This window comes from Bufo gargarizans, chromosome 6 (genome assembly GCF_014858855.1).
Source record: "Bufo gargarizans isolate SCDJY-AF-19 chromosome 6, ASM1485885v1, whole genome shotgun sequence".
Classification (NCBI taxonomy): Eukaryota; Metazoa; Chordata; class Amphibia; order Anura; family Bufonidae; genus Bufo; species Bufo gargarizans.
Genome location: NC_058085.1, coordinates 77,471,952 through 77,544,040, shown reverse-complemented (window position 1 = coordinate 77,544,040; position 72,089 = coordinate 77,471,952). Strand labels below are relative to the sequence as shown.

General features: G+C 42.3%; 2 non-coding genes and 2 pseudogenes across 2 annotated transcripts; all 4 read right to left on the bottom strand.

Moving 5' to 3' along the window:
- Window positions 1-33,688: 33,688 nt before the first annotated feature.
- On the bottom strand, window positions 33,689-33,887 carry LOC122942735. The gene has a single exon (XR_006390675.1). It is a non-coding gene; the product is annotated as a U2 spliceosomal RNA (small nuclear RNA).
- Window positions 33,888-56,944: 23,057 nt separating this feature from the next.
- On the bottom strand, window positions 56,945-57,122 carry LOC122942822 (annotated as a pseudogene).
- Window positions 57,123-61,627: 4,505 nt separating this feature from the next.
- Window positions 61,628-61,791, bottom strand: LOC122942858 (annotated as a pseudogene).
- Window positions 61,792-71,777: 9,986 nt separating this feature from the next.
- On the bottom strand, window positions 71,778-71,969 carry LOC122942809. Its single transcript, XR_006390725.1, has one exon. It is a non-coding gene; the product is annotated as a U2 spliceosomal RNA (small nuclear RNA).
- Window positions 71,970-72,089: the final 120 nt, after the last annotated feature.

Here is a 72,089-nt window from a genome sequence, read left to right as displayed (position 1 = left end):
ACGATATCTCGGATTGTCCGACACACTTGCCAGGTCATCTGGCAGCAACTCCGAGAGACGGTGATGCCGCAGCCCAAGGTGGACAATTGGCTTCGGATCGCTGAGGGCTTCCAAATTTCTGCGCAGTTTCCAAACTGCATCGGGGCAATGGATGGCAAGCACATCCGTGTGAAGAAGCCTCCTCACTCAGGGTCCCGATTCTTCAATTATAAGCAATATTTTTCGGTAGTGCTGATGGCTGTTGCTGACAGTAACTACCGGTTTATAATGGTTGATATCGGGGCCTATGGAAGCACTGCTGATGCACGCATCTTTAGTTCTTCTAGAATGGGTGAGCGGCTTCGTGCCAACCAGCTTGCCCTGCCCGAGTCCAGAAGACTGCCCGGATCTGCTGGTCCGCCGGCTCCATTTGTCATCGTGGCGGATGAAGGGTTTGCCTTAACTCACCATGTTCTGCGGCCCTTTCCAAAGCGTGGTTTGGATGTCAGGAGGCATATTTTCAACTACCGGTTGACTCGTGCCCGTCGGTATGTTGAGTGCGCTTTCGGAATACTCTCTAGCAAATGGAGGGTGTTTTTGTCATCCATACAGATGGATCCGGAGAATGCTACCCTGGTGATTCAAGCTTGTGTTGTTCTACAAAACTTCACCAGGATTCAAGAGGCTTCCTCTTCTGTTGACATGGAAGATTTGCCCGCGTCAGCAGGTTTGGGCTTGGATCGGACCCTGCATAGACGACCTGGGACTGCAGGCCTTGCAGTTCGAGAACTCTATGCAGACTACTTTCTAAGCCCAGAGGGGTCCTTGCCATGGCAGAGGGACGCAATTCGTGGCAGTGTTTTCCAGATAGCTTATGTAATTTTAGACATAGTTGAGTGTAGGGACTCGCAAGACAATGAGGACCCTTGACGTGGGCTTGCGGGCTGAGGTTTTTGGGAACTAAAAGCAAATCAATCTTTTGATCCCCAAACAAGATCTTTGTTTTTCCTATTTTAGAAACCGCCTAAATGGATTTGCTATATGTTTCCCAAAACCTTCTAATACCTCTAAAAATGATTTGATTAAAGTGGCCGTCAACATGTAAAATAAACTTGTTTTACTACTACAAGTATTGTTTGTGTCTCTTTGAAGTGTCTTTAGAAATATGAGAGATGTATATAGGAAAATTAGTAGAAAATGTGAAATTTACACTGTCACATTCTACATGTCGTCCTCATACATGATCTGCTTTTTGGATACCCAAAAGAAACATTTGTAAGTGTGGTTGGTTGAAATTGTACATAGCCACTAGCTTTGCAGGACAAACAGGAGGATAATATTTTATTTGGCCCAAACCCAAAATTTAAGAAAAGGTGGGTTTGGCCGTGTGCATTCTACTCTCCTCTTTTTTTTTTAACATTACCTCACGTCCAAACAGATGTTGGTACCAACACCTAGTTAAAAGAGCAAGATCATTGATGGCTAACCTTGGCACTGCAGCTGGGTAAAATCTCCAACTCACAAGATGTCCCCCTTGCTTCGTTGATTAGTTTAAAAAACACGATAGAAATAAATGGAGCATGCTGGGAGTTGAAAATCTTTCCCAGTTGTAGTGCAAAGGTTAGCCATCACTGCCCTATCTAATAATTTGTATTGCTACTTCTCCATCCACAAATGGGTGAGTTGTTTGGAAAGCATCATCCCATAGTTTGTTCCGTTTTAGATGCCATCACATTTTGGTAGGCTGTTTAAATAAATACCAGACACATTCTTTTTGACAAATTTTTTAAAGAGGGAAAACAAAGGTCTCCACTATTTTTTAAACAAAGGTATGTGGGCACAAATTGGCCCATAAATAAAAAACACAAATATAACATAAACACAATAAATAACAAAATTAAAGATCAAACAAATCCCTGGTGAAGGGACCAGGCTGGTAAGAACTGCCAGGCCTCTGTTGTTGCTGTGGCAGTGGGGCAGTGGCATAGGGGGCAGCCTGTGTGAAAAAATGCGAAGATGGCCGGCTAGCTTCCGGGGCCACCTGGTAAGAGGGGCCAGGTACAGGGGGGCCATGGGGTTGTGGTTGACTCGGCCCAGCCACATTTTGCGCACATGATGCTAGTATGCGCCGTCTCACGTGGCATAGTTCACCAAGGATATCTTCCTCGTAGGGGGAGGAGAAAAGCTCAATGAGCATTGCAATCCCCGACACGCACGAGCTCAAGCGGTGGGCAGGGACGCCCCTGAGTAGCGGACCCAGCCCCCTCACCACGGCTTCTTCCGGGCCCTCACTCCTCCTCTTGGCCAGGAACTCTATGACACGGGCATCAATTTGTTCCCTTGTGTCTGGAGCAGAGGAAGCCTGAGGGCCAGTGCGTCTCCGCCTTGGACGAGGCTGCGGGGTGGGATCCAGGGTCCCCTGTGAATGGGTTGGGGGCTCCAGCGGTGGCTCCTCAGCCTGGGGATGGGAGGGGCTGCTCTCCGGGGAGAAAACGGCTGGTGTTTCACTGCCCCCAGCATCCGAATCCTCCTCCGGATCATCTTCCAAGCTGTCCACAGTACTGTATGGAAACATTATAGATAAGAAGATATTAATTTAATGCTGCCCAACATTGTGGATTGTCAAAAGGTTTAGATCACTCTAAAAAATTAAACAAATGGAGTCTACTTGTTTGTACAAGTTCAAACTTTACAAAAAGGGGATTATCCTTGTGAGATGAAAACTTAACATATCCATTGCAACACTAAATAATCACTGATGAATCCTAATGTGAGCAAGTACTCTTTTTTGGACTGTTAAAAAACTGAACACTGATAGAGGTTTGTGGATGTCCTGTTTGGAAAAACGGTGAACACATTCGAGGAGCTAACCAAGTGCTGAAATTCTCCACATCAGCATTGTGGACGTGTTTGTACTCTCTCACACTCGTTATGGTTTATTCCAGCTTCAAAAATACTAGTTCCTGGACATTTCAAATGCTTCCTAAGGTCAGGGTTGAAGTTTATCTTCAAAAACTGCGCCAGGAATGCAGAAGGTGCATCATTAGTCAATGTATAATACTACAATCTATTGCGCATTTGGCATAATATCTGCCAGAAAAGATTTTTGGAAACTGAAATGCAACTATAGAATATTGTTTCAGGAAATTTTCATAGTCACGAGGTCCTGTTAATAAACTATAATGTAAAAAATTTACAAAGCTTTAAAAAAAAATAGGAATACTGCAAAAAAATCAAAACTGGAAACACTATTCACGCACCTCTGACTGGTAAGGCCTGGCCCAATCGTTAGCAGATATTTCGAACATATCCAATGTAAAGGGACACATTCTCATATTGACGAGCGCCAAACAACAGGCCAAATATATGTCAAACAGCAGTATGATGAGAAAAAACATGCAAGGCACATGTGTCATCTCCCTTCAAATTTCAAGCACTGATAGCACTCTATCCCCTCAGATATCGAAAAGACTATATATTACACATCAAGTGGCACACAGGATGAAGAGAGACGTCAGAGGTCAGGGCATGTGCGATGTGCTTGTGTTGTCTCGTCATACTGCTGAAATAGTGTGGTTTTTTTGGACCATTTTTAATATGGATCGAAAAAAAGCACATACACCAAGATAAGTAACATATAAAAAATATACTTACGGCCTCAAATCCATCACCGGCTTCAGAAACTCCAACTGTGATGTGTAGATATATGGCCTCTTTCGTGCACCACCCTCGCCACTTGGGCCACGCTCATTTAGTTCCCGGCGGAACTGATCCCGGCAACTGTTCCACCGGGTTTTGGTCTGTTTCACTATTGTGGCATGCAAAAAAAAAAATGAGAATTTAGACTTGTCGAGAAAAGTGTCCTTTGGGAAAATGCAATAGAAAAACAAAACCATAAAATAGGCACATACGGAGGATAATTTGGCCATAATGAAAAAAAAAGGATCACATGCTACAGTACTGCCATTTTGGACATACTCATTTAAAACGTTCAGGAAGCCACGGAATAATCGTGCTAGGCACTGGTATGTAAATTAAGGCACAATATGCGTTAAGGGTCAACTATTGCATACGCAATTAAAAACTAGAACAAGTGCCACCAACTTGCCGGTGCACATGCATAGTATCCATTACTACAGTTTACAGTATCATAGCTAGGGCCAGGCATTTCAAAAACACCACATAGTAGGAGTGCAGTGTATTTTAAGGAAAAAAATATAAAGTCAAATCCAGATCTAGGCATATATATAATGTAAGGGAGGTGAATGTAAAAAACAAACAGTTTAAATTTTAGGAACATGGAGCTAAGCGTTCCGCAGTATCACGGCCTAGCATCCTGGTGAGAACAGGAGTTCATGTCATTATTGGTTGCTAGGACGCCGTGCACCTAGTGCCGCCACTGCAGTACCGTAATACACTCGTATGAACTATACCAGGGTCTGACTGTACTTCAGGGTCGACACAAAGCACACCGCATCATAGCAACAAAAGAGGATGCCAGGCTGGGATACCGCGGAACGCTCACCTCCGTGTTCCATGCTCGTATGCAGTTTTTGGCACATCATGTAATTGTAGCACGTTCAATAGTGACAAGACAGGGACCAGGACAGTGCAATGACATTGCTGGCACTTACCTAAATCTGCCCGACCTCTGGCATCAGCTTTTTGCCATTCCACGCGCCGCATGGACCTGGCCACTTTCTCCCAGGATACGTCTTTTCTCACCCTGTCCTGGTAAATGTTCAGCCTGCTGTCCCACAGTTCAGGCCTCTCCTGCACCAACGTGATAAGTTTTTCGACATTCCACTTGGGCATTGTGACAAATTATGGATATATTAGCCACAGCTCACTCCAGCAAACCACATGCACCACCAGGCTGCAGTAAACTGCAATGTGATAACCTATGACCTGAAGCTTCCTTCCTGTATTGAATTATTTTTTTTTATTTTTTTTTATTGGGCTCAAATCTGGCAGACAGTTTTGCCATGCAAAACATTAATAAAACGGACGCGGATGACAAACGGTTGTGCATCCGAGAATTTCGCGGACCCATTGATTTGAATGGGTCCGCGAACCGTTGTCCGCATAAAAAATAGGACAGGTCATATTTTTTTGACGGACTGGAACAACGGAACACGGACGCGGATGCCAAACGGTGCATTTTCCGATTTTTCCACAGACCCATTGAAAGTCAATGGGTCCGCGAAAAAAAACGGAAAACGGCACAACGGCCACGGGTGTGCATGAGGCCTTACTGTGTGGTGGGAAAAAATTAAGAAAAAAAATAAGGGATTTTTTTATTAAAGCGGGGAGAGCTATGACCAAAGAAAAAATGAAATACCCGTCTGCAGACCCAGTTTAAATTCCGAGATCTGGGTATGCAGGTAGAAAAGGAGATTGCAGAAATTAAAAAAGAAATAAAACAGTGCCTAGAGCAAAGAGGAAAGGAGATTATATTTCGTTCAAAAATTAAACATCTGGAGGAGAATGAAACCTGCTCTAGGTACTTTCAAGATAAGCATTCCCAGATTGAGGAAATTGATGGAGAAAAGGAAATAGAAGGAATTTTTGGAAAAGTACATGAGTTTTATTCTGATCTTTTTAATACCAAAAATGTTGACAAATATTTTATGAACGACTCATTGAAGGTGATCGAAAATGTTTTAGATTCTCAGGTTTATTACAGGAATTTTCAGAAAAAGAAATTTTAGATACTATTAAAAGTTTTAAGAAAGAGAAAGTTCCTGGTCCTAACAGTGTACCTATCGAGTTTTATGTGATTTTTTTTTAAATGGGGTTTTAAAAGATTATTTATTTTTTAGATCCAAGGCTCTCCCAGGTTCATGGAAGAACGGTGAAGTGTCTTTATTGTATAAAAGAAGGAGATAAGAAAAACATAACGAACTGGAGGCCGATTACCTTATTAAACTGCGATTGCAAAATAATGGCCAAGATCTGCACAAATAGAATGAAGGTTATTCATAAAATTATCCATTCTAATCAGGTTTGTGGAGTACCCGAGAGGAGCATATGGGACAATTTAAATCTTTTTTTTTTAGGCGCCATAAGTAACATTTAAAGAGAGGAAGGGAAAGGTGGCGATTTTATCAATAGACTTTGAGAAGGCGTTTGATAGAGTGTCACATTTTTATCTTTTTAGTGTTTTAAAGAAGATGGGTATACCGGAAGGCTTTTTATTATCTTTAAAAGTCTTTTATGATCATTGCACAAGCAACATTTTTATAAACGGTGAGACTAGAGGCAAAGGTGGTGGGGTACATGGACGATGTTGCGGTTTTATGTAGGGACACCCTTTCGATCCAAAAGGCCTCAAAACAGTTGGATTATTTTTGCTGCTCGTCCGGTTTTAAGGTTAACATCGATAAAAGTAATATTTTAAACATTGGAGGTATAGTTTTAGAAGATATTTTATTCCTCGAGTCTGACTCTGTGCAGATTTTAGGCGTCACCTTCAACGAGTCAAATGATGGTCTTAACAGCTGGGATTTAGTGGCACAAAAAATGTATAAGAAAATAAGTATGTGGAATTTAAGAAAACTAACAATGGAAGGGAAGGTTTTAGTTCCAAAGATGGTGATTTTACCGGTTTTACTTTATCTTAGTATGGTTTTCCCTCCGCCAGATCGTTTATTGAAAAAAATTATTAAAACCTGTTTTATTTTCTTATCGAATTCTAGGATGGAGAAGCTCCGGAGAGAACTCATTATTTTACCTAAACTTAAAGGTGGTAATGACTTCCCTGAATTGAAAACTTTAGTCAGTGTCTAAATGCACTTTTTAAAGAACATTTTTGGTCATATTTTGTACGATATAATACAGTTTTTTAATGAGGAAAAATAGTTGGTTCACCACAGTTTTAAATTCCCTATATGCTTTTAACCTGCCAGATCAATATAAATTTTTATAAAAAATTGTGATTTCTTTTAACTTAAAAGGGAAAGGGGTAGAAGACCTGAAGAATAGTAAAGGGATTTTAAATAAAATCAAAGAAGAAAAGGATGTTGTGGGTGCGAAGCCAACTCTGGAGCTGAACAGACGCAGGCTGGAGGAGCTTCTGCTCTCCAAGCTGATTTTTCATATATTTGATTGCCTTTAATATCAAAATTGTTGGCAATATTGGCAGAAACAAGTGGGGCTGAGATCCAGGCACCCTTATACTGCCATTATCACAGCTAAAACATTGCTGCAAGCCTTGAGGCCTGCACTAAAGCTGACGCCGGTGTAAGCGCTCCCGGCCGGGAGCTGAAGCCGACAAAGGGAAAATAGTGCAGTTTCTCTAAGTCTGCAGAGCTCTGCAGACTAATAGCAACTGGAACAGACAGTGGACTAATAGCAACTGGAACAGAGACCAGTGATAAACAAGAAGATACCCCCTGAACACGAAGGTCAGTGTGTTGTTCTGTGGGAACCAAGCTGCGATTGCAACCTGAGAAAGTAGTTCCGGCCGGAGCCGAAGCTAGTTAAGAAGAGCAGAGCCGCCTCACTGCGCTTACAGCGTCCGGCTCCCAGAAAGCACAGAGACAAGCGCTAGTGCCGACAAAGACCGGGAAAGTATACAGTGCATGATACGGTAGTGGGGCCAATACTTGCTCCATTGCACTGAGAACCATATAAAGCCGGGACCCGAACTCCCGATTAGGCCCCGCCCCCAAATGTAAAAGTCAATTAAAAGAGCAGCAGTTCCCTGCACTTATCTGTGAATAACTGTGAATAACTTGAGCAAGCTAGTGATCTCTCTGCTGATTTGAAAGAGTTAGCCCACAGAACCTGCATGAATCTAACCTCAGTGAAGCTGACAACTGTATAGCTATAAAGCTGTTAAACTAATTGTTTAAAAATTGGAAGCATTCAAGTGTGTACGCTCCCTTCATAGTCCTTAATATCCCCACATGAGACTTTGCTATTAAACAACCAGAAAGTCTTGTAATAACTAGTAGCGGCACCCATAGCTGCAACCTGGACACTCATCATACAGAAGAAAAATTATATTCTCAGACAACAATGTGAAATAAACATCAATGTTGAAGCAGGAGCCATGATTATAGAAATATAACCACCAGCTATGACCAAAAATTAAGCTAACAAAGCTGCCTCCTATCTCCACCTTCACTGGTTAACAAGATATTTAACCCTCCAGATCCGTACAAATTGCATCTCTCTCTAGCCTGTTCTTTTGTTGCAGCCCCTTTCAGATACCATGGGAAAACCAAGAGGCCTAACCGAAGAAAACAGACCAAGCAAGACCCCCAAGAAGCAATCTGAAATGAACAAGGGACAGAAATCAAATCTGACAGTGAGGACGACGACTTAGTCCAAGACCAAGACGACCTGAGATAAAAAATTAAGACACTCCCTACTTCAGAAAACATCAAATGTATGTTCCGGGAACTCACTTACACTCTTAAGTCAGAGTTAACAGAAATTAAATCTGACATAAGACAAATGTTCTGTAGAAGAAACAACAGAAAAAAATCATCTGACACTCTACATCTCTAGAAAACAAGGTTGTAGCCCAACAAAAAGAATTGCAAGAACTCCGCTTACACTTAGATGATCTTGAGAACAGATCCACGCGCAATAATCTTAAAATGAAAGGAATGCCTGAGTCAGTAGAAGACAGACATTTTCACAGTACTGAATACAATATTCTCAGAACTCTTGGGGAAAGAAGATGCACAAAGCTTAGGTATTGAAAGAGCACTTTTGCCCAAAGGGAGCAACCACTGATATACCCAGAGACATCCTCTGTTACTTTTTAAGTTTCAGCTTAAAAGAAGAGATCTTAAAGAAAGCCAGAATAGCGGAAAAAAATTGAATATAATGGTGGCGAGATAACAATCTTTCAAGACATTTCTAAATTCACTTTAAACAAAAGGAGACAGCTTGCTCCATTCACTAGAGCCCTCAGAGACAGAAATATTAAGTACAGATGGTCTTTTAGCCACTTACAACAGCAGACCCTATATTGTTAAAACACCTGAAGACCTTACAACAGCCATTCGAAAACTGAACCTTAGACAATTAGACATACCAGAATGGTTGACTGATGACCCTGCTGAGTCCTTTCCCAGCCTGCCCAGGGAAAACAAATGGGAAACTATAACTATCCCGAAACAAAGAAGGAGCGATCCTCAAGACTCTCCCTTCCCAAGGGCCCCACGCAAAAACCAAAGAGGGTTCACACCAGAATGAAGAAGCTCCATATCCTTTGATAAGTTTATACTTTGTTATTCATCCTGTGTTGTTCTACTTCAGAATCTGTGTCATCTGACATAGCTGTACTATTTGATACTTGATACTTTGACCGCCATGGTCATAGTCTCCTTTTGATGTAATCAGGAGCTCTCCTCATCTACGCTAAGTTCTGATCCGTTCTGATCACTCCCTAGTTTCACTACATCTCATTGTAGCTTGTTAAGCTGTGTTAATTGTTACTTAACATAGTTATTACCCCCCCCTTACAGAAACACCCATCCTTTACTACCTTGATGAGTGTTCTAAACTCTGATCCAAAAGGTTATCCTTTTTCACCTATGGATCAGACGCTGTTACTTTTCACCCCCTCGGTACTTTACTCTATTCAAGAGGCGTACCGTTTGTTACCAATTTTGATGTTACACTACCCTACCAGTCAGACTATGATGAAGGTTTATTATGTTGTTTTAACAAAAAGTGGTTGATTTCATTTGTGCGACCTACAATGCTAATGGTTTAAATGTACCCACTAAAAGGGGTCAGATACTTTAGATTTTCCCAAAAAAAAAAATGTATTTATTATTTATTTAAGAAACACATTAAAAAAAAATCCACCCCTATAACTAAACATAGCTTTTGTAATCAGTGGTATAATGCTTGCACCCCATCTCAAAGACGGAAAGGAGTAGCTATCCTTATAAGCAGAAAACGCCCTTTTTGTTAAGACAGATGTATCTGTGGACCCTGAAGGCAGATACATATTTCTTAAAGGCAAAATTGGTGAACGAACATTTACTTTTGCAAATGTTTATGCACCAAACGACAAACAGACCGCTTTTTTAAGATTTGCTTTGAATAGACTTGGGCCGTTCATGGAGGGGACTTTGGTTCTTAGTGGAGACTTCAACATAGCCCTTGAGCCGGGCATAGACACATCTCGAGGTAGGTCTAGCACAGTGATGGCAAACCTTTTAGAGACCGAGTGCCCAAACTGCAAACCAAAACCCACTTATTTATCGCAAAGTGCCAACCCATCAATGTAACCTGAATACTACAGTCCAATATAGTATATCTTCCATGTACTTTATCATTTAGCTATAATATCCTGCCTACACTCAGTGCGCTGCCTGTGCTGTTCATAGTGTTCCCTGCGCTGATGAATGGCAGGAAAAGTCTAAGGCATATTGGTGCACCATAGACTTTTTCCAGGGTGCGGGTGCCCACAGATAGGGCTCTGAGTGCCGCCTCTGGCACCCGTGCCATAGGTTCGCCACCACTGGTCTAGCATCTCCTACATAAAACTCAAAACAATCAAAAGCTTAATTCATGAGTTTCATTTAGTTGACATCTGGAGAGCCATGCACCCGACTGAAAAGGAGTTCTCCTGCTTCTCCAATGTACATAACTCGTACTCTAGAATTGATTGCCTAGTTCTCTCTGTGTAGTAAAAAGGTAATGTAATATTATCAGAATACGGCTCTAGACTCCTCTCCGACCATGCTCCCCTCCACGTCCGGTTCCAATTTGGAACATCCAAGGCAATACCTTACACCTGGATATTAAATGAGAGTTTACTAACAAAAGAGGAAAATTTGAAACATATCAGTACCCAACGAAACAACTATTTCAAGGAAAATTTAGAAGATAGAGCGTGTAATCCCTTGGTATGGGAAGCTCATAAACCCGTCATTGGAGGGATTCTAATACAATTAGGTGCCAAAGAAAAAAGAGCCCAAAATACAGCATTAAGTAAGATAAAAAATCTGGAAAACCTCCATAAGGCTTCTTTATGCAAAAAAGTTGATTGGAATTATCCCAACTTAGGTTAAAAATTAAAGAAATATTAGACTCTAAATATCAGAGATATCTCTATATGGGTAATATCCGCCATTATCTCTACGCCAATAAATGTGGCAAAGATCTTGCAAAATTGGCCCGAAAAGACATAGCCTCCAAAAATATATCAAATATGAAAACAGCTGATAATAAAGAGGTCAGACAAACTAAAGAAATAGCGAAAGCTTTCGAAGTATTTTATAGTAAGTTATATTCAGTTAGCCAAAAAAATGGATGGTGTCCAGACATCTGACATTGATAATTATCTAGATAACATAGCAGTGCCCAAATTATCCCAAGATCAAACAGATTCACTGAAGGCCCCTTTTTCCGTGAAGAAGATCATCAATGCAATTAATAGTCTACCAAGCGGTAAAAGCCCTGGCCCGGATGGGTTCTCAGCTAATTATTACAAAAAAATTAAAGACACATTAGCCCCACACCTAATGAACTATTTTAATAATATATCATCCGAAGTCCCTTTTAGGACTGAATCATTATCTGCACACATTACAGTAATCCCTAAAGAGGGTAAGGACAGCTCTCAATGCATAAACTATAGACCGATCTCTCTGTTAAATCGCGATCTGAAACGCTTAGCAAAACTTCTTGTGATGAGACTTCGAGACCTTATTGGCTCTCTGATCGGAGACGACCAGGCGGGTTTCATACCCAAAAGAGAGGCAAAAGATAATACAATTAAAGTTCTACAAATTATTCAATATGCACGCATCAAGAAGACCCCACTCTTACTGGTCGCCTCTGACACAGAGAAAGCTTTCGATAGATTAAGCTGGCCATACCTCAAAGCAGTTCTTGAAAAATGTTATTTTCCAAAGCCATTTACGGATTACGGCCCTATATACTACACCGACAGCTAAAGTTAAAATTAATGGCGAGCTTTCTGAGTCATTTAATATTCGTAACGGTACGAGACAGGGATGCCCCCTCTCACCGCTTCTTTTTGTTTTATCTTTGGAACCCTTTTTAGTTAAGATTAGGGAAATCCCCAAATTAGTGGTTTACGCACCAGACATAAAGAATATGAAATTGCTGCAGATGACACGTTATTTGCTCTCTACCGACCCTCTTAATTCACTTCAACACAGTGTCGAGTTTTAAAATTAACCTTAATAAATCAGAAATGTTCAATGTTTCACTCAACAAAGAAACATGGGAAAAAGTCAAGTTAATTGGTGAACTCAAACCAATTATTTCAAATATTTGGGTATCAATATATGCCTAAACTCATCAGATTTGTATAATCACAATTATGCACCACTTCTAAAATATGTTAAAAATCAATTAAAAGACTGGGAGCCATTGCTCCTTTCCTGGTTTGGGAAAATAAACCTGATTTAAAATGAGTATTCTTACTAAATTCCTATACATGTTCTCTTGTCTACCAATTGAACTTCCAAGAAAGTTCTTTTACACAGTTAAAAAAGAGCTGACAAATTTTGTTTGGCATAACAAGCATAATAGATTAGCATATAAAACTATAATAAGGAGAAAAAATAAAGGAGGCACAGGCCTTCCAGACTTTGAAGGTTATTATAAAGCCTCAATTTTATCAAGGCTAATGGAATGGGCAGTCAATCCTCCACAGAAACCTTGGGTCTAGTTGGAAAATGAATCCTCTGAAGCCACTCTTTATTCAATGTTATGGAAATCCCCTATATACCATCATAATCTCAGAACAATAAAAAATTCCCTCACCAAATTCTCAATTAAAAAATGTCACACCATTAATAAATCACTGAAATTCATGCCAACCATTAGCTCAGGCACTCCCTCATAGGTTTCATACCCAACAAATGGCTTTATTGGCACTATCAGAAGCCCCGATAAGATAATCCCTCGCGTAGACCTTTGAAACCTTATTGATGACACTTTAATTCCAGAAAAACAATACCAGATACTGAATAAGATACTGATAAGTTACAACCTTGACGACAGTTTGTTTATAGAGAGTAACTGGGTAACACACCACCTCCACAGCAGAACCCCACTAACCCACTTATTATCTAAGTGGTACAAATTTATAAATAATCCAGTAGACAAACCAATTTATTGGGCTACAGAATTAAATTCACCCATGAATGAATCACAAACTCAAGGATTGATTAATAATGCATTTTCAAACCTGAAGTCCTATGCATATCAGGAGATGCAGTTTAAACTATCTTCTAGATGGTATAAGACTCCAGTGCTTTTGAATAGAATAGACCAAAACATTTCTAATCTCTGTTGGCGCTGTGGAGGTGGGGTTGGGGACTATGCACACATATGGTTTAACTGTCCCCGAATCTCATCCTTCTGGAAAGAGCTCAATAATCAATCATCAATGATGTATTCGGGTCGAAAATTAAGCTATTAATCTGGTGTTATTCAATTTATATGATGTATACCATTCAACTGTGAGATCAGAGTTGTACGCGTATTTCCTTAGCGTCGCTAGGATATTAATTCCCAGGAAATAACTACAAACTGATCCATCCACGATACGGGAATGGCTCACAGAATTACAGAAAGTACAAGGTTTTGAGAGGAGAAGATGGCAAGTCCTACTCAAATCTACGAAATTTGAGAGTATCTGGAGCAAATGGACTGACTTACTAACTCCCACTAAAGCACTCCAACTGTTTGAACTTCAGTCATATTTGGCTAGTTTACTGGTACAATGTGTTGAGGTTTGCTATGAAACTTTACCACTTTGGTTGTTTTTGCTTTTCTCTCTATTTCTATGATTGTGAGTCATACACCTTCAACATCGTTCTTCTGAACCATGAGAAATAATCATTGGGTTCCTGACTGGTACTTACTCCTCACTACCTTTTCCTTTCCTTCTCCCATCTTCTCTCCTTCATCTTTTCTTACCCTCCACTGTCCTGTCACTCTCCCTAGTTCTACGTAATAAAGTTACACTTAATAGTTAAATTTGTATATTATACATTGCTAATTGATGTTCATACATAGTTTTTTTTCTCTCTTATTCCCCTTTTTTCATTATGTGATTTGCATTATTTATATATCTGCTTCCTTATATTTTATTGAGAGTTACGTAACTCTCATGTTTGTAATCTTTTCAAAAATAAAAGAATTTACAAGAAAAGGATGTTGTCCCATAAGTAATTTTATTGAGAATAAGTGTAAAAAAATTTGGAGAGATATAAGTGCTAACTATCTTTTTAACCAACAGAAGGACCTGGCCTGGAGTTGTGCGCACAGGTGTCTTCCATGCCGGGCATTCCAGTTCAGAAGATGATTAACCAACACCGCCATATGCCCAAGAGGAGGATGTGGAGACGACGAAACAGTGTCCAATTTGTTCTGGTACTGCTTTTTTTCCCCAGCAAATCTGTTCAAAGATGCTGCCTCTTATGAGAAGAATCACAGGACTGTCAGCCATATCCCTAAAAAAGGTGTATTGTACGGAGGACTGGAATGACCAACGAACATTCAAAGACTGATGGCATGGAAGATTACCAATTGCGTCAAAACAGCTCTATGGGCGGCCAGAAATATTTTATTATTTTCAGAGGATTCATATTCCAGCTCAACCCATGGTTTCTGTGGAGGATTAACTGCCCATTCCATTACCCTTGATAAGATTGAGGCCTTATAATAACCTTCAAGGTCTGGAAGGCCAGTGCCACCTTTGTTTTTGCTCCTTATCATAGTTTTATATGCCAATCTATTATGCTTATTATGCCAAACAAATTTTGTCAATTCTTTTTTGACCGTGGAAAAGAACATCTTCGGAAGCTCAATTGGAAGACAAGAGAACATGTATAGAAATTTCGGGAGAATGCTCATTTTAATCAGGTTTATTTTCCCAAACCAGGAAAGGAGTAATGGCTCCCAGTCTTTTAATTGGTTTTTAACATATTTTATGAGTGGGGCATAATTGTGATTATATAAGTCTGACGATTTTAAGCATATATTGATACCCAAATATTTGAAATAGTTATTAGCGGGTTTGAGCTCACTAATTGATTTGGCTTTTTCCCATATTTCTTTATTGAGTGAAACATTGAACATTTCTGATTTATTAAGGTTGATTTTAAAACCGGATACTATATTAAAGGCGTCAAATTCTGATATTAAATTTGGGAGTGAATTAAGGGGGTCGGTGAGGGCAAGTAACGTATCATCTGCATATGCCGCATTTTTATATTCTTTCTGTCTGGTGCATAAACCATTAATTTGGGGATTATTCCTAATTTTAATTAAAAAGGGTTCCAAGGACAAGACAAAAAGAAGGGGTGTAAGTGGACATTCCTGTCTCGTACCATTTCGAATATTAAATGACTCTGAAAGTTCGCCGTTAACTTTAACTTCACACATAACTCTATACCGATCTTGATCCATGACCACTGTATTCCCCCCCTTATCCGAGAGTTTGATGACTATGGAACAGTCATTCTCGAGATCGGAAATTACAGTGGCTTGGGTCCGGTCAATATTAGAGAAATGTAAAGGTCTTAGGTCTTCAATTTGATGTGAAACCAGATCAAGGAAAACATCTACACAGGACAATTCCGCAGACACCGGTGGCATTTTATTACTTTTAGTTTTTAACTTTGTGAAATGACCCAGACCCTCTTGTTGCTTTGGTTCCCTATCAAGATCATATAACAGACGACCGAAAGGATCTCGAGAGGGATGCCAAGTTCACAGCACTGCTTACTTTCTTGTAGTTTGAAGTATTTATGCCAGCGAAGTTTGTGGACAAACAGATTGAGGTCCTTTGATATTGAATCTATTAAAATTGGGAGTTGGTACAAATGAGAGGCCAAGTTGAAGAACCTGAGTCTCAATAGCAGTGAGAGGACGAGAGAGGACAAATTGACAACTTGAGGTCCTAGGGGTTTTGGAGGGATTGGGCCCGATTGCGTAGCGGGTAGACTTGTGGGGGATTGGGTTGGCCCGAGTATGGGCCGGTTCCCCCTAAAAAACGACGGTCCCTCCCACGGGAACCTGCTCTTTGTCGACCACGGCAATTACCTCCCCAAGGGGATTGACTATTTCCTTTCGGTATACTGTCAGAATCAGAGAAATCAGTTTCAGTCGAGGAGAGGTCAGTGTTAACCAGATTCAATTAAATGCTAAGTTTTATTCCCTCTGTCCCCTTCTCAGGGGATTAGTTCACTGCAAGGGTTAACAGCCAAACAAAACTTAATATTTATTACCCTGATGCTGCAGTTTACAGAAACGCCACATTTGTGGTCGTAAACTGCTGTGTCAGTAAAAGGGTGGCGCAAAAGGAAAGGACCAACATGGTTTCTGGAAGGCAGATTTTGATTGCCTTTTTTTATTGACACCATGTCCCTTTAGAAACCCCCCTGATGCCCCCCTAGAGTAGAACCTCCCTAAAAGTGACCCCATCTAAGAAACTACACCCCTTAAGGTGTTTAAAACTGATTTCACAAACTTTATTAACCCTTTAGGTGTTCCTCAACAGTTTATGGCAAATGGAGATGACATTTCATAATTTCAATTTTTGGTAACCTTACCTCACAAAAATGTAATATAGAGCAACCAAAAAACATATGTACACTAAAAATAGTCCCAAACAAACAGCCACTTTATCCCATAGTTTCCTTAATGGGGTCACTTTTAGGGAGTTTCTACTGTAGGGGTGCATCAGGGGGTCTTGAAATAGGACACGGTGTAAATAAATCGGCGCTCCTTTCCCTCTACACCCCGCTGTGTGGCCGTACAGTAGTGTACGACCACATATGGAGTGTTTCTGTAAACAGCAGAGTCAGGGCAATAAAGATACAGTCTTGTTTGACTGTTAACCCTTGCTTTGTTAGTGGAAAAATGGGTTAAAATGGAAATTTCATCCCCATTTGCCAATAACTCTTGTGGAGCACCTAAAGGGTTAACATAGTTTGTGAGATCAGTTTTGAATACCTTGAGGGGTGTAGTTTCTTAGATGGGGTCACTTTTAGGGAGTTTCTACTCTAGGGGTGCATCAGGGGGTCTTGAAATAGAACACACACAGTGTAAATAAACCATAAAAATCAGCCCCCCAAAACCCACACGGTGCTCCTTTCCCTCTACACCCTGCCGTGTGGCCGTAGAGTAGTGTACGACCACATATGGGGTGTTTCTGTAAACGGCAGAGTCAGGGCAATAAAGATCCAGTCTTGTTTGGCTGTTAACCCTTGCTTTGTTAGTGGAAAAATTGGCAAAATAATTAAATTCAGAAATTTCATCTCCATTTACCAATAACTCTTGTGGAGCACCTAAAGGGTTAACAATGTTTGTAAAAATCAGTTTTGAATACCTTGAGGGGTGTAGTTTCTAAAATGGGGTCATTTTTGGGTGGTATTATGTAGATGTAGATTTACCAATTACCTTAGCAGTGTCACTAAAGGAAAAATCATTTCTGAGGTGGATAACACAAACCTCCTATCCCATTGGGGTCAGCAGCAAAACTGGTGAGCTGTTTGTGAGTCGGCCTCATGCTCCTGTAATTTGCCCATTGGCTCCTGGTATTGCCCATACGGCTCAGGTAGGAGAGTGTTAGGTCTCGGGCTACTTGAGAAACCTTGACGTGGTGCCCGGGCTTAGACATGTTCTACACCATGGATGTCAAACTCATGGCCCTCCAGATGTTGCAAAACTACAACTCCCATCATTCCCTGATAGCTGTAGTATGCCCAGGCATGATGGGAGTTGTAGTTTTGCAACAGCTGGAGGGCCACGAGTTTGACATCCCTGCTCTACACCATAGGACATGTTGACTAATCTCTCAATTTTAAAATCAGTTTGAGGGTTTAGTGAGACTGCAGAGTGCACCTGTATTTGTTATTGTATTGTTATATTGATTATGACATACGCAATTGTGGTACTTGTGGTTCGCCGCGGGCATCCTCCACTGTATGCATTTTGCTGGGGATCGCCATTAGCAACGGGCCACAAGTGCAGGATTTGCTCCCCTGTATATATACACGACTGCATGTGGGTTTGAGCACCTCCTGCTAATGCCACCCTGTCTTTTTAGTTTGTGTATATATAGATTCCTGGAGGTGTATAAACTCCAATTTAAATGTGCCTGTTTTCCATCTACAGGCCACATTTAGGTGCACCTGTGAGGCCTGGGCCATATCAGTCAGTCTTGAGTGGGACTCGCAGACTCCTCCCTCCTCCCATTGCAAGCATGTTTACATGCTGGAGGTAACTGGTGAGCTGTTTGTGAGTCGGCCTCATGCTCCTGTAATTTGCCCACTGGCTCCTGGTATTGCCCATATGGCTCAGGTAGGAGAGTGTTAGGTCTCGGGCTACTTGAGAAACCTTGACGTGGTGCCCGGGCTTAGACATGTTCTACACCGTAGGACATGTTGACTAATCTCTCAATTTTAAAATCAGTTTGAGGGTTTAGTGAGACTGCAGAGTGCACCTGTATTTGTTATTGTTTTGTTATATTGTCAGCAGCAAAACGGACATAATATTTATATTTCCCTGTCCACAAAAATTCAGAGTTTTATGAGAGAAATGCACATAGTCACAGTACTTCTTCAAAAAAGTATGTATTTCAAATTTACATGGGGGTTATACATCAGAATAACAAGATGCACATCTTGGCTATACAGTAGAACAAAGATAAGTCCATCCAATTCAGGATTTTGTTCATGGTCTTTTAAGGTCATATGAAGATTATGGCATGCAGACATAGAAGTCAGAACAAGAGTATGTTTACCTTGTCTTGGATCCTGAAGGCAGAGGATATATTCCCGTTTAAAATGCAGGACCTTTTAGAGAACTTCTTGGACAAGATGTCTGGTAGTAAACTTTTCCCTCTTTTCTGATTCCACCTCGATATAAAAGCCATTCTTGACCCAGGAATCCCTATCCCCAGCGAAGCCAATCTTCACGCCCATGATCCCACTCTCCTTGCTACTACCTACCCCCTATAGCAGCATGTAGCTTAAGCCATAAAATGGCAATGCTACAAGGCCGAAGGCATGGTTGAGCACCCTTGTTTCTGGCAAAAGGCCGAGAAGCGATACCCGGTCGGCCTCGACGACCAGGCCGATGCTCCCCAATGCAGAACACTTCTCAAGGCGACAGCCTACAGGCCCCAGCCACATTCTAGGAGGCTTCTTGCTCTCACAAACCATGGAGAACGTGTGTCTTCCGCTCTGCAATCATAATCATGCTCCTCTTTGGGTTTGCCATCTGCATGGCCATGCCTTTTCTTCGCACCTACGTCCTGGTGCCAAAGCACGCCAAACAGAAAGACAGATAGGAGGAGGGAATGGAGAAGTGAAGAGTAGTGAGAAAAAATTAAATAAAAAAATTGTATTGTTGATTGTGATGTCAGGAAATGGAATGGAAAAGCAAAATGGTAACATCCAGCCAGCTCGCCCAAATGTGTCAATTTGGAGGAACATAGGAGCCCATGTGCATAATAGCCCAATCCCCAGGAGCGTGGAAGTCTAAACAATTTATTCAGCTTATAAGCCAATAAATCAGTCTTAATTGTTGCACTTTATCTTTAATAATATTCCAGCTTAAAAACCCATCATTTCTTTAATCGAACAACACTCCTAAGATCTTTTTTTGGATTTTAGTTTTAAAAGCGGTATGTCACCATCATTCCATCTTCCCAGAACAAAGCAGTCACTCTTGTTGATGTTAAGTTTAAAAGCAGATGTTTCACAAAAGTTTTCTGTTATTCTGATCACTCTCTTTAGAGATGTAGCAGAGTTACAGAAGATTGAGACATCGTCCATATAGGCTTTTACTTTCATTTCTTGTCCTCTTCCCCCTGGGATTGGGACTCCATGGATCACTTGCTCTTTGCGCAGCATACATAACCGGGGCTCTATTGCACAGACAAGTAGTATGGGAGATAGTGGACATCCCTGTTTGATTGCCAGAGTGTAAAAGCACATGATCCGTTAAAAAGCCATTTACTAAAACTCTGCTAAAAGAATCCTTGTATAAAAGTGCGCTCTGCCGAATAAAACCTTCTGGGAATTTCATTGCCCCTTAAACTGACCATAAAAACTGATGAGAAACTCTGTTGAAGGCTTTCTGGAATTATAGCCTTAAAATAGCGAGGTCTTGCTTTCTTTCTTTATGGTACGAAATAGCATCTCGTATGGCGTTCAGATTTGCCCAGGCCCCTCTTCCGGAAATTGCACCTACTTGATCTGGGTGAATTACTTTATCTAAAACAAGCTTCATGCAGTTAACTAAAATTTTTGACATCACTTTGTACTCCAGATTTAAGAGCGTGATGGGTCTCCAGTTTTCTAGTAAACTAATGTCGCCTTTCTTAAACAGCAGCGTGACAATTCTATTTCTCCAAGACTTTGGTAAAATACTGCATTTAAAAGCTTCTTTAAAAATGAGGTATAGATTGTCGTATAAAACTCCGCTGATAATCCATCCGACCCTGGGGTCTTGCCTTTGTGAAAGCTTCTTATAGCCGCAATCACTTTTTCTTGGATCAGACCTTCTTGAAGACTCTTCTTGTCAGCATAATCTAGTGTCAATTTTAAAGAGTTCAATGTGTCATTTAAAAAGGATGGGTAAATTTTCTTCTGGTTAAAAAGCTCTTGATAAAATTGTTGTGTTTTGCTAAGCATACCCTCCATAGCTTTTTCACCTTCCAATTTTTTTATGGGCTCTTTAGCAGCAACTATTCTCATCATTTTCTAGAATTTTTACTTTCGAATTATAAATAACTTCTTTACCTTTGGACTCTATTTCTTTAGCAATTAGTTTCTTTAAAACCACAATAAGATCTTACATTTCAATTCCAGCATCTCTTAATTTATAATAAGTCTGCAATTTTGTAATCTCTTTTGCAGTTCTTTCTCTCACTTTGTTGATGCGTACTCCTTGTTCCCACCAATCTTGTATTGAAGCATAATTTTTTTATAAAGTGCAATAAAATCAGTCCTTTTATCTGGATCTTCTAACAGCTTGGTATTTAATCTCCAGATCCCTCTGGCTCTTTGTAGACCAGGTAGTTCCAAAGTTGTGAGTATTAGTTGATGGTCCAAAAATATGTTGGGAATCAAAGTTGTCAAGTTGATGTTATCTGCTCCGACACTAAGATATAATCAATCCGGGATTTCGTTATTGAACTTTCCCAAATATAGCCTGGGTCGCTTGGATACAGACTTTTCCAGCTGTCTTTTAGTCTGAAATCTGCTATGATGTCTTTCAGCTGTTTCTCTGTCTTGTCTTTTCTAGCTGCATCTGTGCTTCCATGTCTTCCTTCTCCGGGTAAAGTACAGTTGAAATCTCCAGCGAAGATAAAAGGTAAAGTGCTAGGTAGATAGTATTGCACATCAGTTAGAAGTTGCAATCTCTCTTCTTTAACTGGAGAAGCATAAAAGTTCAGGAGTCTAAAATCAATGGCTTTGTAGCTGATATTTCGCAGCAATCACCTACCAGGTGCAATTTCTGTAAAATAATTGACTTTGAAGTCTTGGGATTTGAATAGAACCGCAACACCCGTAGCTCTGTTTTCATTATCTCCTGACCAGATAGAGGCCCCCATAGTCCATTCTTGTCGAATAGCAGCATAGTTGAGATCGTGGTCTATTCCACATACTTGTAAGCATAGTATGTCATAATTCTATGTATAACAGCACACATACTTTGCCAGCTCACCTGTCCGATCTATATTGCTCCCGACTCCTGAAGCCTTGGGTGAGTCCCAGTTACGGCAATGCAGAAAATATGAGGAAAAATGGCTTCAGATTCAATGAAAGTCCTCTAAAATTTCTCCTTTATTTTTATAATAAACGGTACAGCAGACACATCCACTTTGCATACAGTGATTGTTAACGCGTTTCAGACATATCGTCCTTAATCGTCACAAAGTATCACGATGGAGAGCATAAATTTAAATGTGCACTAATCCCTCCTCTCAGAAACCAAGGGGAGGGAAAGCCTCCTCCATTTGTCACTCCGTTACCTAAACACACCATCAAATTGTAGATGCTTTTCACACTACGCTGAGGTCTTTTAACCAGGTTAACCCTTGTTTTCCATCTAATCATGAGACAACCATTGTCTCCACATTTGGGCTTCAATATTCTGGCTAGAAAAAAACACTGTGTGAACAGCAAGCTACCTTATAAAACATATGGTAACTAACACGTATATGACCTAAAACCTACACCATAGAAAACCTCTATACAGAGATCCATATAACCAGCTTGGAAACACATCTCTTCACTTAAATTTGCCACAAATTATTGATAAATATACATGAGCTCTTTTTTCAAATTCAGGCCCGCAGGAACTCTGCTGTTGAGACTAAATATCCAATGCGCCTCACGAAGGAGGAGTTTTTTGCGGTGATCACCACCTCTCAAAGGTGCAAAGACCCTTTCCACCGCAAAGGCACAAAAACCCTTTGTCCTGCGGGCATGAACTTGTACAAAGTGTCTTGCTACATTAGAAATATTTATAGCAGTGTGATTTGTGATATAGTTAAGATGTTCCAATATCCTATTTTTAAATTTACGTATGGTACTTCCTACATATACAAGGTCACATTCTGTGCAACGGATGATGTGTACCACGCCAGTGGTGTTACAATTAATGTAGCTTTTAATTGAAAAGCTACAAGAGTGGTCAAAATTCTCAAAGGTTTAATTGTAACATAATTACGCGTTTTGCAGGGGCTGACACCACATTAGGTGAAACCCCTATAACTAAGCCAGTTGTATTTCTTGTTGGCATTCTTTTTGGATGAGAATAATGAGGGTGACAGGGTACTGGACAAAGTTGGAGCCCTCCTTCACACTATTTGACATCCAGATTTTAGTGCATCATACAGTATCTCATTGTCATCTAGAATTGGCAAACAGCCATTCACTATATTCCGTATTTTGCTGAATTGTTTACTGTATGTTAAGGTCAAGGTAGGGACAGAGTCCAGCCCCCTGCCACCCTGATCATTCCCATCTCTCACCCAGTTATTAAAAAATTTTCGTCCGTCGTTGCAACCAAAGACCATATGAAATATGTTTTTTTTGCAATGCTATGTTTTTACCTCTCTGGAGCATCCAGTCTGGAAAATTTCTAGCCTTTAATCTTTTGTCTATCATAGTACATTCTTCTAAAAAAGAAAGAGTGGAGCTGCAGTTCCTTAGGGCCCGGATATATTCACCCACAGGGATCGCTTTAATGACATGTAGTGAATGATGGCTTCTTGCATTAAGTATGGAGTTCCCCGCTATTTCTTTTCTGTAAGTTCGTGTATGTACTGTCACGGATGATCCGCGAGACTATTGAACTGTCCTCCCAATATTATCAATATTAGTCTCCCTTATTGAGCAGTAGGTCTATTAAACAGTAATTATTTCCCTAGGCCCCAGAACCTACAATTTGATTACTCAGAGCGTCTTCTTCTGTGTACCCAGAAAACAACATAGTCCTTTTGTTCAAGTCAGTCAATAGATGCCCAGCAGATAACGCAATTACAGCTGGCTTCCTTAGGTTGACAAAAGAGCTTCCCTTTCTGCAGAGATATCACAGCTATGTGTGAAGACTACACCTGGGGGGAGCCATTTGGTGTCGCTGCCATAAGGGTCTGTAAGCTAGCTTGCTGCAGACAGGCCGGCACCAAGGTTTCCCAGATTGCAACATGAATCTGAGATATGATTTTTACCTTTTTAAGAGAGACCATGCATCTTAGGAGATGCCCAGATAAAGTTATGGTGTTACCCCATCAGAGAACCAGTTATAATAGTCAGATTTGGTATCCCTGAACTCCATATTTTGTGGGGAATGTGAATATGTGCTTGTTACTTGTGTACAGCGGAGACATCCCGCGATATGGCACATGCCATATTTCAGAACTGACATTCACCTCAGGAATACAGCCTGCCCAGCAGGCGGACTCTCAATTCCCCGCCTTGATTCTGGGACCCTTTATAACAAAGACCTAGAATCTGCTAAAGGAGTTCTCCACTTTTAACAACACCTGAAGAGGGCCTCAGCCAGAGAACCCGTGGGCTGTAGGCATATTACACTGGACAAAGTCTTCTTGGACTTTATCCCTGCAACGGACCATTTCACCAACAGACATCTTTTCTGCGGAAACTAAGTATTTTCTTTCTTTTCTCCCTTTTGTTTATTGGACTATACTTTCCTTGATTATTGTGTTATAATTACTGTGCATCGTGATAATTTATATTGTATATAGATATATAATAAATGACCTCCAAGTCATTTCTCTAGCCATATGCCTGTTTTCAAACACTGCAAAAACTTACCCTAGCCTCTCCGAAGAGAAAGCTACTCGGTTCTGTTATCTAGATGGGTTCCTTGCTCCCATAAATTGCAAGGTGGTGGCAGTTAAACTACCCTGTGTGTGGTTCCGGTCGCAGTTCGTCACACACTTACTTGCGGTCAATCGGCGGTCCACTCCCTACGCTTTTAGCCTATCGACTGTACGGACTCAAGTTAGACTGTCAGTGTGCTGAAGGTGGCTGGGGGGCCTGTTTGCGGATTGGCCACTAGGGGCGCTGTGACTGTTTCGGGACGTATTGTGGCCGCGGCGGTCGCAGTTCGTCACATATTGGTAGGCAGCTACTGGGATTCCTTTTTGCATGTGTTTAGAACATCTGAACAGAGATTAACTAATTTACCTCTGTCAGAACCAAACCAATTTGGTGGTGGTGTGGCTGAGTGCAATACATTTATCTGTGTGTACAGAGAGACTGTGTAGTCCTGTACCCTCCCCGAAATCTTGTTTTCTTTATCTATCTTTTATTTGGCGTGAAAATGTCCGGGGAATACAAGAAAATGGCTTTGGCAGATCTGGAAAATCTGTGCCAAGAACGGGGCATTGAAGTCGGTCGCAAGACGAAGACCGACCTGATAAAAGACTTGTTCCGATGGGATAACCAACAACTGCGGCTGTTGGATGTGTCTACTGCAGGAGACACCGGCCCATCTGACTCAAGTCCTGAGGAACCGGAGACTGAGAATCCTGACTACTCGGAGGGGGAACATCCTGCGGGCCCTGTTGGCCCCCCAGCGCAGTATTTCAGTACGGATGCCAATTTTTCTTTAAGTACTCGCCCGGAGCCGGCCAGTACCGGACTATCTATTTGTACGGACCCTATGATGCAGCAGGCCCTCCAAAAACTAATGGACACTGACCCGGTAAAGTACCTACAGTACATGGCTGAGCGCGAAGAAAGCCAACGTCGGCATGAACTGAGCATGGCCAGAATACATCAACCCAGCCGAAGCTCATCACCCAACTTTCCTGCGGAAGGAGCAGCATCACACGTGAGTGCAAAATTTTAATTTGCTCCCATTGAAAAGGACACTGACATAGACTTGTTTTTGCGATCCTTTGAGAAAGCCTGCCGTCAGTATCGTCTGCCCCAAGAGCAGTGGGCCAGACACCTGACACCCCTGTTGCGCTACAAAGCGCTGGACGCGTTTGCGGAGTTATCCATGGAGCAGGATGAAGATTATTCCGCCATAAAAGACGCTATCATTGCTAAATACCAGCTGACCCCTGAAGTCTATCGGAAAAGGTTTAGGTCCTTACAAAAGGATCGTACGGACTCTTATCCGGATGTGGTCAGCAGCTTACACACTACATTCCGCTAGTGGACTTTAGGCCTAACAAAAGGGTCTTATGACATCCTAGAGGACTTGATGGTGCTAGACCAGCTTCTTTGTATTTGCCCTGCGGATGTGAGACAATTCGTGCTAGAACGGAAGCCTGCGTCATCAACCGCTGCTGCAGACTTAGCTGAGACTTTTGTCACAACCCGAGTGCCCGATCTGCGTAAATCTGCACCATCTCACTGGAGAGGAGGTCTGCCCAATGTCAGGGCAGACCCCCCTGCCTCTGTGGGCCGTCCACCACAGAGACCACCAAGTGCAGCTACTGCTTCCAGACCTGGGGCACCTAATGGAATCACCTGTCACTACTGCCGCAAGCCTGGACATATGAAATTCAACTGTCCTGAGCGGAGACAGCCACAGCCAGCATCTGAACCACCTGTACCTTGCCCACGACAGACACAGCCAGCCAGCGCATCCCAGCGTGAACCATCATCTTCAACTGTTTTGTTCGCCAGTGGGGAGGAGATTCACCCCATCACCAGCAATCACCAGCTTGTTACAGTGAATGACCAGCTAGTCACCGGTTTCCGGGACACGGGAGCCGATGTCACCCTGGTGCATCCGCACCTTGTGCCCACAAAGGACATCATTCCAGACAAGTATCTCACCCTCACTGGGGTGGGGGCACTCTTTCTCACATTCCACAAGCCCGGGTTTCCATCGACTGGGGGGTGGGTGTTCAAGAAAAGGTAGTTGGTATCCTAGACCAGCTACCAGTTCCTGTTTTGTTGAGGTCCGATCTAGGCAAGCTGGTATCCTGTTATGAACCCGCCACGAACCCCTCGGGATCCCAGGAAGGGGGTCCGCCCTCTGCCCCCACCCAGGTGCTTGGCACCCGGGGGTTGAATGTATCCAATATTAATGTTGATGATATGCATGACGTACCTGCTAATGTGATTTCTACATGTGATATTGAAAATGCTAATCTGCCTTGCTCCGAAGTCATACCTGTCCTAGCTGTGACTCGGAGTCGGGCCACCCAAAACTTGAACTCAGAACAGGGGGAAGAGGCTCCGGTCTCCTCCCACTCCTCTGACCCCAGGGAGGGTGACTGTCAGCCACAGGCCTCGTACGCCACGGGCCAGCTGGCTGAAACCGATCAGGCGGCCTTCGAGCACGCACTTCAAACCGATCCTAGCCTCGAGGGTCTCAGAAGACAGGCGGATGGGGCCGGGTTCAAAGTGTACTGGGAAGGTGGGAAGTTGTATAGTGAGGCGATACAACCCACCGAAGGCGAAATGACCGTGAGTACCAAGTCGCTTGTGGTACCTAGTGCCTTCCGGGGGCATGTGCTGAAATCCGCACATGACATCCCCTTGGCAGGGCACCTAGGAATTCGCAGGACACTTGACCGTATTCAGGGGCATTTCTACTGGCCTAGAATGAGGATAGATGTCATCAATTATTGTCGCTCCTGTACGGTTTGTCAGAAGGTTAAACGAGCTGGGAATCCACGCAGGGCTCCCCTGTGTCCACTGCCAATCATAAGTGAGCCATTTCACCGAGTGGAATATGTGACGAACTGCGACCGCCGCGGCCGCAAGTAAGCGTGTGACGAACTGCGACCGGAACCACACACAGGGTAGTTTAACTGCCACCACCTTGCAATTTATGGGAGCAAGGAACCCACTATCTAGATAACAGAACCGAGTAGCTTTCTCTTCGGAGAGGCTAGGGTAAGTTTTTGCAGTGTTTGAAAACAGGCATATGGCTAGAGAAATGACTTGGAGGTCATTTATTATATATCTATATACAATACAAATTATCACGATGCACAGTAATTATAACACAATAATCAAGGAAAGTATAGTCCAATAAACAAAAGGGAGAAAAGAAAGAAAATACTTAGTTTCCGCAGAAAAGATGTCTTTTTTTGGTGAAATGGTCCGTTGCAGGGATAAAGTCCAAGAAGCCTTTGTCCAGTGTAATATGCCTACAGCCCACGGGTTCTCTGGCTGAGGCCCTCTTCAGGTGTTGTTAAAAGTGGAGAACTCCTTTAGCAGATTCTAGGTCTTTGTTATAAAGGGTCCCAGAATCAAGGCGGGGAATTGAGAGTCCGCCTGCTGGGCAGGCTGTATTCCTGAGGTGAATGTCAGTTCTGAAATATGGCATGTGCCATATCGCGGGATGTCTCCGCTGTACACAAGTAACAAGCACATATTCACATTCCCCACAAAATATGGAGTTCAGGGATGCAGCGACACCAAATGGCTCCCCCCAGGTGTAGTCTTCACACCTAGCTGTGATATCTCTGCAGAAAGGGAAGCTCTTTTGTCAACCTAAGGAAGCCAGCTGTAATTGCGTTATCTGCTGGGCATCTATTGACTGACTTGAACAAAAGGACTATGTTGTTTTCTGGGTACACAGAAGAAGACGCTCTGAGTAATCAAATTGTAGGTTCTGGGGCCTAGGGAAATAATTACTGTTTAATAGACCTACTGCTCAATAAGGGAGACTAATATTGATAATATTGGGAGGACAGTTCAATATTCTCGCGGATCATCCGTGACATGTACCATCTCACCTGGATAACCAGTGAGTGTTAAATCCAGGAAATTGAATAAGTTTTCCACTGTACACGTGAAGCGTAAATTGTATCCATTGTCATTTAGATAGCCCTGGATGTCTGGGACGGCAGACACATCGCCCGCCCATATGAAGAGCAGGTCGTCAATGTATCTGCTGTACCAGACCAATCCAGGGCCAAATTGGTTATTTAGGTTGTAAATATATTTCTCTTCCCAATACGCCATGGTTAAATTTGCCAATAGGGGTGAAAATTTCACCCCCATTGACACTCCACGTGTCTGGAGATAAAACACCCCATCGAACATAAAATAATTATGTACTAATAGGAATTCAGCAATCTCACATACAAAGTCAATAAAGCCATCATTGTGTCCTGTATACTTATGAATATGAAATTCCATAGCCAGTAATGCGACTCTGTGGGGAATAGATGGATACATCTGCCGTGACCCATTTGACTTCTCGCTGCCATTTGAGATTATACATAGCTCTTAAAACATCCACTGTATCCTTTAGGAAGCCCCATTCACGCCGGACCATTGGCTGTAAGCTATTATATAGCCAATTGCCTAGGCGTTCTGTCATGGATCCTATTCCTGATACTATTGGCCGCAAGGGGGGAGGGTGGAAAATTTTATGAACCTTGGGCAGAGCATGCATTATTGGAGTCACTGGTGCATCCATGCAAAGATACCTAAATTCGGCATCCTCAAAGATACCTAAATTCGGCATCCTCAAAGATACCCATATCACGACTCCTATGAATCAGTATCAGATATTTACTATTAAACTCCATTAACGGGTCCTTTACAAGTCTCTTATACATGGATGCATCAGATAACATATCCAACATTTGTTTATTATGCATGTCCCTGTCCAAGACTACCACAACTCCCCCCTTGTCCGCCATTTTAATCACAATTTCATCACACATTTGTAGCTCTGATAAGGCCTGAATCTGGGAGCGAGTCAGGTTGTCAAGACCTCTGACATCATTCGTCTCTTTCTGTAATCTCCTAAGCTCCTTCTCTAGGACTTCCTGAAAAATATCCATACTGGCAGTACATGACATTACAGGGTAAAAACGGGGATTACATGTTTAAAATTTTTTACCTGTTTTGGCCATCTCCATGATTCCGTGCTCATGCTGGAGCCCCGCAAGACAACATAACGACACTTGTTCCTCGTACAGAAGATCCTTGTACATATTTTCCTCATGTGAAATATCATGGAAATGCCTGGAAACTGTCAAATTGCGTACAAATTTATTAACATCCAAAATAGTATTGAAAATATCAAACTGGGCAGAAGGCGCAAAATTTAGGCCTAATGATAATATATGTTTCTGTTCCCTACTTAATTGTATGCTGGATAGAATCAAAACATTTGAACAGTCATTTCCTATTTTTGTTTTGTCTGAAGTCGAGTTGATCTCTGATACAGCTTTTTTGTGTTTCTGTCCTGCTCGAGTTCTTTGTTTTTTGTACCATTTTCAGCATTAGTTTTGTCCTTATTCATTTTATTTCTTTTATAGGACGGTTTCATTGTTTCACTATCAGGTAACTCCGGGGAGACAGAAGTGGAAACCTCTACCATTGATTCCCGTGTAATATCCGGACAGTCAGAAATATCCACCTCAGATGAAAAACTGACCCGTGACCACCTTTTTTGTGATGTACCTTTTTTAAGTTTTTTCAAAATAGATTTGGACGTAGAACATAGATTTTCTCTTCTCCCCCATTCATAAACCTGATCCTTAGCGTAGTCATGAAGATCTCGCTGGAATTTGGTGTGTATAATTTGCATGATATTATCTTTTAGCTGTATAATCGACACTTGCATTTTTTCCTCCATATTCAAAAATTCGGCACATTTATCATGGACAGCAAGAGATTCTCTGCAGATCTGTATTTCAGACTGTAAAGCAAGCAATTTTTCATTTTCGTATTGAGTGATCAGTCCCATTAATTCACAAATGTATCCGAGAAAATAGTTGTTGGTATTTTCTTAATTCTTAGACCACGCGGGATCATCAACTTTTCAGTGTATTTTGTCAGAGTAGTATAGTCCCACCATATACGAGTCTCTTGAGATAAGTCTTTCCAAGCTGGTCATTTTGAGGTTTGCCAATTCTATATGACAATGAGATACTGCATGATGCACTAAAATCTAGATGTCAAATAGTGTCAAGGAGGGCTCCAACTTTGTCAAGTACCCTGTCACCCTCATTATTCTCATCCCAAAAAAATGCCAACAAGAAATACAACTGGCTTAGTTATAGGGGTTTCACCAAATGTGGTGGCAGCCCCTGCAAAACGCGTACTTACGTTGTTCCAACACAAACCTTTGAGAATTTTGACCACTCTTGTAGCTTTTCAATTAAAAGCTACATTAATTGTAACACCACTGGCGTGGTATACACGATCCGTTGCACAGAAGGTGACCTTATATATGTAGGAAGTACCATACGTAAATTTAAAAATAGGATATTGGAACATCTTAACTATATCACAAAAATATTTCTAATGTAGCAAGACACTTTGTACAAGTTCATGCCCGCAGGACAAAGGGTTTTTGTGCCTTTGCGGTGGAAAGGGTCTTTGCACCTTTGAGAGGTGGTGATCACCACAAAAAACTCCTCCTTCGTGAGGCGTATTGGATATTTAGGCTCAACAGCAGAGTTCCTGCGGGTCTGAATTTGAAAAAAAAAAAGCTCATGTATATTTATCAATAATTTGTGGCAAATGTAAGTGAAGAGATGTGTTTCCAAGCTGTTTATATGGATCTCTGTATAGAGGTTTTCTATGGTGTAGGTTTTAGGTCATATAAGTGTTAGTTACCATATGTTTTATAAGGTAGCTTGCTATTCACACAGTGCGTTTTTTTGTAGCCAGAATATTGAAGCCCAAATGTGGAGACAATGGTTGTCTCATGATTAGATGGAAAACAAGGGTTAACTTGGTGAAAAGACCTCAGCGTAGTTTGAAAAGCATCTACAATTTGATGGTGTGTGTTTAGGTAACAGGTGAAAATCATGATCCCTCCCCTTGGGTTTCTGAGAGGAGGGATTAGTGTACATTTAAATTTATGCTCTCCATCGTGATACTTTGTGACGATTAAGGACGATATGTCTGAAACGCGTTAACAATCACTGTATGCAAAGTGGATGTGTCTGCTGTACCATTTATTATAAAAATAAAGGAGAAGTTTTAGAGGACTTTCATTGAATCTGAAGCCGTTTTTTCCTCATATTTTCGACAAGTATAACAGCAAAGCAGCCCGTCTAGTCTAGGCTCTTGAGACTCCTCACATTCAGTGAGGCTACTGTAATCGTCCTGGACATGAGACTGCAATTGTCACATGGAGTCCGTATCTGAATCTGTTATAACGCCCACAGGTGGAACAGGGCTTACCACACACTCAATCATCACAGGGTTAGATAATGTGACCTCTTCAGGCGGTGCTATTGGTTTGGGGTCAAACTTCGGCAGTCTGCTTATTTGTTGTTTAACTGCAACTTGTGGCTCGTCTCTCTTTTCCGGTTTTAATTTCTTCTGCCTTTCTAGGTCCATGTCCTCTACTTCATCTGGTTTTTCCTCTGGCCTGCTAACCAGAGCAGAGGATACCTCCCCCGCTTCGATTGCAGGCCATTTCGAAGAAGACTCTTCCCTTAGAGACATTGAACGACCGTCAAGAGTATCATCCCCACCAGGATCAACGGGGGCTCTGTCCTTTGTTTCACAGCGGGGACAGGTTGTCTCTTCGCCACCTCTGCATAGGAACGAGGTTCCCCTCTTTTAGAGCATGTTCTATACGAATGTACTGTGATCCTACAGATGTTACATCTGCCGTTGCATGCCCCTTTCTATAACACTTCTTGCAAGTTGCAACCGCCTCTTGGCAATTTTCTGCAGTGTAGCCGAAGTTCGGGCATGTCGGGATAAAAAAAAAGTCTGTCCCGGTCTCTGCCAATCAGGAAACTTGAGGGCGGGTGGCAATATCCCCCAATTCCACTGCGGTCTTCCTTAAACTTGACAAAGAATTTGTATTTTCTTGTGCATAGCTTCTCATTATTCATGACTTTATGTGAGTATCGGACTTCTTGACAAAATCTTTGCAGGAATTGTGTAATGTTTTCCAGTGGAGTAAACATATTGCTCATGTGAACTACTAGTGGCTTTTCACCACTTGAATATAGAATCGTAAAAGAAAGTCCTTTTAGCTCTTCATTTTGAAGGTTCTTAATTTCTTTATATAAATTGAAGCAGGCATACTCGGCTTCTAGGGTGAGGATGTAACGTCCAGGTGAGTCTTGTAAAGCCAACATGTCTTCACGCTTTACTTGCAGTATGTCAATCAGGATCTTCCGGACAAAATGACTCAAATTCATCTTCTCCCTTAGCTGTTCGTGGTCTTCAATTTTAATGCAGAAGGGATTCCGGATAAGCTGTTCTCCGGGTTCAGCATAGCGCACTGAGGCCACGTATTTCATTGCTCCAGGAGTAAGTCGGGCTATCCGCCCAAGGGATCCCTGCTCGTTTTTGTGCTGGGCTAAGCCTTTCCCCCAATAGCAGCAGGGGGGTGAAGTCCAGGCAATAAACCTGAACGATCCCCCCAGGCCAAGGAAGAGGGTACCAGCAAAGCCTCCAGGCTAAGTCACCAATCCGATAACCAGTGCACCTTAGCCAAAAAGCCGAGAAGCGATACCCCGTTGGCCTCGACGACCAGGCCGATTCTCCCCAATGCAGAACACTTCTCAAGGGGACAGCCTACAGGCCCCAGCCACATTCCAGGAAGCTTTTCACTCTCACAAACCATCATGCTCCTCTTCGGGTTCGTCATCTGCATAGCACCGCCCAACCAGTGCTTGCCCACTTTTGGCCACGCCTTTTCTTCACACGTATGTCCTGGTGCCAAACAGAAAGGCAGACTGGAGGAGTGAAGAGTAGTGAGAAAAGGAAAAAAGGCATTGTTGATTGTGAAGTCGGGCCCCATTTTTATGTCATCCAGTGACACGTGCAGTGTTCCGTCCATTGTCCAGACAATGTAGGTCCAGCTGCTGCTGATACTACTTTCTTGCCTCCAAGTAATCCAGTTCAGAAGATCCACAATAGGGAGACACAGGCATACTTTACTTACTAATGGACTGGAATAGCAAAATGGTTACATCCAGCCAACTTGCTCCAAACATGCCAATTTCCAGGAACAACAGAGGATCCCATGTGCACAACAGGCCAATCAATCTGTTAATCTTAATTGGATTTGGGGTGTGAGGAGAGTGGGCGAGTTGGTGCCGGAACCTACAGCTGCTGCATTAGGAGATTGACACACTAGATGCAGGTAAGCAGCAAGCAGCACAGCACTGGGCAGAGAGAGGAAAAGCTGAAGTGCAGACTGAGGCAGGACACAACTTTCCACTTGCTTGCTGAAGGTATTAGGAAGGATGCTTGCAATCAATTTCATTCTGTTTTTTTTATACTGGATTAGGAAGGGGTGCACTGGTCCTGGAGGTAGTGCAATACCAGGTCAATGTGTGGAGTGGACAGAGCAAGCTCTTTTTCCATCTCCCTGTTCGAAAAATCCATTTACTATATGGTCCCCAGATAGGGGACATATCAGATATTAAACTGATAAGAACAGATTTTTTTTTTCATTTTCAGCATTCAGATTTGCTAGTTGTGAAATTTGCCACAGGCACAACTTGTTGTTCATTGTCCATTAACCATCAGTTTTTTGGGGGATTACTTAAGATGCTGCTTTGATATTTTTCTAAACTATATATCTTGATGGTATTCTCAATCACAAGATACTGTATTGGTGGGACTATAAGCGCTGGCAAGGTCAAGGGCAATTTTATCAATTTTCTTTTATGGAAACAATGTCCAACTGTATATCTCAAAAAGTATGATTACGTACTATCAGTATTGATGGTTTTGGCACATAAAGTGAAATACTGCAGGTATAAGATTCTTTTAAAATTTGGTATTTCCTTACCTCCGAATTTCTTTAGCTTGTACATGGTTTCCCTTCTTACTTTCTCCATTTTGGAATTGCAGATACTTAACACAGTTTTCTTTTGCAAAAACACTTGACTTAGTTTTTTTTTCTTTTACAACTTCCCTTCTTTCACTCCCTGGACTTTGATAACAGGTAGGTTTACATCTGTCCACTTTCCCTTTACGAAACAATCACATTTTGGTCTGTTTAATTTGAATCCAGAGGCTTGACAGAAGAATTCTGTTACTTGTAGTGCTCTCCTAAGAGATGTTGTGGTGGTGCAGAAAATCGTAACATCATCCTTATATGCACTAGTTTTGACTGTTAATCCACCACCTCCTGGTATTGGTACACCTTTTATCACTTTGTCTTTTCACAGTGTTGCAAGAAGTGGTTCCAACACACATATAAATAGGATTGGATACAAAGGGCAACCCTGTTTTACTCCTGATTGTAAAAAGACCTTGTCAGTTAAAAAATCTTGATGATATTTACATTTTCACAGACACTTTGCCCCAGAATCCCACGTCTGATCTTTGTGGATAACTTTCCCAATAACATGCTTTACGCTATTCACAATGATTTTCGACAAGATTTTGTAGTCCATGTTCAACAAGGTTATTGGTCTCCGGTTCTCTAGATTTTCTTTATCGCCTTTTTTATACAATTTTTTTCTTACAAAATAACTCCTGATAGAATTGTTGGGTTTCTTTCAGCATCTCTTTTGGTTCAGTTTTCCCTGCTATACTTGTAATTTGACTTTAGCAGACACCTGGATGTTTGGCCGAACTTAACAAAAAAGTTTGAGTTCCAGAGCCGAACTTGACCCAGGACCCGAACCCCATTGAAGTCAATGGGGACCCGAACTTTGGAGCACTAAAATGGCTCTAAAAAAGTCATGGGAAGGGCTAGAGAGCTGCAAATGGCAGCAAAATGTGGTTAAGAGCATGGCAAGTGCTCTTCAAACAAATGTGGATAGGGAAATGACTTCAAATAACATAAAATACGTAAAAATAACAATCTTGATCTAGGAGGTGGTGGAGGAGGAGGTAGCCAACACTGGTTTTTAGTTTTGTTTTTTATTAAATATTTTTTTTGTTAAAATTTGGGTAGACCCCAAAACATTTGGAAATATATAAATAAAACAAAGAGAAAGTGCGCTGGAGTACAACAATGGCTGGGTGAGGACGGTATATATGTCTATTCTGCACAAGGTACGGACTAGTCCTGTGGGATCCATGCCTGGTTCATTTTAATGAACGTGAGCTTGTCCACATTGGCTGTGGACAGGTGGCTGCGCTTGTCTGTGATAATGCCCCCTGCTGTGCTAAACACACGTTCAGACAATACACTGGCTGCAGGACAGGACAGAAACTCCAAGGCCATTTGCCCAATTTGGAGACCCAGAAGTTACAGGGGGCAGACCCATCATTCAGTATGTGTAGGTGTGTGCACACATACTGCTCCACCATGTTGCTGAAATGCTGCCTCCTGCTAAGATGTTCCATATAAGCTGGTGTGGCTGGTTGTTGTGGCGTGATAACAAAGCTTTTCCACATTTTGGCCATGCTAACCCTGCCTTCTGAGGTTCTGGCGGTGCCCCAGCTGTGTTAGCGACATCTTCCTCCTCCGTGCCCCTACTGTCAGGTGGAAATGCCATCAGCAGCGCGTCTACCAGCGTGCGCTTGTACTTGCGCATCTTACAATCACGCTCCAGTAACAGAATTAAGGACGGAACGTTGTCCTTGTAACGGGGATCTAGCAGCATGGCCACCCAGTAATCAGCACAAGTTAGAATGTGTCCAACTCGGCGGTCGTTTTGGAGACATTGCAGCATGTAATCGGTCATGTGTGCCAGGCTGCTCAGAGTCAACGACAAGCTGTCCTCCATGGGAGGTGCATCGTCTGTGTCCTCTGTATCCCCCCAGCCACATAAAGTGATGGCCATGAGCTGGTTTGGGTGCCACCTCCTCGTCATCCTCCAGAACTGTGCCCTGGCTGGACAATTGTGTACCTGGCGTATGATAGTGCAGGAACCCACCCTCATAGCCACTTGTGAATGATTTGCCTGAAACCCTTGTAAATGATCCCTCTTTCTCCTCCTCCTGTGCCACATCCTCTTCCATCATCGTCCAAAGCATTTTTTTAAGGAAGCATAGAAGTGGGATAGTAACGCTGAGAACGGCGTCATCGGCACTTGCCATGTTAGTGGAGTACTCGAAACAGCGCAACAAGGCACACAGTTTTCGTATGGAGGCCCAGTCATTGGTGGTGAAGTGGTGCTGTTCCGCAGACTCACCCGTGCGTGCTGCAGCCCACACAGTCTGGCCAGCATGTGCAAGGTGGTGTTCCACCTTGTGGGCACGTTGCATATGAGGCGGTGAGCGGGAAGGCTGAAGTTACGCTGCAACGCTGACAGGCGAGCAGCAGCAGGGTGAGAACGCCGAAAGTGTGCATAAACATATCGGGGCAATTTTTAAGTAACCTCTGCACCAGGCAAGGGATGTGTGTCAAACCAGCTAGGCCCAGAGCTGCTACGAGATTTGGCCCATTATCGCACACCAGCAGGCCGGGCTTGAGGCTCACTAACACCAACCACTCAGGCAGAGTAGGAGGAGCAAGAAACAGGAGGCAAACTGAAGCGCCCAGCAATCCTTGGTGGTGGAAAGACATGCGCCAAACTGCTATCCACCACTGCATTTACTTAGTGTGCTGTTAGGAAGATATAACGTCCCTGACCGTGCTTACTGGTCCACGTATCCGTAGTTAGCTGGACTTTGCCACAGATGGCGTTGCACAGTGCACACCTTATTTTGTCCTCCCACTTGGTTGTGCAGGGAAGGGATGGCTCGCCTGGAAAAGTAGTGGCGGCTGGGCACGACGTACTGTGGGACAGCCACCGCTATAAGGCTTTTAAAACTCTCAGTTTCCACCAGACGGAATGACAGCTTTTCGAAGGCCAGGAATTTTGCAAATGCTGGCATTCAGGGCCAGGGATCGCGGGTGGGTAGGGGGGTACTTCCTCTTCCACTCCAGTGTTTGGGAGATGGAGAGCTGAACGCTTCCGTGGGACATTGTGGAGATGCTTGGTGACCCAGGTAGTGGTGTTGCTGGCAGATCCTGTTTGCGGGGTGGCAGGTGCCACTGTTACTCCAGAGGTGGATGAAGAGGCCGACACTGCAGCATAAGAGGAAGCAGGAGGAGCCATTGACCTTTCTTGGTTTTTGAGGTGTCTACTCCACTGCAGCTCGTGCTTTGCAGGTTGTGCTCAGGTTTAGAACGTTTATGCCTTGCTTCAGGCTCTGATTGCACAGCGTGCAAACCACTTAATCCCGCACCTTTGCATTTGCAAAAAAATTATATCGCTGTTGATTGTCTTTAGGTATGCAAACAAGGCGGTCCTCCTTGTAGGCCCCTTAAGGCTCCGCACATTGAGTGAGGCTATTTAAATGGTCTTGGCCATCAGGTACAGCAATCTGATCAATCAGATATAAATCCTATAGGACTAGCGATACTTTCAGATTCCGAGAACATAATATTTATTGGATTAGACAATGTAATCTCTGGAGGTGCAATTGGTTCCGGTTGAAATCTTGGTAACATACAGTCAGTTCCATAAATATTGGGACAACGACACAATTGTAACATTTTTGGCTCTATACACCACCACAATGGATTTGAAATAAAACAAACAAGATGTGCTTTAACTGCAGACTGCTAGCTTTAATTTGAGGGTATTTACATCCAAATAAGATGAACGGTGTAGGATTTACAACAGTTTTGCCTATGTGCCTCCCACTTGTTAAGGAACCAAAAGTAATGGGACAATTAGCTTCTCAGCTGTTCCATGGCAAAGTGTGTGTTATTCTTTCATTATTCCAATTCCAGAGTTAATTTCAAGTGGACTATTTGCATTTGGAATCTGTTGCTGTCAACTATCAAGATGAGATCTAAAGAGCTGTCACTATCAGTGAAGCAAGCCATCATTAGGCTGAAAAAACAAAACAAACCCATGGCCAAAACAACTGTTTGGAACATTCTTAAGAAGAAGGAATGCATCGGTGAGCTCAGCAACACCCAAAAACCAGGAAGACCACGGAAAACAACTGTGGTGGATGACCGGAAAATTATTTCCCTGGTGAAGAAAACACCCTTCACAACAGTTGGCCAGATCAAGAACACTCTCCAGGAGGTAGGTGTATGTGTGTCAAAGTCTACAATCAAGAGAAGACTTCACCAGAGTGAATACAGAGGGTTCACCATAAGATGTAAAACATTGGTGAGCCTCAAAAACAGGAAGGCCAGATTAGAGTTTGCCAAACGATATTTAAAAAAGCCTTCACAGTTCTGGAACAACATCCTATGGACAGATGAGACCAAGATCAACTTGTACCAGAGTGATGGGAAGAGAAGAGTATGGAGAAGGAAAGGAACTACTCATGATCCTAAGCATACCACCTCATCAGTGAAGCATGGTGTGGGCATGTACAGGTCCTTCTAAAAAAATTAGCATATTGTGATAAAGTTCATTATTTTCTGTAATGTATGCGATAAACATTAGACTTTCATATATTTTAGATTCATTACACACAACTGAAGTAGTTCAAGCCTTTTATTGTTTTAATATTGATGATTTTGGCATACAGCTCATGAAAACCCAAAATTCCTATCTAAAACAATTAGCATATTTCATCCGACCAATAAAAGAAGAGTGTTTTTAATACAAAAAAGTCAACCTTCAAATAATTATGTTCAGTTATGCACTCAATACTTGGTCGGGAATCCTTTTGCAGAAATGATTGCTTCAATGCGACGTGGCATGGAGGCAATCAGCCTGTGGCACTGCTGAGGTGTTATGGAGGCCTAGGATGCTTCGATAGCAGGCCTTAAGCTCATCCAGAGTGTTGGGTCTTGCGTCTTTCAACTTTCTCTTCCCAATATCCCACCGATTCTCTATGGGGTTCAGGTCAGGAGAGTTGGCAGGGTAATACCATGGTCAGTAAACCATTTACCAGTGGTTTTGGCACTGTGAGCAGGTGCCAGGTCGTGCTGAAAAATGAAATCTTCATCTCCATAAAGCTTTTCAGCAGATGGAAGCATGAAGTGCTCCAAAATCTCCTGATAGCTAGCTGCATTGACCCTGCCCTTGATAAAACACAGTGGACCAACACCAGCAGCTGACCCAGACCATCACTGACTGTGGGTACTTGACACTGGACTTCAGGCATTTTGGCATTTCCCTCTCCCTAGTCTTCCTGCAGACTCTGGCACCTTGATTTCCGAATGACATGCAAAATTTGCTTTCATCCGAAAAAAGTACTTTGGACCACTGAGCAACAGTCCAGTGCTGCTTCTCTGTAGCCCAGGTCAGGCGCTTCTGCCGCTGTTTCTGGTTCAAAAGTGGCTTGACCTGGGGAATGCGGCACCTGTAGCCCATTTCCTGCACACGCCTGTACACTGTGGCTCTGGACGTTTCTAGTCCAGACTCAGTCCACTGCTTCCGCAGGTCCCCCAAGGTCTGGAATCGGTCCTTCTCCACAATCTTCCTCAGGGTCCGGTCACCTCTTCTCGTTGTGCAGCGTTTTCTGCCACACTTTTTCCTTCCCACAGACTTCCCACTGAGGTGCCTTGATACAGCACTCTGGGAACAGCCTATTCATTCAGAAATTTCTTTCTGTGTCTTACCCTCTTGCTTGAGGGTGTCAATGATGGCCTTCTGGACAGCAAGTCAGGTCGGCAGTCTTACCCATGATTGCGGTTTTGAGTAATGAACCAGGCTGGGAGTTTTTAAAAGCCTCAGGAATCTTTTGCAGGTGTTTAGAGTTAATTAGTTGATTCAGATGATTAGGTTAATAGCTCGTTTAGAGAACCTTTTCATGATATGCTAATTTTTTTAAATAGGAATTTGGGGTTTTCATGAGCTGTATGCCAAAATCATCAATATTAAAACAATAAAAGGCTTGAACTACTTCAGTTGTGTGTAATGAATCTAAAATATATGAAAGTCTAATGTTTATCAGTACATTACAGAAAATAATGAACTTTATCACAATATGCTAATTTTTTTAGAAGGACCTGTATGGCTGCCAATGGAACTGGATCTCTTGTATTTATTGATGATCTGACTGCTGACAAAAGCAGCAGGATGATTTCTGAAGTGTTTCGGGCAAAATTATCTGTTCATATTCAGCCAAATGCTTCAGAACTCATAGGACTGCACTTCACAGTGCAGATGCACAATGACCCAAAGCATTCTGCAAAAGCAACCAAAGAGGTTTTTAAGGGAAAAAAGTGGAATGTTATGCAATGGCAAAGTCAATCACCTGAATTCGATTGAGCATGCCTTTCACTTGCTGAAGACAAAACTGAAAAGAAAATGCCCCAAGAACAAGCAGGAACTGAAGACATTTGCAGTAGAGCCCTGGCAGAGCATCACCAGGGATGAAACCCAGAATCTGGTGATGTCCATGCATTCCAGACTTCAGACTGTAGTTGACTGCAAAGGATTTGCAACCAAGTATTAAAAAGTAAAATGTTGATTTATGATTATTATTCTGTCCCATTACTTTTGGTTCCTTAACAAGTGGGAGGCACATCTGCAAACTGTTGTAATTCCTACACTGTTCACCTGATTTGGATGTACGATCAAATTAAAGCTGACAGTCTGCAGTTAAAGCACATCTTGTTCGTTTCATTTCAAATCCATTGTGGTGGTGTATAGAGCCAAAAATGTTACAATTGTGCTGTTGTCCCAATATTTATGGACCTGACTGTATGTTACCAAGATTTCAACCGGAACCAATTGCACCTCCAGAGATTACATTGTCTGATCCAATAAATATTATGTATTTATGGACCTGACTGTAGGTTACCTTCTGACAGCTATTCCCTGCCTGATCGTCCTTCTCTGATTTCCGATTCTTTTGTTTCCCCATGTCTATTGCTTCTACTTCCCCAAGTTCCTCTTTGGGCTCCTTGATTGGAACAGGGGATTCCTACCCCACTCCAACCATCAGCCCCATTGAAGTTGATTGTTTTGGAGGATCTGCGTGGACAGGTGACTTATCAACCCCGTGGGGGGTCTTCCCTCTGCTCTCCAACAGTGGTAAGTTAATTTTCAACTACTTCCATTCGGGAGGTTGAGCTGTCTTCCCCTCTGGTTTCTGCTGATTTTTGTTCTGCTGGGATGACTGTTCTTTGTTTTGGAACCTGTTGGATTTTTACCACCTCTGCCCAAGTCCTGGATGGGTTCTTTAAAGGTCATTCTGTTACTCCACATAAACTGCATAAATATCTTTGTCACAATTGTTTGTTTCATGGTCTTTTTTAAAGCTTCTTTTACAAGTAGCAATTTCTTGTTTGCACTCATCTAAAGTATGGCCGAACACCAAGCATTTTCTGCAAAAAAACAGGCATACCAGGATACAAAATTCTGCCCCTCTCTCGACCAATAAGGACGTTTGAAGGGAGATGAGCATGTCCTCCTATTCCATCTTCATCTTCCTTTAGCTTTATAAAGAATTTATACTTGCCGGTCCATAGTCTCTCACTATTCATCACTTTATGAGAGTAGCGTATCTCTTTGCAGTGGTGCTGTAAAAAGTTAGCAAAATCATCCAATGGTATATGTGGATTGCTTATGTGGATCACCAAGGGCAATTCCTCGCTTGGAAACAGCAAGACAAAGGACAGTCCTTTTAAATCTTCATGATGCAGGTTGTTCTTGATTTTGTAGTACAGTAGATGTTATAACAAACATACTCCGAGTCCAAGATAAGGATATAGCGTCCATATGAATCTTGAAGTGCCTAATATCGATCAGGATATGTCGAACAAAGTAGCTCAGTTGGAACTTCTTTCTCAGCTCTTCATCGTCTTCGATGTCAATCCGAATGGAGTTCTTGATGAATTGTTCTCCAGATTTAGCGTAGCGCACGGTGGCCGCATACACAATATTGCTTCTGGAAAAGGGCTTCCGCCAAAGCAAAACATAGAATGTGTCGGCATTTGACCCATCTAGTCTGCTCAATATACTGAATACTAGGTATAGCCCCTGGCCCTATCTTATACGAAGGATGGCCTTATACCTATACCATGCATGCTTAAACTCCTTCACTGTATTTGCAGCTACCACTTCTGCAGGAAGGCTATTCCATGCATCCACCACTCTCTCAGTAAAGTAATACTTCCTGATAATACTTTTAAACCTTTGCCCCTCTAATTTAAAACTATGTCCTCTTGTAGCAGTTTTTCTTCTTTTAAATATTCTCTCCTCTTTTACCTTGTTGATTCACTTTATGTATTTAAAGTTTCTATCATATCCCCTCTGTCTCGTCTTTCTTCCAAGTTATACATGTTAAGGTCCTTTAATCTTTCCTGGTAAGTTTTATCCTGCAATCCATGTACTAGTTTAGTAGCTCTTCTCTGAACTCTCTACAAAGTATCAACTCGTTGCTGCCGGACTAAGCCTCTCCCCCAATAGATGCAAGGGGGTGAAGCCCAGGCCAAGGGAGAGGGTACTAGTCAGCACCTATTGGAAGATCTCCTGTCTAAGACCGAGAAGCGATACCCGGTCGGCCTCAATGACCAGGCCGATACTCCCCAATGCGACAGCTTACAGGCCCCAGACACATTCCAGGAGGCTTCTTGCTCTCAGAAACCAGGGAGAACGTGCGTCCTCCACTCTGCAATCACCATCATGCTTCTCTTCAGGTTTGCCATCTGCATAGCACCGCCCATCGGGTGCACGCCCACTTTTGGCCACGCCTTTTCTTTAGACGTGCGTCCTGGTGTCAAAGCGCATCAAACAGAAAGACAGATAGGAGGAGGGAATGGAGAAGTGAAGAGTAGTAGTAGTGAGAAAAAAAAGGGCATTGTTGATTGTGATGTCACGGCCCCATTGTTCAGTATTTCGTCAGGGCCCCTCTTGATGTCATCCAGTGACCTGACTTCCCTCCTGTGACGCATGCAGTGTTCCGTCCATTGTCCAGACAATGTAGGTCCAGCTGCTGATACATAGAAAGTGCTGGACTACTTTCTCGCCTACAAGTAATCCAGTTCAGAAAATCCACAAGAGTGAGACACAGGCATACTTTATTTTACTTAAGGACTGGAAAAGCAAAATGGTTACATCAAGCCAACTTGCTCCAAACATGTCAATTTCCAGGAACAACAGAGAATCCCATGTGCACAACAGGCCCCCACAGATATTAAACTGATGAGAACAGATTGTTTTTTTAAACCATTCAGTATGGTTGGTAATCCACAGCATGCTATAAAACTACATTACTTTCCCATGTATCTTCATGGTACATTTAAAAAAAAGAGATAATAAAGATAAAACATAAAATTATATATGCAAAAATAACAAGATGATTAAGTATAGAAAATCATATGGCACACAATAACAAGAATCCTATCAAATTATAATACAACCAACTTCTTCCATTTCTTAAATTTCCATATCCCTTCAGCATCAAAGACCTCACCCTTTCTAAGATCCCCCAGATAATAAACATATAAACGACTCATAAACACTTTAACACATTTATTCACATACCACACCTCTCTCTTGTAAACATACATGTATCTTACTTCCTTCAAGTCATCATTAGCCATAATACTCTTTTTCCCCCCCATTTAATCCAATCCCAAGCAAATCGAATGCATAGGTTAGAAAACTCAAACCAGTTAACTCCTTAATTAAACAATTGTTGAGCAAAATCACAATTCTAAAAGATATGTAAAACACTATTAGTCACCCCACAACTCTGCCTCTGACAAACATCACTCCTCACTTTATCACGCCTCTTCTGTACCTCTCTTACTGGCATCGCCCCTTGCATACTCAACCATACCATATCCCGCTGTTTGTTAGTCATTCCATCCATACTTTCTCCGACTTTGAAGTAGACAACAAATTAATATCTTAAGCTACCTCATCCTTCCTACATACATCCAAACACTTTATTTTTATTTTTTAGATCACACACACTCAAACTAGTCAAACCCTTTTTTTTCACAAAACGTTCCATACCTGTATACCACGAAGGGCAGGTAAAAGCTACTGGTTGACGCAAACTCCTTTCACACCAACCCAAATGGCACAGCAACCAACCACCCGTATACTTCAACATACCAGCGACTTTTCCACTCCCATTAAACAATCTCAAAACATTTACTATGAAATTAATTCCTAAATAAAGTTCAATATCCGGAAAATTTAAACCCCCATTCATTCTGTTTTTCAAAACAGTCATACACTTCACTCTTTCCATTTTAACCCCCCAAACAAAATACGATTAATTTTCCTTAACTCCATATTTGTAGGGGGGAATACATTCCCAACAAAAAGCAAAATAGGTAAAATAACACTTTTAATAATCAACATGTTTTCTGAAAATGTTAGACCCCTCAATTTCCACATATCCACTTTCCTTATAATCTTATTCTTTACCTCCTCCCAATTTTCATTCAATCTCTCCTCGAATTTTATACCCAAAACTTTAATACTATCTACAACTTTCACACCCATTCCAAAAGCACTTCACCTCACATTTATTCCAATTTAATCTAAAAGCAGATGCACCACAAAAAAGGTCTGTAATTAATTTGGCTCTATGCAATTCCGCTTTACTTTCACTAATCACATAAACATCATCCATATAAGGCCTCATGCACACAACCGTTGTTTTGGCCGCAGTTTTTTTGCGACTTGGATGTGGACCCATTCACGTCAATGGGGCCGCAAAAGATGCGGACAGCACTCAGTGTGCTGTCCACATCCGTTGCTCCGTTTCGTGGTCCGCAAAAAAGAATATAACCTGTCCTATTCTTGTCCATTCTGCGGACAAGAATAGGCATTTATCTCAATAGCTGTCCATGCCGTTCTGCAAATGGCGGAACGCAGTACGGACACCATCCATGTTTTGCGGATCCGCAATTTGCAGACCGCAAAACACACAACGGTCGTGTGCATATAGCCTAACCAAGAGCTTTTACACATTTCCCATCACATCCAGGAACACTGACCCCTCTCATAAATTTATATTTTCTAAACAGGCAAAATAATGGTTCTATGGCGCAGATAGAAATAGCCCATTATAGAGGGCATCCTTGCCTCACACCTGAACCAAAATCCTACCACTTTCAAACCGATTCACTAACACTCGGCTTCCAATCCCTACATACGTACAAACATATTCGGAAAACCCATCCTCTCAAGAATTCTAAACAAAAACACATGCCAAAGTCTATCAAAGGCTTTCTCAAAATCTAATGAAAGCACAATTATATTCCTTCAACTCTGCATCCCGTCCCATAAAATATCTCTTAGCAAACACAAATAAACAAAAATACTACGTTCAAGCACTCCACACACTGGCTCCTCTTGTACTACTTGATCTAAAACACCACTCATCCTTTTTGCTAACAATCTTGCATACCCTTTATAATCGACATTCAATAAAGTTATCGGTCTCCAATTATGCAAGTCATTCCTAGCCCCCTTTTTGAAAACTAAAACCACCAACCCTTCCTTCATAGTTTTGCAAATTTTTCCCCTCTTCCACATATGATTATATAACTCAAATAAATCTCTACTTAACAAACCCCAATAATTCACATAACACTCTACCGGAATCCCATCCCTCCCTGGCGTCTTATTCCTAGTCATATAAAAAATTACATCCTTAACTTCCCCTTCAGTAATATCCTTAGCTAAAGCCCCCCTATCTTCTAAATTTATTTCCCCTTCTAATATTTGTATCCTGCACTTGTGGCCCGTTGCTAATGGCGATCCCCAGCAAAATGCATACGGTGGAGGATCCCCACGGCGAACCACAAGTACCACAATAGACATCTCACACAAGGTAACAAGTGCGGATGTCATAATCAATATAACAAAACAATAACAAATGCAGGTGCACTCTGCAGTCTCACTAAACCCTCAAACTGATTTTAAAATTGAGAGATTAGTCAACATGTCCTACGGTGTAAGCCCGGGCACCACGTCAAGGTTGCTCAAGTAGCCTGGGACCTAACACTCTCCTACCTGCGCCTTTAGGGGCGATACCAGGAGCCAGTGGGCAAATTACAGGAGCATGAGGCCGACTCACAAACAGCTCACCAGTTACCTCCAGCATGTAACCATGCTTGCAATGGGAGGAGGGAGGAGTCTGCGAGTCCCACTCAAGACTGACTGATATGGCCCAGGCCTCACAGGTGCACCTAAATGTGGCCTGTAGATGGAAAACAGGCACATTTAAATTGGAGTTTATACATCTCCAGGAATCTATATATACAAACCAAAAAAGACAAGGTGGCATTAGGAGGAGGTGCTCAAACCCACATGCAGTCGTGCATATATACAGGGGAGCAAATCCTACACTTGTGGCCCGTTGCTAATGGCGATCCCCAGCAAAATGCATACGGTGGAGGATGCCCGCGGCGAACCACAAGTACCACAATAGACATCTCACACAAGGTAACAAGTGCGGATGTCATAATCAATATAACAATATAACAAAACAATAACAAATACAGGTGCACTCTGAAGTCTCACTAAACCCTCAAACTGATTTTAAAATTGAGAGATTAGTCAACATGTCCTACGGTGTAGAACATGTCTAAGCCCGGGCACCACGTCAAGGTTTCTCAAGTAGCCCGGGACCTAACACTCTCCTACCTGCGCCGTATGGGCGATACCAGGAGCCAGTGGGCAAATTACAGGAGCATGAGACCGACTCACAAACAGCTCACCAGTTACCTCCAGCATGTAACCATGCTTGCAATGGGAGGAGGGAGCAGTCTGCGAGTCCCACTCAAGACTGACTGATATGGCCCAGGCCTCACAGGTGCACCTAAATGTGGCCTGTAGATGGAAAACAGGCACATTTAAATTGGAGTTTATACACCTCCAGGCTACTTGAGAAACCTTGACGTGGTGCCCGGGCTTAGACATGTTCTACACCGTAGGACATGTTGACTAATCTCTCAATTTTAAAATCAGTTTGAGGGTTTAGTGAGACTGCAGAGTGCACCTGTATTTGTTATTGTTTTGTTATATTGGCTCTTCTAAACTCATATCTCTACACTTTTCTTTATACAATTCTTTATAAAATCCTTCTACTACATTCATGACTTCTTCACCACAGACTTCAACATCATTCGAGTCCAACACCCTATCTAAATCTCTTACTTTCATCTTTCTCCATTACATTCAATTTTGCCTGATATATATATTTTTTCCACTTTCTCTTAACAAGACACTCATTCTTTTTCTTTCTTCACACAGATTCTCATCCACATCAAAACCCAATATTCTCATTTCATACAAAAATTCCAGTCTCAAATTGCAATTATCATACCTCTTTTTCTTTCTTAACGCCCATCTATAACTCATCTTAAAAAAAACTTTTACCTTTTCTTTCACCCAGTCCCACCAATCCAATATACACTCAAACTCAAACTTTTTCCATCTCCACTCATCATATATTTTTTAAAAATGTTCTCTTAACATCACATCATCCAACATACTTACATTTTTTTCCATACTCTTCCATATTTCCTTACACCCTCCGCTTCCAATACACAATGCAAACACTCATGGTCATAAAACCCCACCCGAGATTGAGAATAACTTTTAACAAAAAAACTTTTTGAAACAAAAATGTAATCCAAACGGGAATGTATTCTTCCCCTATCTGCTTGATAATTTGCAGGCACTGGATCAATCTTGCAAATTTTAACAGCATCCCTCAAAGCATTATCTTGCATACTTTGCAAAAAGATTCCACTAGTAACATCCATTTTAACCCCTTGTAAGTAGCAATTTATATCCCCCACAATAATACATGGAATTCTGCCTGGCAAAAAAAGATAGATTTCTTTCAAATAACTCTTTCCTCAAGTTTTTATCAGTAGGAACATAAATATTGTTAACTATAAAACAAAAATCCTTAACTTTAACATAAATCATTAGGCATCGTCCGGGTTCTATCACCACGTATCTATCAATAACTAATGACTTATTTTTAAATAGTATACCAATTCCATCATTTTTGTTTGAGGAAGAAGCAGACCAAAGAGATTCCCCCAATGACCATTCAGATTTATGAGGAATTTCTGTTAACCTACATTCTTGAAGACAAAAAGGTCCCCAGACCTAGAAGCAATGTCCTCTAGTATAGCAGATCTTCTTGCTTTGTCTTTACATACCCTCACATTGAGGGAGCTCACAGAAAACTTAAAGAGGAGAAAAAATGTATAAAGAAAAACATAACATTTATGAATTAGGCTGCATCTGCATTACCTGCCCCATCTGATCCACCTGTTCATCAATCAAATTAGGTGAAGAAGCCACACTCATGGGACTCAATAAATCAACTGCCATGCCCAATATAGAAAAAGCAGGTGGAGGTTGCCCACATGGAGGGGTACCAACCCCAAAGGACTCTATGACAGGCTATCTTTTAGCTAGTTTAGCAGACACCTTATTCCAACCCTCCTCTTCTGAATTTTCTTCACCAAAGGTACCTCCAGAACCCTCTGGAATAACTGGCTCCTCTAGGAGTACGCAAGGGGGAGGGACATCCTGTCCCTGCTGGTTTCCGCCTGCCGCTTCCATAGGTTCAGGCTCCTGACTCTGACTCTGTATATGCTCAACAATACTCGGCTGGATTTCCCCTGGCAACACTTCTGCACAATAGGCATCATAATTCCCATCAGGCCTACTCTGTTTCCACCATTTTTCAATCAGCTTTGTGGTTTTACTCAAAGCTTCTACATAAGTATGACCGTGTATCAACATTTTTGGACAGTTTTTATCACATTCTCCTGCCATATGGTTCACCACAGTTTTGGTAACATTGACCCACAGTACACTCATCTGCCACATGGCCAAAGTTAAAGCATTTCCTGCAGTTTTTAGGCTGACCTTCATAATATAAGTAACCTCTGTAGCCTCCGATTGTGAAATTTGAAGGCGGGTGTTTCACACCCCCAATGCCATCAGGCGAGAATGATAATCTTACCCGTTGCAATGCCCCACCTATCAATGCCCCACCTATCAAGCTTGTAGAAAACCATAATTAGACTTACCGGTAATTTTGTTTCCTTGAATCCACCATGACGGCTACCATGGAGAGATGCCCCTTGACCTCTATAGGGGCAGGAACACAGAAAGTTTAAAAGGCCACCACCCACTCTCACCCTCAGTGTTTACAGATTACCAAAGTAGGTGCAGCCTAATGAATATTACTTCATAGTCTCTGACAAAATTTACCCAGGGTGGGAATATCTGAGCTGTCATGGTGGATTCAAGGAAACAAAATTACCGGTAAGTCTAATTACGGTTTTCCTTATCATCCACCATGACGGCTACCAGATTACTAGGTAGAGGGGGGAATCGCTGCTTGCAGAATTTTACGACCGAAGGTCAGGTCTGCACTGGCTGAAACATCCAGACGATAGTGTTTTATGAAAGTATTTATACTAGACCAAGTGGCCGCTTTGCATATGGTATCTAGTGAAACACCGGCCTTCTCTGCCCAGGAGGAGGCCATAGCCCTAGTGGAATGGGCTCTAATGTTGGTTGGGCTATTCAGGCCCTCCATGGGGTAGCCGCATGAGATGGTAGATTTAATCCATCTACCGATGGAGGCCTTTGACACTTTTTTTTTCCTTGGTTCTCACCGGCGAACTGGACTAGGAGGTTATTGTCTTTCCTAAATTCTTTAGTAGCGGCCAAGTATAACACAATGGTGTCTCGTACATCAAGGAGATGGAAGGACATCTGGAGGAAAAGATGGTAAAATAATTTCTTGATCCCTGTGGAAGTTTGATACGACCTTGGGGAGAAATCCGTGATCTAATTTTAGAACTATCCTATCTGGAAAAACTGAGAGGTAAGGTTCTTTACATGAGAGGGCCTGGATTTCCCCTAGGCGTCTGGCTGATGTAATGGCGATCAGAAAAGACGCTTTGTATGATAGATGTTTTAATGAGATGTCTGACAAAGGAGTGAACGGGGGTTTTGTCAGTCCTCTTAATACCAGATTTAAGTCCCATTGTGGTACTGTATTCGTAAGGGATGGTCTTATTCTGGAAGCTGCTCTCATGAAACGTTTAATCCACCTGTGATTTGGTCAGAATCATAGAATGCTGCTAGGGCTGATATTTGCACCTTTAATGTGTTAGGTTTAAGCCCCATGTCTAGGCCATTTTGGAGAAAAACTAGAATTTTCTGGATGCAGGGTGGTTATTTGTTAGGGCAGGTATCCCCTAGCCAGGAACAGTACCTTTTCCATATTTTTATATATATGGCCGTGGTTACTTTTTTACGGCTCAATTTTAGGGTATTGATAACTTTCCCTGAGAGACCTTTACTTTTCAGGATCCAGGCTGAAAGATGGAACAGGCTGGGGTTCTGATGACTGATTGGGCCCTGTGACAGCAGGTTCGGCTGGTATGGGATTTCCCATGGTTCCTCTAAGGCTAGGTCTTTTAGGATAGAGAACCAGCTTCTTATCGGCCAGAATGGGATCACCAGTATTACTGTTGTTGGATCCCTCTGGATTTTTTCAAGTACCCTGGGGATTATGGACCAGGGAGGAAAAGCGTATGCCAGGTTCCATGTCCACCTGGTTGAGAACGCATCGATTGCCCACGGTCGGTCTCTGGGATTCAGGGAGCAGAAGCTTTTGACGCAAACAAATCTATTTGATGAGTTCCCCACTTTTCGCAAATTTTTAGGAAAGCATCCTGGCACAGGGACCACTCTCCCTGATCTATACTTTTCCTGCTCAGGTAGTCTGCTTCTAGGTTTTCTGAGCCCTTTAAGTGGACTGCCGTTATTGATAAGGACATATTCTTCTGCCCACTGGAAAATTAGTTCTGCCAGTCGGATTAAACCTTGGGATTATGTGCCGCCCTGGTATTTTAAGTAGGCTACTGTTGTCGTATTGTCCGAAAATACTTTTAGGTGTTTCTTTAGAAGTTGGCTTTGGGCTACTTTTAAGGTTTCCCACACTGCACGCAGTTCTCTGTAATTTGAAGATTTCGTACTTACTGCGTCTGACCATTTGCCTTGCCAATTTGAGGAGTCTGCTTGCGTCCGTTATGATTTTGACCTCTGGGTTTGTTTCCCAGGTTACGTGATTTAACAAGTTTTTTCTTACATTCCACCAGTTTAGATCTAATTTTACGCGGTGTGGAATTAATATTTTCCTGTCCAGTGAGGACTGTCTTTCCGTCCCAATTTCTTAAGATCCAAGCCTGCATTGTTCTGGAGTGGGCTTGGCCCAAGCCAACGTAGTGATACATGATGTCATGGATCCCAGAATGCTCATTGCTTCTCTTATCGAGCACTTTTTCTGAGCCTGAAATTTTTGTACTCTCTCCCTGAAAGCCACCAGTTTTATTATGGGGAGGGATGATGACTGAGTCACAAAAGTACTCCCAGAAATTTTATTTGGGTGTTTGGAGTTAAACATGATTTTTTTTTATTATCCAGTCCAGTTTTGACATTTCTTGTAAGACATATTCGGTTATATTGTGTGTCTCTGTTGATGAGTCTCCTACGATGAGAAAGTCGTCTAGGTAGGGACATTTTTTTTACTTTCTTTAGTCTGAGAAAAGCGGTCAATTCTACCACAATTTTCGTAAATACCCTGGGGGCGGAGGAGATGCTGCAGGGTAAAGCTATAAACTGAAAGTGGTTGATGTATGGGGACGTGATAATACGCGTCTTTTAGGTCTATGGACGTCATGTATGAACCTTTTTTGATTAGTGGAATGATGGAGGAAATGGACTCCATTTTTAATTTCCGGTATAATATGTGTTGATTTAACCCTTTTAACTTTATTATAGTACGGGAGGATCCGTCTGGTTTCTGGACCAGAAATTGTCTTGGTCCCCACCCTCTTTCTGGGGTGGGGACCTCCATTATCACGCCTGCTGATTTTAAATCTAGGACTCCCTGACAGATATTTTTTGCAATGTTTTGGGGTTGTGAGAAGTTAACTGAAACCTTCTTGGGGGGATTGAGGAAAGCTCTATACAATATACGTTCTGGATTAAGTTTATGACCCAAGGATTCTGGGTCACTTCCTTCCAAGGTAACAGAAATTTCCTCAATCTGCCCACTACTTTGGCGTCATAGTTTGTCGGTTTGTTTATTCTGGGGGTTGAGGAGGAACCCTCTGCCTTTGCCCCCTTTGGGATAACTCCAGTGACCCGTTTTACCTTTGCCCTTATATGATTTAGACTGAGAGGAATAGGGACGAAAGGGTTTTTTCTTTTCCTCTTCAGGAAAAACCTTTTTTTGTGTCTGCTGCCTTTTCCAGTATTGTGTCCAAAACAGGGCCAAACACATATTCGCCGGAGAAGGCAATAGAGCAGAGTTTTGCTTTAGATGTTCTATCTCCTCCCCAGGATTTAACCCATAAGGCGCGACGTGCGGCGTTAGATAGAGCTGCATCCTTGGCAGCAAAACGGACGGATTCTGCGGAGGTGTACGCTAAAAAGGCAGTGGCAGACCTCAGTAAGGGAATTAACATACTAACATAGTACATAAGGCTGAAAAAAGACATTTGTCCATCCAGTTCGGCCTGTCATCCTGCAAGTTGATCCAGAGGAAGGCAAAAAAAACCTGTGAGGTAGAAGCCAATTTTCTTCACTTTAGGGGAATAAAAATTCCTTCCCGACTCCAATCAGGCAATCAGAATAAATCCTTGGATCAACTCTCTAGTAGCTATATCCTGTAATATTATTACACTCCAGAAATACATCCAGGCCCCTCTTGAATTCCTTTATTGTACTCACCATCACCACCTCCTCAGGCAGAGAGTTCCATAGTCTCACTGCTCTTACCGTTAAGAATCCTCTTCTATGTTTGTGTACAAACCTTCTTTTCTCCAGACGCAGAGGATGTCCCCTCGTCACAGTCACAGTCCTGGGAATGAATAGATGATGGGATAGATCGCTGTACTGTCCCCTGATATATTTATACATATTAATTAGATCTCCTCTCAGTCGTCTTTTTTCTAAAGTGAATAACCCTAATTTTGATAATCTTTCAGGGTACTGTAGTTGCACCATTCCAGTTATTACTTTAGTTGCCCTCCTCTGGACCCTCTCCAGCTCTGCTATGTCTGCCTTGTTTACAGGAGCCCAGAACTGTACACAGTACTCCATGTGTGGTCTGACTAGCGATTTGTAAAGTGGTAGAACTATGTTCTCATCACGGGCATCTATGCCCCTTGTGATGCAACCCATTATCTTATTGCCTTGGCAGCAGCTGCCTGACACTGGTTTTTGCAGCTTAGTTTGCTGTTTATTAAAATTCCTAGATCCTTTTCCATGTCAGTGTTACCGAGTGTTTTACCATTTAGTATGTACGGGTGACTTGCATTATTTATTCCCATGTGCATAACTTTACATTTGTCAGTGTTAAACCTCCAATCTATCCAGATCGCTCTGTAGTAGTATACTGTCCTCTTCAGTGTTAATTACTTTACACAGTTTAGTGTCATCTGCGAAAATTGATATTTTACTATGCAAGCCTTCTACAAGATCATTAATAAATATATTGAAGAGAATAGGGCCCAATACTGACCCCTGAGGTACTCCACTAGTGACAGTGACCCAATCTGAGTATGTACCATTAATAACCACCCTCTGTTTTCTATCATTGAGCCAATTACTTACCCACTTACAGACGTTTTCTCCCAGTCCGAGCATCCTCATTTTATATACTAACCTTTTATGTGGTACAGTGTCAAATGCTTTAGAGAAGTCCAGATACACGACATCCATTGATTCGCCGCTGTCAAGTCTAGAACTTACCTCCTCATAGAAACTGATTAAATTTGTTTGACATGACCGATCCCTCACGAAGCCATGCTGATATGGCGTTATTTGCTTATTTCCGTTAAGATGCTCTAACATAGCATCTCTCAGAAAACCTTCAAACTGTTTACCCACAACAGATGTTAAACTTACCGGCCTATAGTTTCCAGGCTCTGTTTTTGGACCCTTTTTGAATATTGGCACCACATTTGCCATGCGCCAATCCTGTGGGACATTCCCTGTCAATATAGAATCTGCAAATATCAGAAATAAGGGTCTGGCTATGACATTACTTAATTCCCTTAGGATACGGGGGTGTATGCCATCCGGCCCTGGCGATTTGTCTATTTTAATCTTTTTAAGTCGCTGTTGTACTTCTTCCTGGGTCAGACAGGACACTTTTAATGGGGAATTTATTTTTACATTCTGCATGTCATCTGACAGTTTATTTTCCTCAGTGAATACATTGGAGAAAAATATATTTAACAGCTTTAAACCAAAAATTTTCTCCCTAGGGGTTTTATTTTGTATGTGGTTTTCAAGCTCATTTAGCCAGATATACATAGTTCTGGCGACAGATGTGGCGGCAATGTTGGTATTGATACCATACATAGAAGCCTCCCAACATTTGCGTAGCAGGGTATTGGCTCGGGGAATTGAGAGGAGTCCTCGAAGGGTAAGGAAGTCTTTTTTACCACTTTAGCGACTTGTAGGTCAATTTTTGGTGTCTTATTAAATATTTTTGTTTCTGTTGGGTCAAACCACCTTTGTTTAAATTCCCTGGAGACTCCTAGTCTTTTTTCAGGATCACTCCATTCGTCCAATATCATATCTCTAATGTTCTCGTTCACAGGGAAAACTTTAGATATTTTTGCTCTGAGCCCCCCAAACATTTCGTCCTGAACCGATTTAGGTTTCTGGACGTCCTCTATGCCCATAGTAGACCATACAGCTTCCAATAGGTCTTCAATTTCCGCGGATGAGAAGAAAATTTTTCTATCATCCTCAACAATTTCACCTTCCGACAGACTGTCATCACCATCAGTTGGTCTAAGTTCGAAAGGGCCCAAGTCCATGTCCTCTGCATCAGAGGAGGATGGAATTTAAATTTTTGTTTTTTTTGGTGGAGGTACGGAAACAGATTTAAGAGAGGCCAGCGAGGATTTGATTTCACTTTGTATCATCAATTTAACCACCATTAGGATGGACGGCTGTTCCTCTTTCACTAGGGCATAAATACATGGCTGGCAGAGTTTTTCAGTATAACCTTCCTGCAGCCTTTTAGCACAAGTAGCACATCTTGTGTTGCTGGCTTTGATCTTTGCCGTTGCTCCCTATAAAAGAGGAGCAACTATACATTAGCCCAGTATTTGCATATAAAAGACAGGATACATTTGTTTCATGTCCCCCACAGGGTAACTCACAGTTAGAGTGGCCGAGGGGAGTTCCGCCTGATCCATGGTGCTTACTGGGGTGTCCGGAATAGACATGTTCTCCAACAGGGAGGACTCACAGTGGAGGCAGCATAATTTGAAAGTGACGCTTTTCATCAGGCCGAGCGGCGTCTGACGTCATCACAGTGCTCCTGGCATGCGCACGCTCCACTGTCATCTAGCTCCGTCCCCACCTGGAAGTGTTCAAGTGCGTGGCCAGCGGCAATAGTGATGCCAGCGTGCAGCTTCCTCATAGTGAAGGGAAGGAAGACCCCAGGTTCTCAGTGGAGGGAAAGCAGGCCCCCAAGCTAAGGACGAGTTACCTCCCCGTGCTCCACCTCTGCCCAGCATTGGAATGAACCGCAGGAGGGCCGAGGGAGTTCAGGGTGATTTCTTCAGGTGTATACAGGTACCCATAACCATCCTGCTGGAGGTGCTCTGTGTAGGTGCTCCATAGGGACAGGAAAACACTGAGGGTGAGAGTGGGTGGTGGTCTTTTAAACTCTGTGTTCCTGCCCCTATAGAGGTCAAGGGTCATCTCTCCATGGTAGCCGTCATGGTGGATGATAAGGAAAATTGTAATAAAAATGCACGTACCAAGTCCATTGGCGTAAACGGGTTAAAGAGATGAACGGTCACAGTTATTTCTTCCATCAGTTAGGCTGGGAATATCGAAAACTTGTGCATTATAGATGACGAATCCTCCTGCTTCAGAGTCTTTATTTTTTCCTAAAGATTACAGCAAATTCCTTCTTCTGCAAGAGTTAAGTCAAAGCTGCCTAACTTCGGAAAATCCTGTAAACAGAGGATATACGATAGATCCAGCTTCAGCATCTTGATGATCACTTTTTCAATCACTGTTTGTCTTCCAATTTGCGGGATAAACTCTGGCAACACTAGGAAACAAAGTGTGTTCTTCACACCTTGCAGCTCCATTTCTGAAAAAAAGAAACGGATCATTGCCTCTAGGTTCCCCGGGACTAAGCCGCTCCCCAATGGCAACAGGGAGGTAGAACGCGGGCTATGAACAAGCGTCCTCCTCCCAGGCCGAGGAGACGGGTACCCAGGGACTCTCAGCTGGAAACAGGTGTATTCCTACACTTGATCAAGCCAAAAGGCAGAGAAGCGATACCCGGTTGGAGCTTCCTAATGCAGAACACTTCTCAAGGCGACAGCCTACAGGCCCCAGGAGGTCCAAACACTTCATGCAGTTGATAATCCAATTAATCCATCAGTCTTAATTGGATTTGGGGTGTGAGGAGACTGGGCAGGTGCTGGAACAAACCAACAGCTGCTGCATTAGGAGATTGACAGACTAGATGCAAGCAAGCAGCACAGCACTGGGCAGGCAGAGAGAGGAAAAGCTGAAGTGCAGACTGAGGCAGGACACAACTTTCCACTTGCTTGTTGGAAGTAGGAAGGATTCTTGCAATCAATTCATTCTGTGTTTTGATACTAGATTAGGAAGGGGTGCATCAGTCCTGGAGGTACTGCAATACCAGGTCAATACATAGAGTGGACAGAGCAAGCTCTTTTTCCATCTCCCTGGTTGAAAAATCCATTTAATATATGGTCTCCAGATAGGGGACGTCTCAGATATTAAACTGATGATGACAGATTTTGCATTTATATTTATAAAGTGTCAGTGTATTTGTTTTTCACTGTAATTTTGTTTCTCTCTCTCTTTCTTTAGTTAAAACTGCATGGATTCCATAAAATACGACTTCATAAGATAAAAAGCTAAGACCAGTTAAAAATTTAAAAATTCACCACACTCCTTCCATATGTTTTGTGCAAAACCGCAATTCCAAAAGATGTGCAAACTTGACTCAATATAGCAGCAATTTCTTCTTGGGCATGTTTGCATATTACTTTGCCCTTTTCTAAATTGAAATTCCCTTGTAGGTAGACAGTCACGCACAATCATTTATATGATATCTTTATGTTAGTTGGTTAAGTAGGGCTGGTTAACTTTCTTCCAGATCTCAGCACTTTTGTTAAAAGTAAAGTTTTTAATCGGGGTCATATTTTTCTTTTTCCTTATTTCTAGCAGCAGATGTCTTGGATTCCTTAAAATTACAGCCTCAGAGAACAACTCCTGAGAGCAACTGCACCTTTTCTGTTTGAAAACCATTTACTAAAAGAGTCTTTGCATGAAAGTTGGATTTGTTCTATAAAGATGTCAGGAAAGCCCATTTTCTTTAAAACCGACCATAAAAACACATGCGACACTCTATCGAATGCCTTTTGAAAGTCAAGAGATAAAATAGCTATGTCTTGCTTCCTCTCTTGCTGGTACCATAGAATGTCTTTGACAATATTCAGGTGCTCACTAATGCTTCTTCCAGGCACCGCACACACTTATGTCTTTATAAATAATAGATGATAAAAACCTCTTTAAAACGATTCACAAGAATTTTGGACATGATCTTATAGTCAGTGTTTAAAAGCGTGATAGATCTCCAGTTAGAAAGCTTTATCTTATCACCTTTCTTAAAAATTAGAGACACTAGTCCACTTCGCCAAGATGTCGGCAGACCTTCAGTTTTAAAAGCTTCTAAAAACACGTAATATAAGTCCATCTTTAAAATGTTCCAAAACTCCTTATAAAAGTCAGCAGGGAGGCCATCTGATCCAGTGGCCTTCCCAGATGCGAGGCTATGAAGAGCGATGTCAATTTCATCTATAGATGTTTCTGTTATCAGCTTTTCTTGTTCATTTTTTGATAAGGTGCTGGGTAGTGCATTCAGTGAATTTTCAGTGAAACAGTCATCTATTTGATTGTGGTTAAAAATATCTTGATAAAAGTTAAAAGTTTTCTCCAACATACCATTGATGGTTGTTTCGCCCTCAAGCTCTGTGGTTATTTCTCAGATTTTTGTTGTCTCTTTAAAAAGAAACAAGCATTTTTAGTTCTTTTCCAGAGCTCAGATTTTGGCGCCATATATTATTTATTTCTCTTTATTCTCAATATGTTGTTGGAGCTTTTCTTTTTTTTTAGATCTTCCATATCGACACCAATGTTTTTAAACCTGTAGAATGTCTGAAGTTGTGTATTTAGATCTTTAAAGGTCTTAGATTTTTCTTCAGCAAGCTGAACACTTTTCCAGATAAAGAAATCCTTTATTTTCTGTTTGCAGTGTTCCCACCATGTTAAAGCAGATTTAAATTGATTTTAATTTTTTGGGAGTGGTTTGTAGAATTGCAGAAAATCTATTCTTATTGCAGTGTTGTGTAGAAGTGACGTATTGAGCCTCCAGGCTTCTCTGGCTTTGAGGAGACCGGGATTTTCAGTTGAGTGTGTAATAGCTGATGATCTAAGAAGATGTTAGATTCAAGTGATGTGGCAATGGGAATCATCCTTTTCGTTGACAAGATAAAGTCAATGCGAGACTTGACAGATGAATTTTCCAGGCATAACCTGGCTCAGAGGGATGTAGCTTTTTCCATGCGTCAATAAATCTGAAATCGATAAACAGGTCTTTTAGTTGTTTCTCAGTTTTATCCTTTCTGGGTCAACCAGAGCTCCTCTCTTCTCCAGATATGACACAATTAAAGTCTCCTGCAACAACAATTTCTGTAGGCCCAGGTATATAATATTGTATCGTCTCAAGCAGATTTGACCTTTACTCTTTTACGGGGGAGGCGTAAATATTGACCAAACGAAAGTCCACTCCAAGTTAACTAATGCTGGCCAGTAGCGCTCTCCCAGGTATTACCTCTGTGACGGTGTTGATCTTAAAGTCCTATGATTTAAAAAGAGGATGCCGATACCACACGATTTTGTTTAATTTCCACCTGACCAAATGGATTCTCCCATCTTCCAATCTTTTCAAAGGTAAGAATAATTCACATCATGTGGGATTCCACATTCTTGTAGAAAGATAATGTCTGTCTTCAGAGTGGACAAATAATCAAATAAAGCACCCCTTCTGGTAGGGCCCTTCAAGCTCCTCACATTGAGAGAGGAAATGCCTATGGTGTTGTTCATTCACCTTTTGTAGGTTCAGGCGGAAGAATCAGATTCAGACAGATAGCATTGGGCTGTCTATGATGTCGGCAGGGTTGGACAGGGAAGGCTTATCTGGAGGCACCAGAGGTCCTTGGACGTAGGATGACATCATTTTCACAGAAGAAACAGCTCCTTGTTCTCTAGCCTCTTGGTCTCCTGACTTCCTCTTCCTAACGGCGTCAGTCTCTATTGCATCTTCACCAGGGACTGGACCCTCAGCCGCTGCAGAAGGAGTCTCCTCCACAATGACTCCAGATCCCCCTGGCTCCACAAGGTCGTCAAGGTTCTGTCCGTCAGGGCAGTCACCCCAGCTTTCTGGAACTATGACTGGTTCAGGATTAGAAGCCTGGTCTGCCTCCGGAGCAGGGGCTGACCAGGCCTTCCCCTGGCTACAGTAGCAAAGGTTCTTTAAAGCCTGCAGTCCTTGAATGCATGCCCGATTTCTCCACAAACATTACATTTTCTTTCATTCGGGCAAGTGGCAGTTGATTGCCCCTTTTGGTAGCATTTCTTACAAATAGGTGATGCCTCTGGGCAATCTTCTTGGTTATGTCCAAATGTATAACATTTCCTACAGAAGATGGGCACCCCTCCATAGAAAAGCCTTCCTCTGTCTTTCCCTATCATGAAGGTAGACGGGGGATGATGGATGCCTCGAAATCCATTTGGGTCTTCTAGGAGTCTGACCACAAAGCGATATTTCCCAGTCCATAGGTCCTCCGAGTTCATGATCTTTACTCCTTTCACAATAGTGGTATGCTTGCTTAAGAAGGAGGTAATGGCCTTTAGCAAAACAAAAGGGTTCCCTATATGAACTGTTATCACTTTTTCTTCTTCATCAAAGAGGGAAACAAAATGAAGTCCTTTGAGCTCTTCATGACAAATATTTCTCACAATGCTTCGATAGAAGGACTTGGTTGCAGAGATGTTTGCGAAAGTCAGGGTAAACCTCTGGCAAGCCTCTTGGAGAGCCAAGACATCTTCCTTGCGAGCCTCCAGGACACCAAACAGGATAACTCAAACCAGGTGCTTTAAGGTCATCTTTTCTTTTGTGTCTTCTTCAACGGTGATCAGGAAACTGTGACGGATTTTAGTCTCGTCCAAAACATATCTTATTGAAGTGGTCGGGATTGCAGAAAACGCCATGGATATCTTATGCCACCAGGCCGAGGGTACAAGAGTCCTACACGACTGCCTCTTTGGCCAGACACTTTGATCTAACCAAGAAGCGATACCCAGTCGGCCTCGACGACCAGGCCGCTGCTCCACAATGCAGAACACTTCTCAAGGCGACAGCCTACAGGCCCCAGCCACAGTCCAGGAAGCTTCTTGCTCTCACAAACCACAACTTGTGTCCTCGGCTCAGCAATCACCATCATGCTCCTCTTCGTGTTCGCAATCTGTATAGCACCGCCCACTTTTGGCCACGCACATCCTGGTGTCAAAGCATGCCAAGTAGAAAGACAGATAGGAGGAGGGAATGGAGAAGTAGTGAAGAGTAGTGAGAGAGATGGAAAAAAATAAAAAGGGGGCATTGTTGATTGTGATGTCAGGGCCCCTTGTGACGTCATCCAGTGACCTGACCTTACTTGACCCCTGAACAGCCTCCTGTAACACGTGCAGTGTTCCGTCCATTGTCCAGACAAGGTAGGTGCAGATGCTGCTGATACATAGAAAGTGCTGTATTACTTTCTAGCTTCCAAGTAATCCAGTTCAGAAGATCCACAAGAGGGAGACACAGGCATACTTTACTTACTAAAGCACTGGAAAAGCAAAATGGTTACATCCAGCCAAATTGCTCCAAACGTGTCAATTCCTGGAACAACTTAGGATCCCATGTGCACAACGGGCCAAACACTTCATTCAGTTGATAAGCCAATTAATCCATCAGTCTTAATTGGATTTGGGGTGTGAGGAGACTGGGCGGGTGGGTGCCGGAACAAACCTACAGCTGCTGCATTAAGAGATTGACAGACTAGATGAAGGTACACAGCAAGCAGCATAGCACTGGGCAGAGAGAGTAAAAGCTGAAGTGCAGACTAAGGCAGGACACACACAACTTTCTACTTGCTTGCTGTAAGTAGGAAGGATGCTTGCAATCAATTTCATTCCGTTTTTTTTTTATACTGGATTAGGAAGGGGTGCACCGGTCCTGGAGGTACTGCAATACCAGGTCAATGCGTGGCATGGACAGAGAAAAATCCATTTAATATATGGTCCCCAGATAGGGGACGTATCTGATATTAAACTGATATCAGATTATTATTATTTTTTTAAACCTCTCAAAGTATCAAAGCTCTCATTATGTTGTTTCTTTGTTTTCTCAAAAAACACCAAAGACTGCTTTGTACCTCATCATCGTGTTTTTTCTAATTTTTATTATACATATATATATATTTTTTTTTTAAACCAAATTAAAAAAATCAAAACTCAAGCCTAATTGCACTTAATCAGAAACCTCAATTTTTTATGCTTCCAAATCCCCTCACTATCTATACCACCACCGTATTTCTTATCCCAACAATATATAGTGTACAACCTAGATAATATCAATCTCATACATCCTTTCACTAGCAGCAACTCTGTTTTGAACACCCATAAATTCCTCACATCCCACAAACTTTCCATTACGCTTACCATTATGAACCACAACAACCTTGTATTCTGTTTTCCACTTGCTCCAATTCCAAACATAGCTATTCTTCAATCCATACACTTTACTCCCGTCAATTCTTTAACCATACTTCCCATACCTTTCCATACTTGCCGTGCATACTTATAATTCCAAAACAAATGCCTCACACTCTCACTCATCACCCACATCCTTCTCTCGGGCAACACTCTGACTTAATTAAGTCTCTCTTTTTCTGGACTTCTCTGACAGGCAAAACATTCTTCAAAGCCATCCACACTACATCCTTCTGTCTGTTGGACACACCCTTTATTAACAATTTCTTCCACACATTTTCAGCATCATTTAACGTCAAACCTGAAATATCACAAACAATTTCATTCATTATAACCTTTTTATTTTTAAAACCATCCATCTCAATAGCTAGCAAATAATATTTTATAAACTTCTCTATCATCATATACCACCCAGGACACTTAAACGCAATTGCTACCCTCGCATCTCTTTTTCTCCACCTCAATCCATACAGCCATATATCTCATCAAATATGCACATTTATTCTCTCTCATTCAATAATACAAACATTCTAATATAAGATATTCCTAAAAAAACCTCAAAATTAGGAAAACCTAGACCTCCCTTTTCTCTTGATTTATACACCTGCTCTCTTTTTAATTTCTCCATTTTACTACCCCACAATTCTCCATCTTTATCCATTCATTGGAAATACACTAAACACAAACCATACCAATGGTAAAATTACCGATTTTAAAATCAATATTTTCCCAAACAAACTTAAATCTCTCAACCTCCAAAAATTTGTCTTCCTTTCAATCTTCTTACCACATTTATCCCAACTTTCATTCCCTTTCAAATCATACCCAACACTTTAATTACTCCATGCTCATATTTTACATCCTCTAATCTCACTTGACAATCACAAAACATTTGAACGAACATTTACTCCAATGCACCTTAAAACCAGATGCCCCACAAAAAAAAATCTAAGAGCAATCTACCCCTCCTCATTGCCGCCACACTATCAGTCAAAATTACTACATTATCCATATAACCCAAGATATTCACATACCTACCCCTACTTCCCGGAACTAACATACCTCTTCTAACCAAGCACATCAACACTTCGATTACACTTATAAATAAGACAGAAGACATAGGACATCCCTGTCCTACACCCGACTGCACACATATTTTCTTACTCAAAATCCCATTCACTAAAATTTCACTACATACTCCATCATATAAACTCTTCAGGATATCCCATTATTTTCAATACATTAAACATAAACTCATGTGACACTCGATCAAAAGCTTTCTCAAAAATCAATCATGAGCAACATACACTTTTGTTTCCTATCCATACAATCTCCAATTATACAGTCCTAATCAAAAGTTTAAGACCACTTGAAAAATTTAAAAAAAATCATATTTAGCATGGCTTGATCTTAACAAGGTTCAACATGCAACAAGAAGAAATGGGAGTGAGACAAAACATTTTTTGAGCATTCAATTTAATGAAAACAACGAATAAACTGAAACAGGTTGTTTTTCATCTGATCAAAAGTTTAGGATCACACCTCCAAAAAAAACTAAACCCCCCCAAAACAGAAATCCAACTTCAAAACATGAACTCAGTAATGAGTAGCTCCGCCTTTATTGTTTATCACTTCAAAAATTTGTTTCAGCATGCTTGATGCAAGCGCTTCCATGAGGTGAAGACGGCCGCACGAAGGCCATCTACTGTCTGGAACTGTTGTCCATTTTTGTAAACTTCCCTTGCCATCCATCCCCAAAGGTTCTTAATTGGATTTAGATCAGGGGAACACTCAGGATGGGCCAAAAGAGTGATGTTATTCTCCTGGAAGAAGTCCCTTGTCTTGCCGGCATTGTGTACTGTAGCGTTGTCCTGTTGAAAAAAACTGTCGTTACCACACAGACGAAGGCCCACTGCAACATCTGGACATAGCCAGCGGACTTTTGATGCCCCTGCACTTCCTGAAGCTCCATTGTTCCACTGAAGGAAAAAGCACCCCAGACCATTATGGCGCACCCTCCACTGTGGCGCATAGAAAACATCTCAGGTGGGATCTGCTTGTCATGAGAGTAACGTTGGAAACCATCCAGACCATCAAGGTTACATTTTTTCTCATCAGAGAATAAAACTTTCTTCCACCTTTGAATGCCCCATGTTTGGTGCTCTCTTGCAAAGTACAAACGAGCAGTTTTTAGACGTTCAACTAGACAAGGTCTTTGAAGACGTTTTTTGTTTTTGAAGCCCTTCAGTCTCAAATGCCGTCTGATGGTTATGGGGCTGCAGTCAGCACCAGTAAGGGCCTTAACCCTGGGTTCACACCTGAGCGTTTCTCGCGCGTTTTTTGCAATAGTAAACGCGCGTTTGACGCGCGTTTGTGTGATTGACTGCAGTGTTGTCCAATGAGTCTATGGCCAAAACGCGCGACAAACGCCCCAAAAAAAGCTCAAGAACTTGTTTATGCGTCGGGCGTTTTACAGCGCGTTCAAACTCGCTGTAAAACGCCCAAGTGTGAACCAGGGCCATAGGGAAGCATTGGTTTTCACGTGTTGAGCGTTTTACAGCGCGTTTGAACGCGCTGTAAAACGCTCAGGTGTGAACTTAGGGTAACTTGGGTCAAAAATCGTCCAGTGTCTTGACGGACAGCCGATTGGATCCTCCGGCTCAGTGCTGATGACATTTTTTGGGGTCTTCCACTTGACTTTTTTGTTCCATAACCCTCAGGATCATTTAAGAAATTCCAAATGTCTGTCTTACTGCGTCCCACCTCAGCAGCGACGGCGCGCTGTGAGAGACCCTGCTTATGCAGTTCAATAACCCGACCGTGTTCAAAAAGGGAGAGTTTTTTTGCCTTTGCCATCACAACGTTTGACTACCTGACAGAAAATGAGAATAAATCCACATCTTTGCACAGATTTGGCCTTGGTCCTAAAATTTGGATCAGCTAAAAAACTGCCTGTTTCAGTTTAATCGTTATTTTCAATGAATTGAATGCTCCAAAAATGTTTTGTCTCACTCTCATTTCTTTTTGTTGCATGTTGAATCTCTACCTGGAACCTTGTTAAGATCCAACAATGTAAAATATGATTTTTTGCTATTTTTCAAGTGGTCTTAAACTTTTGATCAGTATCTCTCAATAATATAAAATTTTAAGTTACACTTCTCTTTGGTACAGCACATACTTGAGCCTCACCAACCATCTTCGCCACACATTCACGCATACTATTTTCCCAAATTTTACTAGAAACCTAATAATCCAAATTTAACAAAGTAATTGGCCTCTAATTTTCCAACTTCTTTTTGTCCCCTTTCTTAAAGATCAAAACAACCACTCCTTCATTCATTGTCTTACTCAAAACCCCTTTCTGCCACATACATTTACATACTTCAAACAGATCCTCCCCCATCTATTTCCAAGCTCTTACATATAACTTAACTGGAATCCCATCTTTCCCCGGTGTTCTATTCTTTTTTGCATCAAGAACATTTTTCTTTATCTCATCCATAGTTACATCTGCACACAAATTTTTACCATCTTCCACACCTAATTTACCATTTAGACATCCTAAAGCATCCTCCATAAAACCTTTATCAACCCATAAACATGAGTAAAATTCCTCTAATTCCTTCATTACCTTTTCCCCACTTACACACTGACCTTCTCCATTCACAATCTCATTCAGTCTCACGAGATCCGGTCACGTGGGTGCTCGCGCGCAATGTTGGCGTGCGCGCGGTACCACATGACCAAGAAGTAACAGGGTAAAAGACGACTAGAGGCAGAGAAGGACGCCTGTCTTGGTGTGCGATTTCCAGATCGGACTAGCATGTCTCTCTCTGCAGATTTGCCCTCAGACCCTCCGAAGGCCCTGAGTCCGGTAAGCCTCCTCCTTATAGGAGTGATATTGTCTTTTATATCTCTCTGCTCACCCCTGTCATTTTTATTTCACTGGGGGCTCTGTTCTGTGTGAAGGCTCCTTTTACTGAAAAACTTTCCTTTATGAACGCTCCCTAAAGGAATCTTTTTCTTTCAATTCTTAAGGAAAACCCAAGTTCGGGGAATCCTCTGATAAAAAGAAATGTGCCATCTGTAAAAAACTGCTAGCAGGACACTCCAAAAAGTCACTCTGCCAAAAATGTGCAGATAAAGTAATGTCAGAGGAAACACCGTCTCTAGTGGATACTTTAAGATCCATTATTAAAGAAGAAGTTTCCTCAGCCTTCGAAACTAGGATAGCCTCCCTCCACGTCAAAATATATTCCAGAGACTCCTCTAGTATCTGAATTTGATTTGGATGAAGGCGAAGTATCCTCAGATTCGGATTCATCAGACAATAATTCTGGGAGGCCACTCTGTTCAGTTGAAGATACTGACTCATTATTAAAGACCATTAGAGCGGCCATGAATATTGAGCAAATTAAAGAACCTCAATCCGTCCAAGATCACATGTTTAGAGTTTTTCGGGTACACGAAAATATTAAAAAATGTATTGCTAATGCATGGAAAGATCAGGAGTCTCCAGAGTTTTTAAACGCAAGTACCCCTTCAGCGAATCAGACTCAGCTCACTGGGATAAAACTCCACGAGTCAATGCCCCAGTAGCCAGGATTTCAAAAAAATCCTCACTCCCCTTTGAAGACAAGGGGCTCTTAAGAGAACCCATGCCAAAAAAATGCAAGTCATTCCTTAAGAAATCCTGGGACACTTGCACCGCTATCTTACGACCCAGCATTGCAGCTACTTGTACTGCCAGGACCGTCTCAATGTGGCTGGCCCAAGTGGAAGAGCACCTGCTTGCGGATACTCCTACGGACGACATTCTAGCCTCCCTCCCAGTCCTTAAGCAGGCCACTCATTTTCTCTCAGATGCCTCTGCTGAGCTGGTAAATCTGTCAGCCAGATCGTCCGCCTTGGCTAATTCAGCCAGAAGGTCTATATTTTTTGGCTTCGTCCTGGATGATATCCTGGACAAAGCCTCAGACAGGAAAAAAGGTTTTCCATCAGAAGCTAGATTCTTTCATAACCGCCTGTCCTTTCGACCTCAAAAGAAAGGTAGACCAGACCACAGGAAAAGAGAAAGTTCGGGTACATGGCAACCATCCAGAGGTAGAGGAAGAGGCTTTCTCTTCAACCCGGACAAATCTTCAAAGCAACCCGGACAATGACGCCAGCAGCCCAGTGGGAGGAAGACTCCAAAACTTCCTCCCAGCCTGGGAAAGAAATTACAAAATCTCCATGGGTCTTGGATCTAATTCCCTCAGGGTACAAAATAGAGTTCACTTCCCCTCCACCAAAAAGATTCTACATAAACAAGAAACTTTTCATAAAAGATCAATCTCTTCTAGAAGTACAGATTCAGTCCTTGCTCTTAAAACATACGGTGACAACAGTGCCCTGGGATCAGGAAGGGGAAGGTTTCTATTCACCGGTCTTTGGTGAAAAACGGCTCCTACAGTGCAATCATAAATCTAAGACACCTAAACAGAAATGTTTCCAACAAAAAATTCAAAATGGAAACAATAAAATCCACTATCAACCTATTGTATCAAAACTCCTATATGGTAACGCACAACCTAGCAGATGCCTACTATCACGTCCCCATATGCAAAGAACATCAAAGATATTTGAGGTTCCCGATCTATATGGGCAGCCGTCTTGTTCATCTTAGATTCCAGGTACTTCCATTCGACATCTCATCCGCCCCTCGGGTGTTCATGAAAGTCATGGCGGAAGTATCGGCTTACGTCCATCAGCAGAAGATCCTGTTCATCCCCTATCTGGACGACTTCCTGATAGCTACTTATTCTCCAGAAAACATTTGCAGCGACATACAGGTAGTCAAAAATACACTTCATTCTCTGGGGTGGAGAAAAGAATTTCTAGGAGTTCTCCTGGTAATGACATCTTTTCTCCCAGAGGTAAAAATTCAGGACCTGAAGTTAAGAATCTTGTCATTCCGGTCATTACCGAAAGTCTCCTTCAGACAAGTCTTGGGGCTGATGACTTCAACCAGTCCCACAGCAGGCCTCTACAAAAGTTTCTGCTATCAACCTGGAACAAAAGCTCCCTTTTACTGGACAGGAAAGTGTCACTACCGATTCAGATCAAAACGACCCTAAGCTGGTGGTTTAAGAAGGATCACTTGACTCAGAGTCCAATGGAGACCACAGAACCCAATTGTGATTACCACCGACACGAGCATTTCAGGCTGCGGAGCTCATTGCGGAGACCTGGTTGTACAGGGAGTTTGGAAATAGTCGGACCTCCAAGCAATTTTCCTGGCCCTAAAAGCCTTTTCATCAGTCATACACCGGAAAGACGTAAAAGTTTTATTGGACAACAGTACGGCAGTCACCTATGTGAACAAGCAGGGGGGCACAAGAAGCAAAAACCTCAACCACACATCTTACCTTTTGTTTTCCTGGGCACAGGTCTGGGTAAACTCAATTTCGGTGGTTCATCTCAGAGGAAAAGAAAATCAGCTAGCAGACTTCCTGAGCAGACAATCCCTAAAATCAGGAGAAGTGTCCCTGAACAAGAGGGTCTTCCAACTTCTGTGCAAAAAATGGGGCACTCCAATCCTGGATCTGTTTGCCTCAAAATCGAACAGACAAGTAGATCAATTATTTTCCCTGTTCTTTCGGGACAAACCAAACAGGGTGGACGCATTCCTAATCCCTTGGCCAACGGGCCTGCTATATGCTTTCCCCCCTATACCCCTAATCCCCAGCCAAAATAATGGAGGACAGATGCAAAATAATCCTGGTAGCCCCATTCTGGCCAAGGGCATTCAAGGGGCATAATTATTGTTAGGGGGGCACTGAAAGGACATTCTTACTGTTTGGTCGGCAGAAAGAAGATTAGGTGGGCTTGGAGGTGTGGATTATTGTAAAAAAAAAAATATATAATAATGCAGCGCTACACGCCAATGGTGTTTTCCCTCCTTGTATTTTTGTTTTGTTTTGCAGCTCAGACCTTCATCCTACGGCAGACTCTGCTATGTGGACCTTTACAAAAAGTACTTGAGTACCCCTGCCCTAGGCCATGCTCTTGTAACTTCAGAGTATATTCTGGCTTTGGGTCTCGGTCTGGCGTTCAAGGTACAGTCTCTGAAGACATGTCCTTATTTACCACAGACATTACAGCCAGGTTATTGCATGCTCTAGCCATGTGCCCTTCTTTGTTGCAATTTGAGCATTTTAAATTAACGTCCTTACATTCCTCTACAGTGTGACAATAAACTCTACATCGTCTGCAAAAAGTCGGATTTCCAGGAAAAAAACAAGAAACCTCTGTCTCTCCCAATAGCGAAAGACATTGGAGGGTAAGCAGGGGCGTAGAAATGACTGGGCACACCCCCTCCCGGATCTCCCACCCTCACATACCTCTCGGACCTTGCCGCCACATCCGCAGCTCCTCATGCACTTGCAACGGTTACGCGTAGGACTGAGCACAGACAGTTTATCACTGGCAACGCATTTGTGCCAGTGTAGGAAATGTATGAAACTAAATGTCTGTGTATTAAAGTAGGACTGCGGGACTACTCCAGGGGTCAAGTCTTGGGAAAGAACGTGTGGGAACTTACCAAAGACCCACTGCCACCCCAACCCCCCCCCCCCCAAAAAAAGAAAATATATATATATATGTATACTGTATATATATTTCGCTGAAAATTTTGTGCAACATAAAACATAAACAAAAACTGGAATTTGCGCTATATGTCTGTTCAGACATAATTAGTCTCTTTCATATTATAACCTCCCCTTATATATAATTTAATTACTGTTCTGAAGCCTCAGGGGGACTGGCTGGCTTGGCCGGGCAGAAGGAGTGTGGGAGACAGTGAGGCGTTTTTTCTCCAAGCTGCTCTGGAAAACAAATATTTTTCATTGTTCCTCAGGTCAGACCACCAATCAGACCCCCGCTAACATCCCCAATGTTAATAAGACCTGAGCTCAGACCCCAATATGAATGACCCCAATCAGACCCCCATGCCTTATAGCAGCCCCAAGTAGCCTCTCCATCAGCCCCCAGTGCGCCATCCCCGGTATTAAAATCATTGTTGGGCAGTGCGCCCTCCCCCCAGTATTAAAATCAATGGTGGGCAGTGTGCCCTCCCCCAACCCCCCCCCAAACATTGGTGGCAGCGGCAGTTCCAATCGGAGTCCCAGCAGTGTAATGCTGGGGCTCCGATCGGTTACCATGGCAGCTATGACGCTACTGAAGTCCTGTCTGCCATGGTCAGTTAGTCAGCAGAATACTTGCATGCGCTGTGGCCACCCGACGCTCCTTCTTGTAACTCGTCACAGATCTGTGCGGCGCATTTCTTATGTAAGACATGCCCCCAGGGCTTGACACATCTGCCTTAAACTTAATAAAAAAAATTGTATTTCCCTGTCCAGAGACCTTCAGAATTCAAAACTTTGTACAAAAAACAAACTTGCTCACAGTATCTACTCAGAAAGACCACAATATTTTCCAAGGGTACGTACGGATTGTGCATAAAAACAACCAGTGAAACGTCATCATTATACAACAGAGTAAATGTAACCCCATCAAAATTGGGATCATTTTCAATGATATATTGTGAACATTCTTGACCCAGAATTTACCGATCCCTGCTGACCGTATAGTCACACCCATTGAGATCGCCTCCTCGACCCTCAGCCTTGGCTACGTCTTGATCGTAGACAAAAGGCAGAGAAGCGATACCCGGTAGGCCTCGCCGACCACGCCTATGCTCCCCAATGCAGAACACTTCTCAAGGTGACAGCCTACAGGCCCCAGCCACATTCCAGGAGGTTTCTTGCTCTCACAAACCAGGGAGAACGTGCGTCCTCCGCTTTGCAATCACCATCATGCTCCTCTTCGGGTTCGCCATCTGAATAGCACCGCCCATATGATGCATGCCCACTTTTGGCCACGCATGTCCTGGTGCCAAAGCACCCCAAACAGAAAGACAGATAGGAGGAGGGAATGGAGAAGTTTAGAGTAGTAGTGAAAAAAAAAAAAGGGGGCATTGTTGATTGTGATGTCACATCCCCTTGTGATGTCATCCAGTGACCTGACCCGCCTCCAGACAAGGTAGGTCCAGCTGCTGCTGATACATAGAAAGTGCTGGACTACTTTCTCGCCTCCAAGTAATCCAGTTCAGAAGATCCACAAGAGGGAGACACAGGCATACTTTACTTACTAAAGCACTGTAAAAGCAAAATGGTCACATCCAGCCAACTTGCTCCAAATGTGTCAATTTCCAGGAACAACAGAGGATCCCATGTGCACAACAGGCCAATCAAACCCAAGGTGCGTGGAGGTCCAAACAATTCATTCAGTTGATAGGCCAATTAATCCGTCAGTCAGTCTTTCTTAATTGGATTTGGGGTGTGAGCAGACTGGGCAGGTGCCGGAACAAACCTACAGCTGCTGCATTAGGAGTTTGACAGATTAGATGCTGGTATGCAGCAAGCAGCACAGCACTGACTGGGCAGAGAGAGGAAAAGCTGAAGTGCAGTCTGAGGCAGGACATAACCACTTGCTTGCTGGAAGTAGGAAGGATTCTTGCAATCAATCAATTCGTTCTGTTTTTTAATACTGGATTAGGAAAGAGTGCACCGCTCCTGGAGGGTACTGCAATACCAGGTCAATGCGTGGAGTGGACAGAGCAAGCTCTTTTTCCATCTCCCTGTTCAAAAAATCCATTTAATATATGGTCCCCAGATAGGGGACGTATCAGATAATACACTAATAAGAACCGATTTTTCTTCTTTTTTTTTCTTTTTACACATCAGTCTATTAATCTTCGCTAAGTTTACGTCTTGTATTCATGCAACTTTAATAAACATCGAAAAGAAAATCCCTCAGACATTTCTTTTTAAAACCTAAAAGTTAACATACAAATTTGAAAAGTGCGCCA